The 72,089-nt window shown below is 38.1% G+C and overlaps 1 protein-coding gene and 1 long non-coding RNA gene across 2 annotated transcripts; one reads left to right on the plus strand and one right to left on the minus strand.

Annotated features, from left to right (window-relative positions):
- Nucleotides 1-7,680: 7,680 nt before the first annotated feature.
- PEX2 (peroxisomal biogenesis factor 2) lies at nucleotides 7,681-29,668 on the minus strand. Its single transcript, XM_082479235.1, has 2 exons — nucleotides 29,658-29,668; nucleotides 7,681-9,011 (listed from the first exon to the last, which is right to left on the minus strand). Exon 2 carries the CDS (start codon nucleotides 8,990-8,992, stop codon nucleotides 8,078-8,080), a length of 915 nt encoding a protein of 304 aa, XP_082335361.1. The 5' UTR covers nucleotides 8,993-9,011; nucleotides 29,658-29,668; the 3' UTR covers nucleotides 7,681-8,077.
- Nucleotides 29,669-32,545: 2,877 nt separating this feature from the next.
- On the plus strand, nucleotides 32,546-56,810 carry LOC309668606. Its single transcript, XR_014268858.1, has 3 exons — nucleotides 32,546-32,785; nucleotides 38,344-38,406; nucleotides 56,787-56,810. It is a non-coding gene; the product is annotated as an uncharacterized lncRNA (long non-coding RNA).
- Nucleotides 56,811-72,089: the final 15,279 nt, after the last annotated feature.

Raw genomic sequence — 72,089 nt, forward strand, 5'->3', positions numbered from 1 at the left:
TATTCTTCCTTTGTCTCCTTTCCCTCCTTCAGCTATCAGAATTGAATTTGGTATCTGCATAACTTAATGCAATGGAAATATAGTGGGGTGGATTCTATATGCTGTATGGAATAGAGTTAAACAAAGTTGCATACACTTGCAAAAGTAGCTTTTAGGCCCATCCTTTATTTCTGATTCATTGGGATAAACCAGAATTGAATTAATAGTTAATTACTGGTTCTTAGAATCATAAACCCTAATTTAAAAATTAAAAAAAAGGCAAGCCTGTTAGACAATGAAAAATAGTGGCTAATAATTATGGGAAATTTCTATATTTTGAAGAAAGAAGGCAAGAAGGGAAGGAAGGAATGAAGAAGGGAGGGAGGAACGAAGAGAAGAAAGGAAGGAGAAAAGAAAGAATGAAGGAAAGAAAGAGAGACAACTATGTAAACCAGTTACATTTTCTTTAACCTCAAAGGAAGATTTTTCTCTCCTGCAAGTTATTCACTTACGCACTTGCTATGGAATCAGCGTTGTGGGTAAGTTGATAGCCTGTACAGGAAAGGAAAGAATGGCAAGCTGATTACTTTATGGTTATTTCACAAAACTGATGAGACAGCAAATGATATTCAATCCTATTAAAAAGACTAAGCACAGCCTTTTTCCCCCCCTTTTTAAAAAAATCTCACATTCCTTGCACTGGGATTGGATGATATGATTCTACAATTCAGGGAGTCTGGAAATTACAGAACATCTGCAATGAAATTGGTTTTCTGTGGAAAACTGATGAATCACTTACTGCCAATGACTGGAAGGAAAAGTACTTGTTTATGCCCTTATGTAATGAATTTTTATGAGGTGAAGTTTGCTGTTTATAAAAAATATACTTTCAGTTGCTGTAGATGTAAAATAATAGAATTCAGAATTTAGACCAACACATTACTGAAAAGACAGTCACTAGCAGAATATCATCTGCTTACAAAATGCCAAAAAAAGGGCTTTTACCTCTATAATAGAATTAAAATTTCCATCCATCCTCTAAGGTCTTACAAGAGAAAAAAATAACAGGGACAATATTAACACTGTTACCTTTGTTAACATATCTTAAAGTAGAATGAATACTTTTATCAAAAAACATGTATTCTTTTTCAAAAAGTAGATCTGAGACACAGTACAGAAGAAAATCATGCTCATGAGGAATTCTTCAGAAAGCAAGCAATGTCCCCGTGTAATCATGGACAGCCAAGTTCCTGCTCTTCCTTGCGTGGCCCTTCACTAACAGTCTCTTTTAAACAAGAGTTAAACTGATAGCTTGGGAGTAAGAACTGACCATTTGAAAGTGAAAAATAACTTTTCACACTCAAATGTGTCTTACGACAGCTGTGTGCAAATTAATTTGCGGAGCTAGTTTTGAGGGTTTTTTTATATTTTTACATTGGGGAATGGGAACAAGACGAGTTTGATTGCTATGATCTTTTAATTTCTTTCAGCATCTCGAGATATTTCAGTAAACGATGTCACTGTTTGAACGTGATTTCTTTTTGGATCCTGCCAAATATTTCCAGGAATAGCTGTAGGTGATTGGAAATGTGCAGATATATATTTTTAATGACTAATGCATTTTTCATTTCTTTACCAAAAGCTGCTTTGCTGTGCATGTGAAAAACCTCAAGTGTTATTTTCTTCATACTTCTTATCTCCTTGTCCTGACGTCTATATTGGTTCTGCAAGTACTGCTAATGTGCCATTTTTTATTTGATCAATTTATAAGCACTTTCATATGAAGATGAGTTTTTGTGGCAGTAAACAACGTCACAATGAGCAACCCGCATTCCTTTGTGCCTTGCCACACATCTGCCACCTTTGGAATGGTTACATGGTGCCTGCTGCTGCTGCTATCAGTCACAGGGGTTGTGAAAAAGATGTAACTGAGGAGGCAGGGTGCAGTTCCATCCATACCTTCTGCAATGGCCAGGTTCGCTTAAACCTGGAGACAGCTGGCCAAGCACGACTTCACTGTTATCCTATTTTCCAAAATGCACATAATAGAAGCTGTGCCACTTGGCTAATTGCCCATCTCATGCTTGCATTAGCAGCATGCTCCAGTCGTTCCAGCACTGCTTTTGGAGAAGAAATACTAATTACCACATGGGACAATGTATATGGAATGAAAGTGAGAGCAAAGCTTTTGCATGGAAAAAGCCCTCTTCAAAATCTTCATGCTGCTTACCCTGAAGGCACGGTCCTCTAGAGCTCTGATTCCTGTGTCCAACACCACTCACTGCCTCCAGTCTGGCCCTGTTCTGATCATTTGGGTTAATGTGGAACAGGGATGGGTCGTTATTACTGAATGTAGCAGTCATAGAGATGTTAAGTCTGTTGTGAAAACTGTCCTGAATTGATGGCAATTATTTGCTTTCTGAATATATCTTTCAACTATGCTTTGAACCATGTGACTTTATTATGTGGGGCAACCCATGGGATCGGCAATCTTTGGTAGGAGCCTACATCAAAGAGCAGAGTTAGGAGTTATCAATAAATATTGCGCTCACATCACAGAGGCTTTTGATAGTGTTTTGTGGATATTCTAACCGTCTAAGGTAATCGCTCATGAGAAACTTACTTACTTAAGAACAAACAGGCTGAAACCTTCTTTTCATCAATGCAAAAAGTATTTTCAGAAAAGTATTTTCAGAAAAGCTTAATTAGCCTCTGGGTCTTCATCATGAACACTGCTTCTTATGCCTTGTCATGAGCCATGCATCTCCACCCAGATAATCACGACTCACATAGTATGTTCAGTCAGATGTTCAGTTCCTGTTGTGGTTTAATGTATCTGAAATTAAGATGGACATCACCACTGACAAACTGGGTATCAACACCCAGAATACCAAGCCCATTGCTGTACCTTCCTGCACCATGCACAACTATGATAATAAATACAGAAGAGAGAAGAGTCAGTCTCTCTCCTTATCCTGAGCTACTCTAACATGCTATGATTGGTTCTCAGGTACAGCTCTTCCAATACAGCTGAACACAGAGCGGTTACCAGACTAACAACATTTTGTTCCCTGAAATATCTCACTGAAAGTAGACCGATTCCTTCGAGATGAATGGTATCGCACTGGCCAACTTTACCATACTTTGCACCAGTTTGCTCTTTAAGCAGACTCAGGATCAGAGGTACGCAACTAGGGATTTTTTACTTCCTAAAAACTGCCTGCAAGGTCTATAACTACCTGCACTCACTGCTGCACAACAAATATGCCCACACCTCCTTCCTGGCACGGGTCTGCATTCTGTATGCAAGGAAGAGACAGTTTAAGCAGAGGTACAAAACTGCAGGTGTGCCCCAGAGAATAGAAAGATCAGGTCTTGGCCTCAGCAGACACCCTGCAACTACCCCCGGTCATGTTTGTGTAGTGAACTGGTCCCAGTGTTCCAGCCTGAGAGGGATCCCCCCACGGATGTCTTTTGCTTGAACGCCATCTATTTGATCCCCTTGCCAGGCATGCATCGGATCCTGCCTTGGAAGTGGGCTCCCCTGGAACAGCAGAAGCTATTAAGATTACAGTAACAATTTAGGTGGATGTTTTGATGGTGACAATGTGGAAAACTCTTGGGAGGCCAAAGACAGGCAGCTGTAATCTACTTGACTAATTTTACTAGAGTTTTTCCTGGGAATGTTGACATTAAAAAGCACCATTTTAAACTGCTCCCTGGCGTTTTGGTTGTATGCACCGTGACTTGCATTAGCCCAGGCTATGACATTGTTGTTGTTAGAAGTGAATGACCATCACCTTTAATACCTACCATGGCAGTAAACACATGACCCTATCCTGTGTGTCCAGACATACCACAATATTCTCTTCTTTCTCTTCTGAGTACAAGCCAAGACAGCTTCCAAGCAAACACACAGTGAAGTGTAACAGTTTATAATTTATTGCTATGACGAGTCTGCTCACAAGGAGAATTATTAAAAAGATAATTTGCTTTGAAACCTAAAATTGAAGAAAATTTTTAAGTGAACTGTAGCTACAAACTAGTTTCCCACTTTGCCTTTTAGTCTCATGAGTACTAAAGTATGAAATCACCTGACAGCCAAGCCATGGAATAGGCATGAAAACTAGCCTGCCAAAAAAAAATAAATCTCAAACTTCAGAACCTCCTGTTTAAGAAGCATCTTTTATTTGTCAACTTGGTTCTCATAAGAATGATACATCCCAGGTAACAATTGCAGTAATATTCTCAAATAAGGACATTCATCAGTTTGGACTGTATTTAGGAAATCTATTTATCTCACTTTTATTAACATCTTCTCTTGACCATGTTGTCCAGACCATCCTTGCCCATAACAGCTCACACTTATAGAAAAATAAAGAAATATTTCCAGGTAATGCAGAAATCAGATACTATCCCTGTAATTTCTTTTACAGAATACTGAAACTCCTGCCTTTAAGTCTTCTATAACACTACTTAAACGAGACCTCTCTTAACGCATATAGAGTAGATGGAGTGATGGTGGTTTGTGGAAGCAAGGGATCAGTCAGTGTTCTCTGACTCCTTTCATCTACATGCCTCCAAAAATCACACCTTGTGACAACTGGTAATTATCATTCAAATGAAGGTATATTAATAAACATATTAAAAATTTCACAATTAATCAGTTTCAGTTAAGACTTCATTTTTTGATTTCTGATACAATGAAAATATTCATGTAGCAAAGACACACAACAGAGCACAAATAAAACTGTTAATACAGGGCTGTAACTCCTATCCAAGACTGAATAAGAGTTCTGGTCCCTTAGCTTTCTTGAATTCTAGGCATTTATCCTTTTCACTGCTGCACATATGACTGCTCAGAAGTACATTCTCACGGTAGCTGAACACTAAAAACCTTTTCTTTAGAGAAAATGGCTGAAGAGATTAACATTCCAAAATAAGTTTTATTCCCTCTGCTGCAGGAAGCATCACCGGATGTATCTTAGTCCTTTGTTACAGTAGTGTTTCAACCTGAAAATATAATGCTTATGATGATAAATTATCAATGAAATTAGTATATAAAATTAGATTATCCTTTGATTAGTCTACAAATTATCTTTTTTTTTTCCTCTGGAATATCTTCAAGTAAGACTTTTCTGCAGTTTACATATCACAAGCCACAACAAAATAGAATTACAAGATGAAAAAAAGGTATAGTTTTAATTTTACCGTGTCATAAGGAAGCTGCTGACTATTGACTTTGGAGTCCTAAAAAGCTAACGTGGTAGCAAGCAGCTTTTCAATACACAAGCTGAAGTCTTGGTCTCATCAATCTGAGTTATGACCACAGCCAAGCGAAGGTTTCACCATGTGGTAGATGAAAAAAAATAAAATTCAGTATCTGACAAAAGGAACCACTCTGTTCCCAAAACTTTTATTTCCGAGAGATACATGGTACCTGCTTACTTGCATGGAAAATAAAAGAATTAAAGCCATACCTTAGGATCTAGGATCTTAGGTTAATGCGAACTATTTATTTATGCCACAAGACACAGACTTTACAAACTTGGTCAATGACAGAGGCTACAAACCTAACATGCTGATGATGAGGTACTACAGTAGTACGCCAATTCTTTGGTATAATAAGCCATCATAAGTTAAGTACCAAAAGTTCAACTTTAGAAGAAAAACAGGGAAGCCAACTGCAATATAGCACACCCAGCAAGAAACTGGCCGTACAACAGAGGTACAAAACTTCTGGAAACAGGTTTTGTACTGAAACTGTAACAGGGATGAAAAAACAGAGTATACGTTTTTACTAGGATTTCACCTGCGTGAAGCTGCAAGAGGCAAAACAAACCTGAGGAAATTCATACAGCTTGGGTAAATCAAACAGCAGGACAGAGAGAGATGGAATAAAAAGGGGAGCTAGTGTTCTTTAAATATTCAGGAAAAAGAAATACTTCTAAATAGGAAAGAAGTTAACTCCTACAAAAGAAGAACATGGCATCTAACAGAGTCTAATATATAAAATCTATACCTTTTTGACACAATACTACACTGTGACTTCAGAAAGAATGAAGAGTCCACAGGAAACAAAGGTCTGCTATGATTATAAAGGACAAACACTGGATTTTGGATGTATAAAACTCTTAATTAATAAGGACAGCTAAAGAGAGAGGTAGCAGGAATGCTGATGATCTTTACCTCAAAGTCAGGGGTGCTAATATATTTCTTTGGGAAGAGCTATTAAATGATGTGCAGCGACAATTCATAGAGAATCACTTTGGGACCAGGAGTGACTCCAGGATATTCTCCAACAGAGTTGCTGTTTTGATATTTCTCATAAGGACAGATTTGTACCTGCTGGTTCAAATGGCAACTGCAAATAACAGAAATTTGGCAGGCTGCTGATATACACATTTGATGGCAAATAATATACTGCGGCACAGTATCCGGAAGCAGTTGCTCTGAAGTCTCTGTTGACTCACAGAACAGTAGCAGAATTAATGAAGTTTTGGGCTGCCCAAAGATACTTATTAACCTGCTAACTATATTTAATTGCATCAGATGAAAGCGTTGTGTGTCACTCCAAAGATCAAACCCTAGAATTTAAGATCTTCAAACAAATAGGATGGTGTGTTGTTTTAATCAGACACTGAAGAACGTAATAAACCATTTCATAAAAGTAGATCAAAGATATTGGATCAGTTGTTACCATACTATTTTTGGGACTCACTATTGATGATAGCCAATCAAGAACACAGCCATCATAAAGTGATTTACTCAATTTAACTGCGTAAGTTTTTGAGAATTTTATTTAAGAGCCAAAAAAGAATGCAATGTATTTTTGTGTTAATGAGACACTTCTGGGTAAGACTTTCTGTCTTTTGGAATTTTCTGCAATTTTGGAAAAAAATAGTAAATTGTATAAAACCGGGTCAGAGAATAAATGGATGAAGTGTTAAAACAGGGAATAATAAAAACATTGCAAAGCCAACAGAGAAAGCAAATAGTAATAGTAAAAAAACAGGAAGAGCTACCTATTTTTTTAATAATTCTACATGCACATAGTTGTGTTTGATCTTTTTTCGGTGTGGCAGTGAGCTGTTAGAGAGGTTTGGCACCCACCTTGACCACACCAAATGAAGAAATGTTGCAAGTCCCAAAGACAGCATCTTCTGAGTAAACAGTTTTCTCCAGTGTCTCTGACTCAGAAGAATGGGGATTACCTTGGGCAGCTGCCACATTCCAATGGACAATGGATGGACTGTGTCCCTCAGCTTTATATGGAAGAAGTGGGAGGTGGTCATGTATATGCCACTGAAGATCACAGACATATAATTGAGTGAGAAAATGAGTTCGGTTATCTCATGAAGGTCTAGAAGGTGCACTGTATTTGCACAGGAAGTGGTTATATCTCCTGTAGGCACATGTTAACTACTGTCTGTCCAGCAGATGGATTACTTAAAGCTTTTGATTTATTGGTAAGAGCAATTCTGAGTCAGAGGAGGAGTATGTCCTGTTACGGTGGCTAAATATGATGAAAACTATTAATGATCTGCTGAGATGACAATTCAACTTACATTCCTCCTTTTTGCAGTGGAACATCACACTGGGAAATCAAGTTTAAAATACTCAAATTCAAAATTATACTTCAGGCATGACAAGGACGACTTTCCCACTAAATCCATCTGCTAGTTAAGTTGGTAATGGCAGAACCTTTTAGAACAAGGCTGAGAAAATCCACAAAATGGGTAAAAGGTTATGGGGCATCTTCACTATCTTTGAGGGAAGTATGTAACATGCAGTTAGGAAAGAGCAGGCTGACAGACTCTGCAGCCAAGAAGGAGAGACTTGACAACATAGGGGTACCAAACTAGGATCAAGTAGTCTGAGAGAGCAGAAGAGTTGGGGAACTCCTTTCTTTTCTTTCCTTCAGAGGCAAGTTGGCACTGTTACTCAGTAAAAAAAAACACCAGTAAAGACATATGTTACAACAAATTACAGAGTCTCCAAAACCATCTTTAAGCTGTTTACAATAATTTCTGAATTTTTCCATTAATCTCTGCAGCATAGTATTTCATGTACAGTATCAAAACAAATCAACCCCCTATCAGGCATGCAATTCTGCCATTTCAATTTTATATTTCAGTGGCTGAAGCCTGTGTACCTCTGAGCCACATTTAGGACATGTAAAATACATATCATGTAAATAGTTACTTTTAATACAGTAGTAACAAAAAACATGCGAACAGCCTATGGTATGAGGCATTGTAGGCCATTCCCCACATAGTGAACATTCCTTGCAGTGAGCTGCTAATGTGTTTTCACTATTGGAAAGATCTGCAATAGGCAAACACCAAGAAGAAATTTTAAGTTTTAGTTTCTGTACATTAACAAGTGGTAGCAGGTAGATCAGAAATTCAGCAAAGCCATGCCATAAGAGCTCCCTGTTCATGTATTCAAATCCTACCTCACGAACATTTTGCGGCTTGCAAAAAACTGACCTAATTCCTAGAATGCGTTCTGTAAGCGTTGCAAATGTTCCTTTCTGAAGAAAAATCAGAAAATTTAGAAGTTCACAGAGTTTAAGAAGTCCAGCTCCAAAGTTAATATAATGCTTAATTTTGCAGAAAGATTGCATTTGACGATTGCTAAATAAATCATAACATCTTTCTTCCAGCCACCTTCCACCAACAGTGAAAATAAGATACCATAACTTCTGGTGTTTGCTCAGAGGTTGGTATTTCTCTGTCTGAGATAAGTTATTCTTGTACTGAATATTCAGAATAGCCTGTCCCACAGTTGCATTCTTGGAATAGATAGTGAATCTCCATAATATAAGCCATAAAAATGCTTTTACTTCCGGTTCAAAATGAGCCAACACCCCTGGTTTAAATCCATGAAAACAGCTGGTAAACTGGGACCACACTAGTTGTTCCAGGGCTTTGTTTAGTTCAAGAGCATCAAGTTGACTTATTCTGAGCACAGGATTCACAGTCTTTTCGTTTCCAGTGCTGGAGGCCATTTCTTCACAAAAAAACTTTCTAGGAATAAACACAAATAGATTTTACTATAATGAAGCATTTCCTATTTTCATTTTTATTAAAGATAACAAAGTTGTAATATAGCAGCAATAAACAAGAAGTAACAAAAAAGCTTCTTCAGAATGCTGTATTAATGTGCTATTAATATGCTACAATTCCTTTCAAAAAGCTTTAGGTTAAAGTATAAAACCTCATCTCAAAAGAAGTTGTATTAGACTATTTGTCATAAACAGTAACACTTGTATTTCGTTATAGAGAAGAGTTTAACACCTCCCAGATATTTAGTAAACTCCAGAGATTTAGTATTTGACTTAATAAATAAATAAATGAAAATTAATCACTGGGCATAACTGTGAAATTCAATTGGAACTTAAAATAGATGAGAAACAAGAACTGTAAAACTACATGGTGTTTTATGGAGTAATAGGGAAAATGAACATACTAACTAAAATCCAGAAGAGAACAGTGGGGTGAACAGAAAATATTGCCATATGAGTGCTTGAGTAGCTGCAGCTGAAAGGAAAAACAAATTTAAGGATTATATACAGAAAGATATGGATGTAAATGAAAGTGGGAATGATAAAACTTGCTGAATAAAGGCAGTGATTTGTTTAGTTTAGAGAAGAATCATTATATGAGATTAAAGGAATATTCAGCATTCAGACATAAATTATCATACAGTACATCACTGTACATCAGTACACACAGTACATACAGTACATCACTGAAGCCCGCATATATTTTCTAGTGTCTTTTGACAGGTGTGGGATTGTGTTGCTTGTCATGTAACAAATTTCCTGGCAAGATGATTAATGTATACTAGCAACTTCAACAAATGTATACTCTTCTTGTTCAAGCATTAGAGAAAATAAAAATATTTTTTTTAAAATGCTTGGTTTAAATGCTATTATATATGCAATTCTGTAACTAAGAAAATAAATGCAACAAATTGCAAGAGCAAAATATGGATAACACCTCAGTAATGCAAAATTGTGGGGTAACTGATTTATTGTTCCTTTTGTCCACATGAAAAACCCAAAGTGATTTTGGACAAGTGGTATATTTCAGGCAGCGTGCAACATATTTCACTTTCTAAACCAGATTCTTTGCATAACAGACAAGCAAGGGTCAACAGCCTCTGGAGAAAGTACAGAAGAAGGTACTTCAAATCCTTATTTATAAGAGGAAAACCCGCTATAACACAAGACTGCTTTGAATAAAAGATGCCATACAGGACCCTCTATAGAAATGGTTGCTAATGATGTTAATACTAAAAAAAAAAATAAAAAAATAAATCCTCTAAACCAAAACCCTTTGCTGAAACAGAGTGCACCAAAAGTTTTAAAATTCAGTAAAACACATTATTTGTAACAACCCTACTGTTTTCTATATCTATAATTGGTCATGCCTATAAGGAAAATATCATGCAAAGCTAACAGGAATGATGGTTTTGTTCTTAATGTATGTTGTACAACAGTAGCTTCCAATTAACTAAGACTGGCTATATGGGTAGAGCATACAATAACTCCACTCTGTTTCTTTAAACTCCTCTTTCCTCATTCCCAAGCAAAACATGGTTGAAGGTAGTATAACGCCACCTCCTCTGGGCAAACAACTATGCGGTTCCTTGCATCAACCTGCACTGGCCCAGCAAGCCAGTATACATGGGTATACAAAGGCAGTATATCCAAGCCTGTCCCACTCACACTTCTGTCTTTTCTGTAGTAAGCACTGAGGCACAGGAAGTGTGGTTGGAAAGCATTATCCAGTAGCATCCCAGTAACTTACCTCCTCCATTTTGTGACCAAAGGATCAATTCAATCTCTATTGGATCTTGCTGTATCACTGCAGAAACTCCAGTCCCTATGACTATCTGCCCTCCTACCCCTCTTCCTCTCATCCCACTAGCATTTGAGGAACTGCAGCCACTGATAACTGTCTGCTCTGGAACCTGTCACCCTGGTTTAGTGCTATTCACTCATAATGCCTAAAAGTCTAGTGTCTTCTTCACTTCTGATAACACCTCAGTCCCTTCCACTCATTTCACTCCATTCTATTAATTTCATTTACCTTCCTACCAGAGTTCTATACAATTCCCAATACATAAAATTCCCTTTCAAAATCCTAAAGTTATATCTTACCAAATAGTTTCCTTGATCCAAGACTATTTTCCAACATCAGTTCAACCATCTTTTCCAGCTGTCTTCCATTATCTCAGTTGCTATGAGAAATTGCTGTTGTAGATTTCTCATAAATTAAGTGGGCTAAATCTGTGCAAACTTTTTTTCTCCCCAGAATAGCCAGATTATCTAAAGAAACCTCAGCAAGTGAGGAATGGGTCATCAGAAACCTTCTGATGTTCAAGGAAAATGTGTCAAATACACAGGACTATGATGGATCATGAAATCCACAAGAAAACCCATAGATCGCTATAGGCTGGAAGCATTGGAAAAAAGGACATGAGGATTCTGGTAGGCAGCAAGCTGAACACAAGTCACCAGTGCATCCTTGTGGCAATACCGCCTACTGGAGCACATCAGCATGCACATAGCTAGCAGACTGAAGGATGTGCTTATTCCCCTCTACTTGGCATTGGTGAGTCTACACCTGGCATAGTACATCCAGTTTTGCCGTTTCTGTTGATAGTATAAAAGAAATGTCAGACTGTAAAGAATACAGCCACTAATATCATCAGGGAGCCCCAACTCCTGATATAAGAGGAGAGCTTAAAGGAACTCAGATTGTTCAACTTGAAGATAAGGCAGCTAAGAAGTGATCTAACAGTAATCTTCCACTACCTGAAGGTTACGGAGAAGATTAAGTCAAACCTTCCTATGAGTTGCAGTGAAAGAAAGAAGGCAACTGGTTGTAAGTTGCTACATGAGAAAGTCCAGTTGGACATAAGAAAATTGGAACAGTGTCTAGAAGGACTGTGAAATGTCAGTCCCCGGAGATTCTAAAAACTTGACCAAATGATGTCTTAAGCTACTTGTTCTAGCATTGAATTTTCACAGGAGGATGGACTAAATGTTGTAAAGATCTTCCTCAGAACTTGGAGTTTGACCTTCCCCAAAATTTGTGCCTGCGTAATTGATTCGTGACAATACATATTTCTTTCATATCCATGATCCTTTGTAGAACCTTATTTGAAGGAAGTAACTCCAATGAACCTGTCAGTGTGGGTTGGAACTTTGTATACAGAAAACAGGAACCACTTTTGCACCAAGTCCAACCACTTTTTGTTAACCTTTGAAATTTTGCAAACTCCAAAAAGCCTCCTTTTTAAAAACAGTAGAATCAACCCCACATATACTGTTTAACTGTGACATATTTAATGTCTCTTCCTGAATTACCAACTGGCAGATTGATTCAACTTTGAAGTCACTTTTATACAAACTGTATGGAAAAGGAACATCAGACAAAACCACAAAGAACTAATAATAAAGATGTACTCCTTTAAAATCCTTTAAATTATGCTTATAACATTCCTATGTAAGCAGAGCTTTCTTTTTGATGAACAATTAGGTAAGCATTCTCAATTTAAGCAATAAAACCGGGCACTGTTCTGAAGTTCTTTGTTGCTAAGAACACTGAAAGGTTGCCATAGGCCATGGTGTTAACTGGACCCTGCAAGGTACTTAAAGATTACATCCATATAGCTTTGATTTTAATGTGTAAGCATGTTTCAGTGTGCTTACTGTTACATACAGGTTGAAGTGTTATGCTATACACTGTGTTTACTTCTGAACTGATTTAAGGTTCTACTGCACTTACAGGGTAGATAATTACTTCCCAAAGCGAAACATTAAACAGGAAAGTTTGAAAACTGTAGTTTCCTATGAAAAATACCTGCAAATGTCCTAATGATCTGGAAAACAGCACCTGTTTCTTTGAGAGAAGAGGCCTAAATTCTCACCTCTCTGTTTTGCTATAGTAGGGAATTGTCATTATATTCTTTATCTATAGTGCCCATTTTTTCAAATTATAATAAACAAAAAATAAATAGAAGATAATAAAGTTTTCCCTTTTAAAATTACTTCCTCTATACAAAAGTCCTTTCAGAAATTTGTTAGATTTTTCAATTTGTACTGTTTTCACAAATAGTGGTCTAAAGTAGGAATAAATGAGAAACATTCCAGTTTAAAACTAGATAATAAGCACAGCCTGGAAGTGTCAAGACATTTAATTTGTACTTTTTTATGTTATTTTTGCATCCCATATTCTGCTGAGCTACACAGACTATAGACGGAATGTTGGTTTTCCCTCTGTGTTTCTGCATTAAATTCCATTTGTCATGTCCTTACTGTTTTAACTCTCTTATTTGATCTATTTTAATTTTTTTAAACTTAAGAACTCAGAATTGTAGACCCAGTAATGAAAGAGACAAATATCAATGCTCAGTTAATGATGCCATCAGGCTTAGCTTATATGATAAGAACTGAACAGTCAAAAAAATCAGGTGAAGATACAGAATAAACTCTAGGTGTGATTAACTTGTTACATAAATACACTTTAAGACAAAACACTAAAGACTACTACTTGAAAGGTTCTCCCTTGATGTTACACTGTCGCAGAAATTGCATAGAAAAAAATAAAGAACTGCCTCCCAGAAAAAAAACCCCACAGAACATTTCTTTAATAACCTATAGTTTGTCTGTTTTTTTTAAACAAAAACAAAAAAAAGAACAATCCCACTTGTACAGTACACTGTGCAACAAAAAAAAGGTAATTATTGTATATCACCAGGGAAAGAGGAATTTCTTCTGGTATATGTTAGTGCTGTTATCGAGCATTGTACAAATTATGAATGAATATATTTTATTTGGAAACATGTTATTGACAGAAATCTATCAATAGTAATGTGAGTATTGTCAACAGCTTGTCAATATTAATGTAATTATGATTAAGGGGATAACATGGATTTTAGCTATAATACCAAGTAACATCTCCTGCACTGCTGCTATCAATATAAGCATATTATTGACCTGTTCTGGGACTATCAGTATGAGATGTATTACCATCAGGCATATTTGTCAATGCATTCTGCCCACAAAAAATCTACATTTAAATTTACAGGTCTGTAAACTTTGCCTGCAGAAATATACAAATCCAAGTAACCTCTAGGGTGCCATTTTTTCCACAGGGCTATTCCACTGTGGATGAGTAATTAAGGGGTTTCTACTGTCTCAGTGTTACTGCAATCGCACTCCCTGATTATCTTGTGTAATCATTAGAAAATAAAGAGACATACATTATATGCAGAAGCTTCAAAGTATTTTTAAGTATGATTTGTCAAAACACTTTTTGGGAAGCCAAATAAAACTGTATTTTATTGAGTCAAAAATGAACTTTGTTCCTTACTGGTCTAACATAAAATTGCATTTAGGATGCAAGAAGTACTGAGTTCATGATTTAACTATTTTAGATAATCTCTTCTGTGCAGCCAAAACACATAGTCAGAGCTTTGTACATATGCAGAGATAGAATGGACCACAACAGTCTACCTAATACTAACTCAGCATGAACGCAGACTCAAGAATATCTTGACAGATGTTTAACTACCAAGAAAGTCTATTCCACAACTTCTCTAGGTAGTCTATTCTAGTGTTTTATCACCCTAATAATTACAAAGAACCTTTTTCTCATATTCAATCTACAGCATCATTATTACAGAGATGGTTTTCATTCCACAGGAGAAAATGATAACAACGGAGAAGAATTCGCAGTTTGTCTACATTTTCTCAAGAGGAAAAAGCGGTGAGGCATGTAAGGGGACCAACTACATACAGAAGATTTGCCAAACTAGACAATGTCCTGTTTCCTACAACATGCCTGGTATGATCGTCCAGAAGAAAAAAAAGCCACCTTTACTTTTTTCCAGCAGCATCATTAGCATTCACCTTGACGTCTACTGTATCTTCAGATCTTTTTCTGTCATTTTTCTGTCTGAATAATTATTTTCTGTTTTGTATTCATGTATTTGAGTTATTCCCCTTAAATGCAGCGCTTCATACTTGCCTGCATTGCTTATCACCTTGTTGATTTCAAAGATTCTCTCCAAATTCATCCAGAGTATCCTGGATTAAGACTTATGTTCAAAACATAGGAAAAAACAAACCCAAAACTTTCGATCCCTCCCCAGCTTAGTATCATCAGTAACTTTTGTAACTGTGTTCTCTTCGATCATCTAACTCATTAATGCCTCTTCATCTTGACAAGGTACTACAGATAATTACTCTGTAAAAGCAATTTTTCAACTTGATGCTGATAATATCAGCATCTAATGGAGATAGTATCGATATTACGTTTCCTTGGTTTGCTTATGTAGGGAAAAAAGACTTTATTAAAAATAATCAAGCTGTATTGTACCTAAACTTTTCCTCTTACTTACTCATCCTTTCTAAGAGGAGAAACGGATCGAGATTTCTTATGAACAGGTCATGTCAAACCACACTAGCTGGTTCTCTCTTCTGCATATTTTTAGATACAAATTAATTACTAAACTATTACTCCTGCATCTTTATTTGGAATTGAAACCGACAGTTTCAATAATTCCCTTAACAGAAGAATAAAGAGACACAAACACACACACAAACCCATTTTGCTGGCTATTTGCACCCTCTGGGAGATTAAATAAATAAATAAATAAATAAAATCTGTGGTGCCTAATTCCTCAATCATTCTAGGATGAATTTTATTAGGATTTGCCACTTGAGCACATCTATATTAAGATTCCTTAGGCTATTCTTTCTGTGCTTTGGTTCCACTCTTATTTCCTGTCTAAGATTAATTTTATGAAAGTAGCAGGTCACAATATATCTCTTTTACAAAGTATGAAGTAAAGAATCAGTCTTTGAAAAACTGTTACTTGTTCTCCTGTCTTATTTAATAACAGATCTAGCTAATGGACCTATCCCTTTGTGACTCCTCTTACTTAGATTTTTGGACCCTTTTCATTGATTCTTTTCTTGTGCTTTGTAAATTGAAACATTTTATTCTTTGGAGTCACTGATTTTATTTTTACATTCCTGTGCTGTTCCTTTACATTCATCGCTAATCACGTTGCATTATTTTTGCCTGGACAACTGTTTTGATTTCCAGGATACTGAAGAACTCCTGATATATAAAGTCTCTTTAACATTATTATTACTTTTGTTTATCTCAGTAAAGAGAAACAACAGGACATACACCATTTTTTTATCCTTTTCAACAGACTAGATTCTGCCAAGTCCCAGCATTCAGATCTACAGCCCAGGCAGGGGTATGTAGTATGCGGTGTGCATGCTAGGAATCATACCCTCTCTGGAGACAACATCGCTAACAAACATTTCCTCTTTTCTGTTCAGGAGTTACAATGCATTCAGGATTGTGCCTTCAGTGTTGCCCTACTGGGTGCGCATGAGAGAGTGCAAGCGACACCCTTGGTCTAATATCCCTCCTTTTATGTTCACAAAGGATATCAACAGATAGCAATGAAAACTATCTTTCCACCCACCACAAACATGCTGAGATTTTTTATTTTTTTTTTTTAATACGAGGTGGGGGTTCTTTGAGTTGTTTTTGTGGGTTGGGCTTTTTTTGTGTGAAAACATATTCCATTTAATTGTTCTTTTCAGTTACTCTCAACAGCAGAAATTTTAGATGTCAATTTGAAATCAATAAACTTTAAAGATGAGAAATCAAAGTACAGGTATCTAGGTAATTTTAAAATCTTCCTTTACATCAACTCCCATAATAAACACAGAACCTGGACCCCAGCTGCTCAAAGCCTCATGTCTTACCATTAATTCTCATCTCTTTGTTGCTCATCAAGTGCAGAGAGAAATATCCTCAGATCAAAGTCTAACTGGGAGCCCCAACTGTGTTGTCTGTTAATCACTGTAAAATTAACTTATCACTACATCATTACCTCAAATAACCTTACAAAAGATTGATTTTGTATTACTGTCTGGTTTTCTATATACTTCAGTTAAATACCTATCATTTTACAAAGAACATAAACTGATTCTTTAACCATTTGGAATAACTACTAACACTAACTGAAAAAAACAGTAATATATCGCAATCACAGAAAATATTAATTTCCTATATTCCTGGGAGGCAGGACTATTTCTCAAAAAAAGACAAAATAAAGGAAAACACTGAATGACTGACTGTGTAACAAATCAATCCCCTAGATGAAATTAAGATTTTCACTAAGGAGGTTGAGTGAGCAACTAGTAACAAATCCCAGAACCGTAAATGCTACAGTTACATTTAAAGTCCGAAGATCAAGTACAAAACAAAGATACATTCAAATCGCAGGTTGTTTTTCCAACTTTAACTCAGGAAACTTAGATTTCATAAAATGGACTACAAGAGATTAGCCACTGCTGAATGCCTGGAGACAGCAAGAGAACATAACGATAGCTCATTGATTTATCTTCCATAAACTATGTGCCAGAGTCAAAATATTAGGGCTTCAAGTTACAAAATCAAAACCAGCTCAGAACAGCCAGAATTGATACAACAGTAATGAAGAGCAGCAGGAAAGTGCTGCACTGTTAGAAGCTGTACATCAGTCATTTCTGTCAGTATTTGACGGAAACTGAAAATCCCACGTCAGTGTAATACATTCTCTCGATGAATGCTAGCAACCGAGACTACTAGTGGCCACCGCTAAAGATACTCTGAATGCTAAGAGCTCCCACTGACTTCAGAAAAATTTGTGATCAGTTAGCACTCTTAAAAGACATATTAGTAGATACAAACAACTAGGTCTGAAAGACTAATTACTGCGTAACTAATATTTAAAATACTACCTTTTAAAATTTGTGATGTTAAATTTAAGGCTACAAAAGCTCAAAGTACATTTGCATTCCCCATAGAATAAAAGCCACACATAGATTCATCCTACCAACCTTTTGGATGTGGCTCTAATTTTCATTTATTAGAATAAATAAGAAGCATGTAACAAGTCTTATGTTCAGTCACTATTCTTCATCCCATATCCCATTCCTCTTCTTCCCCCATCTTATTTCCTCTTTTTTGTCATCCCTCTCCTTAGTATGTCAAATTGCAAACTCACCTCTAAAGGAACGCATCAATTCTGCTTGTAAATTCCCATCCTCTGCTGTACTAAACGAAATATAGCTGTTGTTCCTTTTAATGAAATCAGTGATAAAAGAATCCAAAAGCTTAACAAAACAAAGCTGCACTGTAACGAGGCTTTCCAAAAAACATGGTTCAAAGAAATCCCTCAAACACTAAGATGAATAGCCAAAATATATGCTAAATACCAGTTCCAAAGAAACAGAGTGTAATAAGAATTCTCTGGAGAAGTGCCTTACATCTACTGCTGCCAGATCAAAATGGTGGAGGGTTTGGCCGGACTAGTTGACCGCAGTTGTGACTGTGATGGTTAACTAGGAAGGAAGAGCCCCTTGCAAGGAAGGGGCAGTATCTCTGACTAAACCAGTATCAGGAGGTGTAAGAGCACAGGAAAGATAAGGATCCCTTGTGCTACAAATGTAGGTCTCAAGTGTTGATGATCACATCAGCAGACGACAGGGAGACCCTTGCATTTGAATAGATTTTGGTTATGATGAGGATATGAGGTTCTTGTAAAAGAACAGATAACAGAGATATAATGCACTGCATGTGTAAAAGTGAAAAAGATATAAAGCTTCGTAGATGTGCCATCCTTTGTGTAAAGCAGGTGAAACATAACACAGAGGCAGAGGTATGCAGCTGTTTCAGAATGGTTCAAAGACAGAACATGAATACATAGTTGTGAGCACAAGGTGGGCAGTTACAGCCATAACTACTCATTTGCTGGTTACTGTTACTTACCTGAAAAGTTGGCCTTATGCCTCCTGACACATGCAATATCTGCTTTTCACTTTTAGAAAGGGCACTGTATATCACATAGCTTTATTTGTCAAGCAGTGGCAATCCCAATTTTATGCATCATTTCCATACCCCTCCTTACCTTTCTTCCATTCGAAACTACCTAAAAAAAAAAAAAAGTCACAACTTAAATTCCCATTTCACAACTGTGTTTCTGTTCTGCTCCTACCTGTCTCATCCATATGAATGGATCACCAGATAGGTATGGAGATGCCAGCATGAAGATTGAGAAGATACGTAGAAGGGATTCAGAAGCAATGCCTGTTCTATATACTCTGATACAATTTACCAGATGACAGAACCCTGACATTTTACATTAAACACCTTAGGCTCATCACTTATGAAGCAGAGTCATTGCCCAGATTTTATTCCAACTTTCTTCCTTTTTACATACATCTGCATACCAAATGCACAGTCATTAATATTGAGCGATATGCAAGTGTAACAATGCTGATACAAGTACTACACTACAGGAACATACAGTCCTTTAACCTTTTATTAGAATTACTTATTAGATGAGAAAGGTGCAAATCTATTCTAAATGCATAGCTAACTCATAATTAACCTCTGTCCACATCTGTACCAAAAGGAGAACTGTAGGTAAAAACAATGTTGCTACAGACTGAATATATTTATGACATGTTAGAGCCAAGAAAGCCCTGCATCAATAGAAAGGCAAGCCTGTTCACTGTCAGTTTTAAGTTTTGGCCTTGTATTATACGGCATAACTTAGGAATAATTAGACCTAATTATAATCAAGAACTCTCAACTGGTGGAATGATAAAGAACAGTATCTGATGTATATGTTTTTAGGCTCATGTTCTATAAAAACATAAGGTGATGCAATTTCTGACAGCCACAGTCACTACCTCCCATCTTCCTTCAACTGCGTATTGCCACCTTTTCTTAGAGACTAGCACCAACACTCATTTGACGCTCTGCTGAACTGTTCTTGCATATTAAACTGGCAGCAAACAAACCTGTCTAAATTTATTCTTCTGCAGATTCAGTACACAAACAGGTCAGCACAGCACCAGGTAAGATGCATACAGTAGCAGTAAGAAGAGCAAGGAAAAACAAGTAGTTATGAAACTGGCTGCCTTTGAATCTCAGTGCCATACTCTTACATCTGCCACCAGTCAACTGCACGATAGAAACCCAAGTCTTTCATTTGACTAGAACTGTTCTTATGGTCTTCAAACCCGACATATTGAATGTGCAAGGATAACACCACAGTACTGTAAATACAAATAATGAAACTTTTTGCTCTCTTTCAAAAATGAAAAGAAAAAAAGAAGAATTATTTGTACAAGTCCGGTGCAGGACTCATGCAGACTTAGAGATGAGAGGCTACTCTCTTTAAATAAGTAACACTATGCAATTCCTTCCCATTCTTACCTTTTTGATATGATTGTACTTTGAAATGTTTGGCATAGACAGTGACTAACAGGGATGCTGGGAAAATTAGATGTGCTCAGTGTCCCCAAATCTTGACAGTTTTATTACTTGGTAATTATGGTAACTTTAAGCACAAGACGGAAGACTGATATGCTTTCACCACACTCTCTTCAATCCTATAACTTCATTAGCATTTTAAAATCCACTAGCACAGTTGCACACACATATTACAAGTAGCAGTTTAGAAGAGGGATAATAATTTCCTTACCAGGCAGCCTGAGCTGTATGCTGTGACAGCTTCTACAATCCCTCTGCAATTCCAACATGAATTCCCCTTCATGATTTAGTTATGCCCCACAGTGTCATGGCCCTATATTAATTTCCTTTCCAGGAAAAGTTCCTTTCTCCTTGCCAGCCCCCTCCAGTGATATCTTCTGTCAGCTCCTCTGCTTATAGAATTAATAATACCAGTTTTGAATGTATTTTTCAAGTTTTCTTAGAATTTAAATTTGGATTATTTCCTTTCTTTTCCAACCCCACTGCCAATATTAGTAAAAACAGAGATGGTGGAGATAAGCAGTGGCAGTGACAGCATTTTTAGAGAGGTTGTTCTCAAGCAGCTACTGATACAAAAACAATGAGTATTAAGAGTGATTCAACTTACTTCTAAAGGCTAAGAACCTCCACAGGTCCTCTCTTGCAGGGAAGGGACGAAGTACCCAGACCCAGTCAGCATCAACCTCAAATCAAGAGTTACACCACTGCCACAATTCCACTCTTCAACATTATGTATTTGTCTTCTTTTTCTCCATCTCAAAGGTTTTTATTTATCTTAATTTTTACCCTTTCTTGCTCTGAAAAATCTGCATTTAGTTTCCTTCTGAAAACAGTCTGAAATAATCTGACTTCCAAATTCCTTGCATTCCACCTTCAAATAAAAAAAAAACCAAACCAAACATCTACCACCATCTCCAATAGAGGCATGTTACAAAGAGATAGCATCCTTTCTGTTTTCCTTCTCCTGAAGATTTTTTGTAAAGTTTAGATGTGAACTGACAATGCTTGTGGATGTAGGTCAGATGCATGGCTGCACAAACCAGTTAGCTCATCTGAGAAGCTGCGGGACAGAGAGACTGCTACCTTCTCTGTCCATGTACAGGACAATCTGACTCATGAGCCTGCAGCTTTTTAGCAGAATGCACCTTTTTTTTTTTTTTTTTTTTTTTTATTTCCTGCTTTTAACTTTACTACTTAAAGAGTACAGGAAGTGCTGTGTAGTAGGTGGTGTTGAGAGCATACTAGTTAAAGTGAGAGTTGCAGCATCACACCTTTTCTCTTCCTCCCTTCAGCAGTCTATGTGAAAAAGTATATATTCCATTATGTCTCAAAAGGAAAAACAACCCAAACGAATCCACCTCCCTCTCCCCACCAAAAAAAATCAACAAGAAACCCGAAACAACATAAGCAGCCTGCTTGAAAACACCATACTGCAGTAACATTCTGCTGCAGTCCAAAAGATGTAACAAGTTGTAGGGGATGTCATTGTTAACTGCAGCAGCAATACAGTGAATATTAATTTATTCCCGTTTTTAGTCATACGCAACTTACCATCATTTAGGTTGGAAATTTAAATTCGGTCCCTGCATGCTCTAAATAATTATGTGAATTCAGATGTTGTTCCTGGAAAGTTAGCATTTGAAAACCAGACCTTGCTAGGGATAAATTTACACTAGGGTATTCTAGTGAAAAACTGATTTTAATTGACAAAATTATCATCTTTGAACTGCACACATTATATGCAAGTGCAAATACATCCTTTTCATGTTTTGTATCTTATGAGTTGTTCAGCTTAGTATATACTAAACATATGTATAAGGCTAATATATTTGTAGACAGTTAAGTGTACTTATGATGTGAAGGACCAATAGATACTTTAAAGTATTTATAGAACAGAGCTGGTTGTGATTTAAAGAGAAATATGCCTCTCGACGCTTGCTGGCAAAGGGGTCTTTTTTTTTTTTTTTTTTGTGTAGTCATTCTAAAGTAGTATGGAACGTTTTCCCTCCCTGAATTTCCTAAGTATGTGTGTGAATGTCCACTAGTGATTGCCAAACACTGCTTGCGTACTTAGTGCAAGTTAAGGAGAAAAAAAAAAAAAAAGAAAAGAAAAAAGAGAGAAATTCTGAGTTCAGTGTTGCCCCCTCTCTTTTTTTTTTTTTAATAACTGTGATAACAGGGCAAGTAGAAAGGGATCAGTGTGTTTATTGTAAGCTTATGAAGTCCAATCCCCACCTGCTAAAGCAGGGCCATGTGGACCCAGTTGTCCAGTACCATGTCCAGACAGCTTTTTAATATCTCCAAGGAGGGAGGCTTGACAGCCTCTTTGGGCAACCTGTGCCACTGCTCGGACAACTTTCAAGTGAAAAAGTGTTTCTTTATGTTCAGGTAAAGCTTCCTGCATTTCAGCATGTGCCTATTGCCTCTGGTCCTGTCACTGTGCAGCACTGAAAAGAGCCTGGCTCCATCTTCTTTGCACGTTCCTGTCAGGTATTTATATACATTAGTAAGATCCTCCCTCAGCTTTCTTTTGTCCAGGCTGAAGAGTCCCAGTTCTCAGCCTTTCCTCACAGGAGTCATCTCCAGTTCCTTATTCAACTTTGTGGCAATTTGATGGACTCTGCAGTATGTCCAGGCCCCACCCATACTGGGGAGCCCAGAACTGGACATAGTACTTCAGATGCGGCCTCACCACTGCTGAGGAGAGCGAGAGGATCCTCTACCACCTCCCTCAATCTGCTGGCAACACTTCTAATGCAGCCCAGGATACTATTAGCCTTCTTTGCCACAAGGGCACATTGGTGGCTCATTCTGAACTTGGTGTCTACCAGGACCCCCAGGTCCTTTCTCCAAAGTTGCTTTCCAGATGGTTGTCACCTAGCAGATACCAGGGCATAGAGCTGATCCTCCCCAGGTGCAGGACTTTGCGCTTTCCATGATGTTTCTGTCAGCCCATTTCTCCAGCCTGTCGAGGTCCCTCTGGATGGCAGCATGACCCTCTGACCTATCAGCCACTCCTCCTAATTTTGTGTCACCTGCAATCTTGCTGAGGTCACACTCTGCCCCATCGTCCAGATTATCAATGAAGATGTTAAACGAAATTGGATTCAGTATTGGCCCCTGGGGTACACCATTAGTTACTAGCCTCCAACTAGACTTTGCACTATTGATCACCACACCCTGGGCCCAAATGTTCAGCAAGTTTTATATTGACCTCACTGTCTGCTCACCCAGTCCATACTTCATCAGCTTCTTTATGAGGACATCACAGGAGACAGTGATGAAAGCCTGACTGAAACAATATCTACTGCCCTCCCCTCATCTACCAAGCAACTCATTTCATTGTAGAAAGTTATCAAGTTGGTCAGTAATGACTTCCCCTTGGTGAATCCATGCTGACTGCTCCTCATCACTTTCTTGTCTTTAGTGTGCCTGGGAATGGTTTCCAGGATTAGCTGCTCCATCAGCTTCCATCATCCTAAGGGATCAAGGTGAGGCTGATCAGCCTGCACCTTCTTGGGTAGTCCCCTTCCTTACCCTTTTGAAGACAGGAGTTACGCTGGGTTTCCTTGTCTTCAGGCACTTCTCCCAGTCTCCATGATCAACCAAATATTATTGAGAGCATCCTCACAGTGATATCAGCCAGCTCCCTCAGCACTCATAGGTGCATCCCATCAGTGCCCAGAGCCTTATAAATGTCCAGTTTACCTAAGTATTCTCTGACCTAAACCTCTTCCACCAAGCATACATCTTCCCTGCTTCAGACTTTCCCCAGGGTTCTAGAATTCCTGAAGGTCTTTGCTAGTAGAGACAGAGGTGAAGAAGGCCTTCAGTACCTCAGCTTTTTCTACGTCATGTGTCACCACAGCCCCTGTCCCATTCAGCCGTGAACCCACACTTTCCCTTGTCATCCTTCTGCTACTGATGTATTTATAGAAGCACTTCTTGTTGCCTTTGACATCCCTCATCAGATTGAACTCCAGGCAGGCTTTGACTTTTCTAATCACATCTCTGTGTGCTCAGATACTGCCTTTATATTCCTCCCAGGTTACCTGTCCCTGCTTCTGTATATATATAATGTCTGAGTTTTTTGACGAGCTCCTTCTTCAAGCATGCAGATCTGCTGACATTTTTGCCTGATTTCCTACTTGGGATGGATCACTCTTGAGCTCTGAAGAGGTGATCCTTGAATATCAACCAGCTTTCCTGCACTCCTCCAGGGCCTTATCCCATGGGACTCTTCCAAGCAGATCTCTGAATGGGCCTGAATCTGCTCTCTGAAGTCCAGGACAACAATCTTGGTTTCTAACACTTAAACTAGGCTCTCAGAGAAAGCAGGCACTAATATCAGTAACTTACTCAGTAAGAAAGATTACATTAGTTTCTGCCAAGAACCATAGAGCTTAAAGGAGACATGAGCTAAACTGGAACAAACATGTTGAACTTCTTTTTTAATAAAGTATTATCTAGATACTCTTCAGAAAAACTCTCTGCCCCCCAAAAATCATAAAATATCTAAAATGTTTTAGAATTCAGATATTAAAATGAACATAGAATCATAGAATTGTCTAGGTTGGAAGAGACCCTCTTCAGTTAGACTGACATTAATCTAGAATGAGCTTATTGGTAATATACGAAGAACACTTCTTATTAAATACAGCACTATCTTTCAATTCAAAAGCTTATTCATGTTTGTTTCTTCTTATTATTGTCTTATTTTACTTATTACTAGAGCACACCATTCTTACAAGCTAATTTAATGAAGTTGTATTTACGCCTAAAACTTATCAGCTACTGTTAGCTTGAAAATTTTTCTTTTTGATCTTGATTCCTGTTCTCACTGAATAAACACAGAAATCACAAGCACAACACTGCTGTGGGATTTGTAAATTTTTTTTTTAAGAGTAGGTCATTACAACCAATATAGAAATAAAGCACGTAGGTAATAAGGTACTTACATTACAACTTCAAATTGCTGACTGCTTTGTCTACTGTTTAATTTACTACTAGTTTTCCTTCAGACATCTGTTCATCTCCTCCCTCCTTTCTTTCCCCCTACTGTCTCTGAACCTCACAGCTTTGAAATTACTTTCATATGTTTAAAAGACTAGGAAAAGGAAAGACATTCCCACTTCCACCCATTTTGAAGACATAATTAAATGAAGTTTGGGTTTTTTTTTCTGAAAGACCATGGGCTTCATTACTATCTCCAGCTACATGTTAATACTGGATTCAGACATTGCTCCCTACCCCTTGATTATTTACATCTTGAAGAGAGATTTATTTTACAATATCTTTTTGATATTGGTAGTATATAGCCATAAACTTGTTTCCTTCCCTCCTTCCCAAATACTCTCTGGGTAGAAGCTTTTATCAATTTTCAGAACTGCCACTTTAAAAGTCTATAAAGGATGAAACACAGGAAAAGATCAAATGTCTTTCTTGACTTGCACCACAGCATTTGATGTCAAAGCACAAATGGAGGTCTTCAGATTAGTAACAGTGTCAAAAACTATCAGAATATAGAAATTATCTTTCCCATTCTATTCTGTGAAGGGTCTGACAAAGTCTTTATATACTACCAACACCTGTTTGTAAGTTTTAATTGAGTTTTATTTAGTCTATCACAAGAACACTTGCTTCCTACATGTCCTGAATCACAGTAAGTATCAAAACCTTTCTGTGAGTCACTACTTTCTCTAATAAAAGAAATTATACCTACAGTCTCTGGCTGGGGGAATAATAAAAGAATCTAAAAAAAAAATTCTCAAAAAAATTTCTCCCCCAAATCTAAACACCCTCCTTCCACAAAACAGACATTCCATGTATCTAGCTTAATCCTAATAATCCACCAACATGAACTGGGGCATACCATTCCAGCTACCTGACAGACTTTTAATCAGTGGGTGGATTCATAATGCATCTGAAGGTCCATTACCTGAGAAGTTAAACTTTTTAAAAATAAATTAAGAGGATGATATTTTATATGCTAGTACTGCTGTGCTAAGAGTTCTAAGAGTAACTATGAGAGACTTAAGCATGAGCTGGTTCGGATACACAGAAGTTCACCACTGTTACTTTACATTTTTCAACATTTCTAACATAAGTAAAAGATACTTTACCACTCATGCAGAGAGATGTTTAATTATTTAGCAATTATATCAAGATTAGAAGTTTCACTAAAGCTTTAATAGGAACTGATTTTCTTCATTTGATGAAAAGGATGATCTCAACAAACAAAAAAAAACCCACTAGTTTGAACCAAAGCAGGCCTAGAAGTCAAAAGGACTAGGCAAAACTCTAAGCAAAGAGTTATTTCGGCTGCCTTGGCCCCAGATTAATGCAATTTCATTATGCTCAGTACTCAATAAATTCACTCAATTCTTACTGTAAAAACTTCAAATACATATACATAACATTGGGGGTTATATATATATAAATTGTCACTTATAAAAATACCCAAACACCCCACCTGTTCCAGACTCCCAAAATACAACCCAGACTGGTACGCAAGAAAGAGGATGTAAATACAAGATCCTTGCAAAACCTTTATAGACCCTCTGTTGGGCAGAGAGGAACCTAATGAAATTCAACAAGGGTAAATGTAGGGTACTGCATCTGGGGAGGAATAACCCCATGCATCAGTACAGGCTGGGGGCTGACCTCCTGGAGAGCAGCTCTGTGGAAAGGGACCTGGGAGTCCTGGTGGACAACAGGATGACCATGAGCCAGCAATGTGCCCTGGCGGCCAAGAAGGCCAATGGCATCCTGGGGTGCATCATGAAGAGTGTGGCCAGCAGGTCGAGGGAGGTCATCCTCCCCCTCTACTCTGCCCTGGTGAGGCCACATCTGGAGTACTGCGTCCAGTTCTGGGCTCCCCAATTCAAGAAAGACAGGGAACTGCTGGAGAGGGTCCAGCAAAGGGCTACGAAGATGATTAGGGGATTATAACATCTTTCATATGAGGAAAGGCTGAGGAACTTGGGTCTCTTTAGTCTAAAGAAAAGAAGAATGTGGGGGGATCTTATTAATGCTTTCAAATACTTAAAGGGAGGATGCCAGAGGGATGGGAAGAGTCTTTTTTCAGTGGTGCCCATTGATAGGATGAGGGGTAATGGGCACAAGCTTGAACACAGGAAGTTCCATCTTAACATGAGGAGGAACTTCTTCACTTTGAGGGTAGTGGAGCAATGGAACAGGCTGCCCAGAGAAGTTGTGGAGTCTCCCACTCTGGAGACATTCAAAACCCGCCTGGACGCTGTCCTGTGCAACCTGTTGTAGGTGACCCTGCTCTGGCAGGGGGGTTGGACTAGATGATCTCCACAGGTCCCTTCCAACCCTGACTATTCTGTGATTCTGTGATAGACAATAGCTTTAAATGTATTCCACTTTCCAATTCACTGACTCTATCAATTACTTAACAATATGGAGAACACTGTAAGCATCATGTTAATTAAAGCATAAATGCATAAGCTATTAAAATATTAAGTTTTTTTTTTTAATAAAAAATAATGCTGCTTTCTGAAGAATATGTTTGCACAGGTAGACACAAACTTCTGACAATTTTTAGCAATAAAAATAATTATATGTTTTACCCAAAAGACAAATTATTTCCAAAACATTACTGCAGTGTATAGGATAGCAAAATATTGGAAGGAATTTTTTTTTGGGGGGAAGGCGGGCAGAAAACTGAAATTAGTTTGAACTAGCCTATTCATGGTGTTATCTCTAAATCACAGCACTGTCTTTTCTCCACATACATCACTACACATACAAATGGTGAGCTATTCTGTCCAAAGAAAGGGTTCATGGAGAATATAACTTTTTAACTCCAAAAAAGTATCCGCACTAGCAACCACAGTAGGCGTTCCAATACTGACATGATCATCTATTTCCATAGTAAATTCCAGAAGAACTAAAATATGTGTCAAATCCCTCTTATACTCTTGATTATGTGCCCCACTCGTCTATTCCATTTCTACCAAAAAATGAAAAAAGCCTTTTTAACGTGTTAATTTATACATCTTATAGGTGTGGTTATCTCTCTAATTCCAGAGCAAGTAACTGAAATTGATGATTTCATGCAGTATGAACAATCTTAAAGGAAAAAATAACTCAGAGGTGAGAACTGTTACTCCCTTCAGTAGTTTACTTGCTACTCTAATTCGTATCTCAGCAACGACACTTTTAGCTGTTTTCCTACTAATCACTTAGATAAACTAGTGATAATGGACATCCAGAAAGTGAAAAACAAACTGCTGATGAGTAGAAACTAAAATATAGAGGAAAACAAGTTTGCAGAAGAAAGCACTGATAAAATAGATCTTCATAAAGAATAAAAATAGTCATAAAGTGAGAACTTTATCAGTAACTGTTGCTGAACTGCATATTAATAACAGCTCCAAAGAAGTTCAACAGGAAAAAACTTCCACTAAAATCAAACAAACGGCCAAATATTTTGGAATCAGACTTTACTACAAACTGGCCATGCTTCACCTTTGACCTTGGTGAACACTTTCCTCTCACTGACAGGTAAAGCTGATTCAAGAAACATGCTTAGGGACTGAAAGTAATATACAGTGCTGTGTTTTTTGGTATGGACTATATCACAAATGGAATTCACCCCTCTGCCAAAACATATTGGCAATTCGGCCTAAATCTACATTCATTTTGTGGCAAACTAATGGCTTGTTACTTACGCTTACAGGCTGCACAAAACTGGATTAACAGAAAGTGGATAGGAGCCTCTGTCACGTTTATCAGTAAGTACCTTGAGGACACCTTGTCACCTAAAGCAGGCTGCTATAGTAAAAGACTTTTGGAGGTGTATAAATGGTTCACTCTCTCAGTGGAACAGCTCAGATTAAAATACCCCTCTGCCAGAATATTAAGCCATTTCCTCTCTACAGAGCATGCTACCATGCTCTGTTCTTTCTTACCTTACACCCTGGGCCTAGCTGGAAACCTTGCAGTCTCTTTGCATACTGAGGAGACAGAACGTCTGTGGGACTCACGAAACTGCCCGGAGCGAGCGTGAGGAGAAACACAAGATTTTATAAAGAGGGAGGGCCTGGAGGAGCGCACGGGATTGACCCAGAGCGGCTGTCCCACCGGCCTTGCAGGCCCGCCGCCACAACCCTGCCAGCCGCCCCGAGCCTGCCGGGCCGCGGGAGCTGCCAGGCCGGGCTCAGTCGAGGGCCGCGACAGCAACCGCCGCACGGCATCAGCGCCACCCGCCGCAGCCCCGCTCGCCAGGGAGGCCGGCGGCACCCCCGCCTCCTCCCGCCCCGCGCCCTGACTGACCTGCGCCGCCGCCGGGCCCAGGCCGCCGGGCCTCTGCAGGGTTACGGGTGCGACGGGCTCGACCTCGAGCCTCCTAGTGAAGGCCTGCGCGGACGGAGCCTCCTTGGGCCACCTCGGGGGTTCCCGCCTCGGCCGCCCCGGGGGCTCTGCCCTCGGTCGCCCGGCTGCCGCCCTTGGCCCACGACCACCGTACCACCAGCAGGCCCCACCGGGTCATAGAGCTAGGTCCCGTTGCCTAGAGGGGCTACGGCATGGACAATAGATAGCGCAGGTAGCCGCCTAGAGTGGCCCTACAGGAAGTACTCTGGGAGATAGAGATGACGCGCTAGAAGGGCTCCGGGGATGGTATCCATGCCAGGGTGAACGGCGGGGGAGGGGTGGGGGTGGGGTGGGGGTTGACTGACAGGCTGCAGAGCAAATCAGTGGCTTGGAGTGAGGATAAGGAGCCAATAGGAGAAGCAGGAGGAGGGGCGGCTCTGGGGTCGAGTAGGGGGGAGCGGGCTGTGGGTCGTTGGGTACGTCCCGGCCCTGTGAGCGGTCGAGTGTCCCGGTGTAAGAGGAGTTGCGGTTGCGCCGTCTTTAACTCGGCGAGCACCGGCAGCGGCCTCTGGCCGCCCGTGTGGCGGTGAAGGGGCTCCCGGGTCGGGGTGGTCACCGAGGGCGGTGCGGGGGCGGCGAGGCCGAGCGCGTTGGAGTCGAGGGCACCCGGGGGTGCAGCCGCGGCTCGTAGCGGGCGAAGGTCTTATGTCGTATTTACTGACAAAATTCACAGGGTTGTGAGAGGAGGGACCAAGCGGACTCGGGAGGAAATGTGGCAACAGCCTCTTAAGTACTGCAGGCAGGTATTTCTCCAGCAGCTTTACACCGGCGCTGCTTGGTGCGTGGTTGGTTGGTCGCTGGCGTTAGTGACAGCCAAGCCCTCCCTCACGGGTCTGAAAGTGTTTTACGTGACTCGGAAGGTATTACTTGAAGTATTACTCGCTTAGGTGAGGAAAAGTGCATGGGAAAGTTGGCCATTATGGTTCTAGAAAGCAAATTAAAGGGGATGCTCGAAAATGTGACTGTATGAACAGGTTGAGAGGACTTTACATTGCTTATTGAACATAAAAAATTAAAAGATACTCAAATAGTGATTTATTTATTGCCAAAAAGTAACTATACTTAATTTTGGTGTATTCATAAATACGGATTCATGGGTGATGTTAAGGGTCCCAGTTCTTCAGATGCCTAGCTGAGGTTATCTGTGCTAAGGAGGCCATGGAGGGATTCCATGGGTACATATTGCTGGATTGTATACCATCTTTTTCTAACTTACAGCTAAGAAATTAGGTAGCACTCTGGACTATTTGTGGGGTCACAAAACAAGACACAGCCCTTTATAAATATTATGATCTTTAAAGAACAGTTTTGTTGGATATTTACATGTCATTTTTCACAATGGCATCTTCAAAACAGATACCTAACTTTGTTAAAAATGAGGAATTCCTCTTTCAGAAGAACTGTTTGAAGTGAATAAGGCTAATACGCATGGCTGATTTCACAAAATGGGAATTAGATCTTTTCATATGAAAACTGCATTTTAAGCAAAATGAGGTAACTGTCTTTTGAGCTAGGAAAGCTCTTTTGTTTCACAGAAGGACATTGTAGTGGAAAGCTTATGACTGCTGATGAAGGAAAAACAATCCCCCCAAAATGTTTAGATAGTCCACCATATACATCAAGGTATTTGGGGCTATTTTTGCTTTGTTTTTGAAGCAAAACCATGCAATCATTTATTTCTGCTAAGGAGTAATTAATTGAATCATGGAATTAATCTATTATCATTTATTGATCATTGCATATTTTATTTAGAAACAAAGAAAGACCACTTTCTTGTGGAGGGCACTGTAAAGAGCTGTATCAGCATTTAAAAATCTTGTGAAGTGAGACCCTGTGTGACACGGGCATACCAGAGAAAGGCAGTAGAGGACCTGCAACTCAAGACTGAAGCAATGTGCTATTTCTTGATGGGGCTAGTAGTATTGTGACTGTCCCTGGGCACCATGCTTTATATGCGAGAAGTTGTTTTCCAGCCTCTTACCTGTGCTTTGACCTGATACTCCAGGTGCAGCTGACCATCTATGTCTGTCACATGAGGTCTCTGAGCAAAAGCTTGCAATGCTAAATTGTCAACGCTTGGAATACTTAGAGACCCTGTAACAGGAAGTGTAATTGGGGAGTGCTGAACAAGTCTTACATGCAGAATAAGAGTTTTGACACAAGTTCTGGAAGGTGAGTTTCAGAATAGTTAATGAGTAACTCTTGATGAAGCCACCTGTCCTCATTCATTCCAATTCTCGAAAGAGACAGTAAACAAATAGGGGTTGTTCACATCTGAAGTTTGTGCTTATTTCTGTGCTCATCTGACACTTGCATTTCCTCCTGCTGTTCCTTCTGCTCTGTTCATATGGAGATCATCTGGCCCTCATGCTGTTGAGAAATCTCCCTCCTCCAGAACTCAGTGTGGACAAAGATAGCAAATTCATTGGTGATCAGATTGGTTTTACAGACTGGATAGCCTTAGCTTTTCCTAAGATGGAAAAGAGCATGCTTGTTTAAGCTATACTACAGTGGTGAAAAAGGGTTTTCAGATATGTAGAATGAAATGGGTAGCACACTAAGGTTACCTTTCTCTTTGAAAAACTTTCAACACCCCCTCCTCCCTGTAAGCGGTGCTTGAATTGTTGTGGTTTGCTGGTTATTCAATAATCAAAATCTTATTTGTAGTGTCTTTGTAGCAGACTGCACAGATTAGGAATTTAGTCACTGGAGTTAATGTTCTTCCTCAAGCAGAAAACCACAACTAAGGGACTGAAATATGAAGAAAGAGTGGGGGATGGAAGAAAAATGAAAAGCTAGAGCATACCTTTGTCAAAGGTTTTCATTCGTGTCTAACCTTCCCTGTCATTTCTATCCTTCTAATTCTTTCAGGAGATGATAGAAAAATGTCCTCTCTGACTACAGAAAAGCACTCTCAAATTTCTGTGCTGGTACTTGAAACGTGGTGATGCTTTAAAAGCAGACATTTTCCATGGCCTTAGCTGCTCACAGGTCTGTCCTAAAACCAAAGTAGCCACTGTGCATACCTAGTAAGTACTGTTCATAAACATTTTTATAATGTTTGACCTTAAGAGTGACCTGAAGATTAATGGATATGTTGTATCAGTTTTAATGGGTCTCTTCTCCCTTGGATGCACACATGTGACTCCCATTAGCCTTAATGGGAGTTATATGTGTGCCTAGAGGTTAGACAAGATCTCTAAAGGTGCTGTTATGCACTGTTGTATTAACGATCTCATAATTGCTGAGGTGCTGCACCTTTGCATTGAAAGCAAACTAATTAAATCAGTCTAGTGTAAGTTGGTATACTAGCATACCTGGCACGTATGCGTGTTTTCCTGTGAGTCCCTCAGTACACAGAAGTAGAGGCAAAATCAAATGTGGAATTTAAATTTTAACTGTGACTTGGCTTCCTTTTATTTTTTTTTTTAATCCAAAATGATTTAATGAACTTGATTGCTAAGAAAGATGATTGTTTGTGCCAATACAGAGGAAGAAGCTGAATGTGGTGTTTTATTTTATCATTAAAGTATGTATTGAGAAAAGGGACTGAATTGATTCTTATTTTTGATGTTCCAAATCATGCACTTTGAAAAAGGCAGTTAGGTCTAGAGGATTAACATGAAGCTTGATGATGAATTTTAATTATGGCTTTGTTACTCATTTCTTCCAAGTGCCTTTAGACAAAGCACTTCACCTTTCTTTGATTTCCTGGTATGTAAAATACCTGCTTGCTTCTTAGTGTTGTAGACATAAATTAATATCTGTTCTACACTTTGAAATTTTAAGATTGGTACATCCAAATGTATTCTGCTGGCATAATCTTGACAGCACAGGAGGGGGGGGAAAAAATCATAGGATCTACCTGATACAGCCAGCAGAAGCTGTGGTGGAGATGCAGATCTGTTGAGAGAACTGATTCTGTTCCATAGTTTATGATGTGTAAAGCAGTGCACCTGTATTGAAAAATCTTTGGTATGATTTTGGTGGAAGAGATTGTACAGTAGACAAATTTATATTGTATAGACATTAGACATTTTTATCAATTAAAATAATGGTTACAATTTGACTGTCACTGTGAAAATTCTTGTGCTGTATTCTATGACTATTTTCATAAGTTTGAAAATCAGCCATGATTTATATCTTCTTTGAAGATATAAATTTGGGGAAAGAATGAATCTTAATATTTACATTCTGGAGGAAAATAAAGTTTTATGTGGTAACCTCCACATTTAAAGTTGGTTGGTTGTGTTTTGTTTTTTTTTTTTTTTCCATTTCTTTTGTCAGATTCGGGTATTATATAAACTCAGTTTTGTGATTCAATTTTGTTATTTGTGAAGTAACAGAAAGATCATGCATCTTTTCTGTGTTTTGTTTTTAAATTATTTTATTTTGCCCTTATATGATTCTTAGCCTAATAGAAAGCAGCACATTTCCACTGAGACTGTGATGGTAATGTCTTTAGTACTCTAATTTAAAATACCTGGAAAAATCTTGTGAATAGTTTTTTAAATATACTTCCTTACATTTGGCTCCAATGTATAAAATATATGTTATAGTTTGATCAAAATTTTCTTCCTCATATGATTTTCAAACATAGATTTCCTTGTTTTTTTAGTAATTTGTGAATATTTCTCCATTATTCTTTCCTTCTAAAGAAGAAATAGTTATTCTTATCAGTTATATTAAGGCTATGTAGAACATTGTTAAAGAAAGCTGAAAATTAAAACAAAAATTAGCTCATTTCAATTTTTATATGCATAATTATCTATAAAAAGGAAGGAACATGTCTATTTTGTAGCCCTGGCAAACTGCATACTTTTTATTTCCAAGTTTTTAGGTGTGCTTCTATGTACTTGAGTTTTTTTGTCCTAAATTTTGCTTTGATAGGATACCGTAAACTCCTAGAAACAGAGGTTGTGTGTTGTGTATTTTTACAATGTCAAGCACTTGCCATCTCATGAAGGAAGCTTCTACTGGGAAAAAAAAAAATTCTATTTTTGCTATTATTTGTAGACCAGTTTTCTAAGCAGAATAAGCAACATCCTTCAAAAGGATTTAGATTTTTTTTTCTTTTTTCAGCATAACTATGCTTATATTATTTTTGACAGTATAATGGTTGACTGAGCGTGAGTGATTTGTTCTGTCCCCTGTATTTTAAGGGTGATTGAATACTGGAACAGGTTGCCCAGATGGGTTGTGGAGTCTTCATCCCTGGAGACAGTTAAAACTCAAATGGACACAGTTCTTAACAACCTTCTTTGAGTGGGGGGCTGGACAAGATGACCTCCAAAATTCCATCTGTTGTGGTTTGGTCTCACCCAACATCAAAGAACCACGCAGCCGCTCACTCAACTCCCACAGCTGTGGGAAAAATCGGCAGAAAAAGGCAAAACTCGTGGGTTAAAATAGTGTAATTTAACAGAACAGCAAAAGGGAAGAAGAAAGAAAAACAATAACACCAATAAAGGAGTATAAGGACACGATTACAGTACCGCAGTGCACCGAGCAGACCCTCACCGCGGCAGCCCGCCCCCGAGTGGCGACTGACTCTCCCCTCCCCGGCTAGCTCCTATTATAGCTGGGCATGGGTCATGTGGTATGGAATACCTGCCTCCCCTGCTGGCTTCTTGGGGAAATTAACCCCATCCCTGCCAGAACCAGGACACCATCCCAACCTCAACCATTCCATGATTCAGTAATTTGTGTGGTTACCTTGTCAAGACTTTTTCATTGTAGACCAGCTTTCAAGTACCAGTACAAATATCATAGAATCGGTTTAGGTTGGAAGGGACCTTAAAGATTATCTCGTTCCACCACCCCTGCCATGGGCAAAGACACCTCCCACTAGACCAGGTTGCTCAAACCCCCATCCAGCCTGGCCTTGAACACATCCAGGGATGGGGCCCCCAAGACTTCCCTGGGCAATTTGTTCCAGTGCCTCACCACCCTCATAGTGAATATTTTTTTTTCCTAATATCTGTTCTAAATCTACCCTCTTCCAGTTTGAAGCTATTGCCCCTTGTTGTCCTCCATGCCCTTATAAGAAGTCCCTCTCCAGCCTTCTTGTAGGCTGTCTTCAGATGCTGGAAAGCTGCTAAATATTTAAAATGGTAGTTGAGATTGAGTAGTTTTTATTCTTATCTTAAATTAAAAAGCATATAAACAGAAGCAGTCAGAATAACATGATTGGCTGTGTGGAATGGTATAAGGCTGAACAATTGAAAATATACAATGCACTGTGATGAGTAAACTACAGTTTTCTCAAAATGGAAAGATTATACACAGTACCAATATGCAAGCTGCCTATGTTTTATCCTCATTTGACATACTACCTAATGCAATTAATATTTACTGCAATATTTACTTAATTACCTATGTTTATTTTTTATGTGTAAACACTTGGTTGCCTTACAAATTGCTTTTATATTAAATATTAATAGTTTTAACATGAATGAACTAGTTAGACCTGATAAGATTTTTTGAGATATAATAGTTAAATTTTGACTAACAGAAATATTAAGTGGTTTACTGGAAAGTTAAGGTGTTGAAGCTGAGAGCAAAAGCAAGGTATTGGGATTTTTTTGAGTTATATCCTGATTTTGAAATCTACTGATGAGTAGTTCTGTACATAATTTAGTTCTAATTCTGATTCACTGGAGTTTACTGTAGCCAGCTGTTTACCTCAGTTCTGTAAAACGGTGGCTGGGTTGGTAAACTAAAACATGACCTTGCGTTTTAGCCTCTCTGTTTCATAGTCCTGTGCCTTTGCTAACAGTTGTAAGCTTTAGTGATCTGAAAAATGGGATAATTTAGGCATTGATTGACTTTTGACTGTAGGTGTTACTGAAACAGTGCAAGTGGAAAACAGATTGGTGATACCATCTCAGTAGCAGTTCGTTTGAACTTGCCCCAAGTGGAAAAGAGATTGGTGATATCATCTCAGTAGCAATTTGTTTGAACTTGCCCCCAGAGCTCTTGAGGATTTTGGAATCTTGTAATTCATTAGGTAGTATTCCATAAAGTTGTTGCGTATGCCAAGTATATTAAAAGTCACTGATTATATCTGTAAAAAAGATCTGCTATGTTGCGTATTCCCAAACGATTGTAAGGATGCTAATAAATCACTCTAGATTTAATGATTCCTATATGAAATTAAGAAAGCAAAATACTATGACACGAAAACCTAACGTTGCTTTTGGTAACCTGTACTTTTCATTATCTCTACTCGCACACTTCAAAAATGGAAGAAAATAGGTGGTTAAATTTGTTAGTGGTCTATGAAGAGACTGATTTTATATGCTTTCTGCAGCTTGTGTTGAACCCAGGTGGAAAAATTAGTACGTTAGTCCAAAAATTGCAGATGTCAAGGTGTGCATGGGAATAGTCTAAAAAGTGCCAGAGCTTGTCTTGACTTTTTCTTTTCTATTTATTTTTATAATAAAATCTAAACTTTTTCTGTCCTTTTTATTTGTGTTCCGTTTTGCAGTGGAACAAGAAACAGAGTCCAACTCTGAATGCTCTTATGAGGCAATAGTTTGTCCCGTTCAGTCCATTCTGTGGCTAATGTCACAGAAAAATGCTGTAGGAATTCCGTGCTCTTTAACTCAATTTTCATAGGCCACAATTGCTCATAGCTGGGATAAAGGGACTAATCTGATTCTGAGTGAAGGTACGTGATGGATAAACAGGAGTATTTGTTGGGTTTTGTAGGGTACATGTTAATGATGATTTCATCACCCAGGTACAGACTTGTCAAATTATGGTTTATTTCAAATTGGAGGAGATTGTCACCAAATATATTCTTTGCAATGTAATGAAAGAAATTTCATTTCACTGTTCATGTACTTACATATTCAAAATCATCTATGTTATGCAGATGCCTAAAAGCAGGAGAACTGGATTTGAGAGGAATCCTGTGTTGTATTCCGATACCAACAGCAACTTAGATCACATTGGCATCATATCAGAATAATGTTTTACAGCCTCTGCCAATTTAAAAATCAAATTGATGTTAGATTTGTATAGAACAACACATTTGACTGACAGAAAAGGCTGTTATAGATGGATGTGATGTTCTATCCTTGTATAACAAGGGGTTTGACTGACAGTTTAACAATACAACACTTTCTATCCCATATATTCTAAATTATTATTATTACAGTACAAAACATTTTTGCACTTGCTGTATATAGATAACATGTACACTTTTTGTGTAATAACATTCAAGGAGAGGGTTTCTTTTATGTCTTAAAGATGATGACAATTAATGAAGGCTCTGTCTGACACTTATAACCAATGTCAAGGATTGCTATTGTGGTGCATGGTAATGTAAAAACTATTGGGTACTTAGCTCCCAGTGAAGGATCAGCATAACTCTTGACACGTGCTATATGGTGGATGAAATAAATCTCCTTGGAGAGCAATAGAAATATTTCTTAAACTGAATAGTACCCTTTCTGTTTTATAATCCCTCTTTTCAGCTTTGCAGTTCTTTGCGTCACTATAAAATGCAGTTTTAATCTGAAAAGTATCTGTTTAAAATGGTTCCTATTAATGCAACAAATTTTCTTCCTGTCCTTTGCAGTCAACATTTCTCTGATACGAGATTTCAGATTGTTCTTCAGAACAATAGCTAGAGATAAAGAAGGTAAGGTTTTTCTTTTTTGGGTCTCTTGTTTTCTTTGGGGAGGACCATCTTTTAGTAGTATCCTTCTTATTTTTAGATTTACACTTTAAATTCTTGGCATTCTTTGACCCTTTGCAGCACTGTGGACACTAACTTGGTTGTCAAAATACAGGTATATCCTACTTTGTGTAGGTTTTCATGAGTGCAGGGGCACTACAGTGTGTCTACATTATGTTTGATAATGCAAAGATCAACATTAAAATCTAAACTCTATAAACTTCAGTTTAGTGTTGCATGCAACTAAGGAAGGAGGCATGCTCTTTTATGACCCACCCGATGAAAAATAATATAAAAAAAATAATTAATAAAATGGGGCCATATTCATCAAAACATGTCTCCCTCTTATCTATCTGATTATCTAGACTAGGAAAACATGATAGATACAAAGATTGCTTTTACAATTTTTTTTAATTGGCTTACTGTGAAGGATGGTTTTCTTAAATGACTGTATTTGGTAAGGGAATTATAGATTATTTTTTTCACCTCATAATGTACGATCAGAGGGATCATGGTATCTCAGGTTTATTCAGTAAGACTTTTTTTTTCTGTGGAAGGACAAATTCAAGAAATTTTTTATCCAACAACAGGGTTATTTATTAGCTTGGGACAGTGTTGGTGATATTTCCTGCAAAGTACTAAAAAGAGCTTTAAAAAATATTTACCCTGTTACTGGTGGTGTCAGCTCAACTCTTTGTCAGTTTTAGATATAATACCAGTGCTTCTCCAGCAGTGATTTATGATGTGAAGGAAGGGATAAAAGTAATTTGGGAAATAATATTATCCAGTTAGAAAACAATCACTCAGAAAAATTGTAGTTTTATCAATATAAACTGCTAAGTTTTTAAGTGAAGCAAACTAAAAATAAAAATTCCATTATCTGGAATTATATTGATCTTCACATAGTTCATTGTGATAATGCAAACAACTGCTACTTAATTTGAGAGAGTACTAACAATAATCATCTGTGTATGGGCCAACTTCTAGAGGTTGTTAAAGCATGTGCTTTGCTGATCACTGAGGACTGTTGAGATTGCAGACTCAGGCTGAGTTCTAGTTTTTAGCAGGATGTATTATATAGGTACAGAATTGTACTCTACCTCCTCTCAGCTGACCACATCTGTCTGTGTCCCTCTTGTTTAACACAGCTTTTCTTTCCCTGGCATCTTTTCTCATCTTGCTTAACCCATGTCCTCACCTTACTTTCTCTGTCCTGACTTTGCTCATTGTCCTTCATGAGCAAATACAGGTCTAAAACTCTCATCTTAGTTTCTCCCCCTCTGCTGGTTTTATTTTTTTTTTTTTTTTTGACCTTTTGTATCATTGTTCCAGTAGCAGTTGTCTGTCTAATCTACCTAATTGTCTTTGGTCTTTCTTCCCTCTTTTATGCTTCTCTCATCTGTGAACTCTCAGTGCTCAATTAGTGAAGGAACAAAAGGCACAGAAGGAAATGTTCCCTTGCTGTCTATTCTTGTCTTTGGCATTGTAACAGCTTGGAACAGAGGAACGACAAAGGGCTGGATTAGCTCCTTCATCTCCAGCTTGGAGAATATTCAATAGGGATATTTTTTCTTTTTTTTAAGAGACTTGCTTTTGGAATAAACTTTCTGCTGAGCATATGCAAAATATAATTTTCAGAGATTCACAGCTTGGCCAAAGGTGGGAGAATTTCTGCAGGGTTCGTGAAAGCACAGTATTGAGATAGTTGATACCATATGCCTTATTTCAGACCTTTGTGTTAAATTGTGATGAGGTTTACACTTTTAAGCAAAATGTTTCTTCACTTTCAATAATGACAAAGCATTTCCTATGTACTTCATTTTTGAAGTGGATGCAACATTTTTCTTGACATCCATACGTGTAATTCTTTTCCTGGCTTAACAAAAATGAAAAGTGCCGTGTGGGACAAACATAAAGACACGCCAGCCAAAAAGTAAGGATTTGTCACTTGGGAAGCTGAAATACTAGGTTTTAGAAGGCGGCAAACTCTAATACCTGTGAACATTTGCTGTACAAGGAACACCGCTTATAAATATGTGTGAGGGAAACATATACACATTTGTCAAGTTACCTTATTTTTCTAATTTAAAAAAAAAAAAGTCTCCTTAGCAGAGACATTTTCTCTCAGAATAAAGACCTGATTCTAGAATCTCATAGATAATACTTAATTTGCAAGATAGTGTAATGAAAATATGTTAATAGCTTTTTCAGTAAGTTAATAGCTTTCAAGTTCATACTAATTAGTTTGTTAAAATATTCTGGTAAAATACTCCCCCCCCCCCAAAAGTTAAAAATGTAGCACAGTCTTACAGGGACCATCTTGCCAATAGGAAGGGCAGAATGAGAAGTAATATCAAAATTATTAGAAAAAAATAATTAAAAAGTAAGTGATGAAGGAAGCTGCCAAAATTGGCATAAAAGATATTTTTTCTGTCATTTTACAATGAAATCTGAAAGGGTAGGAGTGGATCTTGCAGGGAAAGTGAGCATTCTTGGGAAGAAAGATCTGAAGGCAAACTTCTCATAGTGACATACTTGGTCCCAGGTGTCTTGCATTCCTGACTACCTACAGCTGCAGTAGTGAGTGGCCTATTCTCCGCCCATCCTTGGTGGCTAGAGCACCATGGAATTAAAGTGTACGTCTTCACATTGAGAAGATAACCAGGATCTCTCATTTTCCATGTTAATGATCTGTTGTTAGAGTATTGCAATACTTTGTTCAGTAAGAAGTAACAAAGTATTTTTTCTTAGATTTTTTTTTTTTTTTAATCATCTGTCCCCTACATTCCGCCACTGTAAAATCGAACTTTTTGCTACATTGCTCTTTCTTTGGCATCTTTTAGTACTACCTCTGGATCTCCCTAGGGCTTTCTAAAGTGGTACCCCTTATAGAATCACATAATTGTTTTGGTTGGAAGAGACCTTTAGGATCATCAATCAAGTCCAGCCATTAACCTAGCACTGCCAAGTCCACTACTAAACCATGTCCCTCAGCACCACATCTACACATCTGTTAAACACCTCCGGGGTCAGCAACTGAACCACTTCCATGGGCAGCCTGTTCCAATGCTTGACCACCCTTTCAGTGAAGAAATTTTTCCTAATACCCATGCTAAACCTCCCCTGGCGCTACTGGAGGCCATTTACTCTTGTCCTATTGCCTGTTGCTTGGGAGGAGAGACTGACCCCCACCTCACTACAACCTCCTTTCAGGTTGGTGTAGACAGCCATAACGTCTTCCCTCAGCCACCTTTTCTCTAGACTAAACTCCATTTCCCTCAGCTGCTCCTCATAAGACTTGTTCTCCACAACCCTCACCAGTTTCATTGCCCTTTTTTGGACACGGTCCAGCACCTCCATGTCTCGTTCTTGTAGTGAGGGGTCCAAAACTGAATGCAGTATTCAAGGTGTCACCTCACTAGTGCTGAGTACAGGGGGATGATCACTTCCCTAATCCTGCTGGCCACACTATTCCTGATACAAGCCAGGATGCTTCTGGCCTTCTTGGCCACCTGGGCACACTGCTGGTTCCTATTCAGCCAGCTGTTGACCAACACCCACAGATCCTTTTCTGCAGGGCAGTTTTCCAGCCACTGTTCCCCAAGCCTGTAGTGCTGCGTGGGGTTGTGACCCAAATGCAGGACCCAGCAATGTATGTGTTTATACATTCAGTCCTCTAATACCCTTTGAATCCCACTACAGTTTTCCACATCTTTCTCATGTCCTTTTGAAAATATATGCTTGTAGTACCTTCAGCTTCCTTTCACTTCTGTTAGCTGGGCAAAAGGCATCATGTGCTGTGCCTTATTTGTGCTTAGCGCACAAAATGCATGTGCTGAATGTCCTGCTGGTTGTTGTCAAAGTGAATAATTTCTAAAGTCTCCCTGGTTTGCCATCAGTCAGGGAATTAATAGAGATTATTCCCACCTTTGTATCGCTTGGCCCTCACCATTTACTGAGTACCACAACAGCTGTAATATCTTTGGGAGCTCAGTCATTCTCAAATTTGGTAGAGCTCGGTCCCTGGACTAAAATTTGAGGTAATATGGTCACTGAGACAATCTACAGTTGGGGAATTTTGCTTGCGATAATTTATTGCAAACCAACAGGAATCTCTGATCACTGTTTTTGAGTGTTGAGAAAACGAAAATGACAAGCAATTAGATACACACATAAACACGTGTGTCACCTTGACCCAGTCCGACTGCACTGATTTTGCCATAAATTTTGCCATCCTCAGTCCATGCAAACACCTCTGGTATGGTGATGGGCAGCCAGGAGGTTGAGTTGGTCTGTGTGATGGTTTCTGTCTGTTAATCTGTGTCAATGGTTCCTGTGTGGATCACCTGTAAACCACAGTCCCTTAGGGGTGTCTGTGTCTTGCTGTGGTTTGCCCACAGTCACAGTCCCTCAGAGGTGTCCCTAATGCCTTTTGGCTTGGAGTGCCCTGTCCTCATGAAATGTGTCTCCAGCCCTTCACATCTGCCTCTGTCTGTCTTTAATATGTTTAAGCAGGGATACTGTGGGCTCCACTGGTAGACTGAAGTTTTTTTCCACCCTTTTTATCTCATTTGGGACAGGCTGGAGCCAGTTTTGACTGGCACATGGCAGTTTATGATCTTGTCCCGTATAGGTCACCACTGCAGCTCCTGCTACTTAAAGCCTATAAAATATGCTCATTTACAGCTAGGTAAAACAAGATGAATGGACAGATAACATAACGTGTACCTCTTGTTTCCATATAAAACTGTGGGAAAAAAAAGGAGGGCACTGACTTTTCCTCAGCTTTTTTTTTTTTGGTAAAAGGCAAGGTATTTGCATTATTATTAGGGGAATGAATGAGATGCTTACTATGAAGGAAAATTTTTTTTCAGTGAATTTTAGTCTTATATAGGCATCTAATAAGAGCGTTTCTTTTAGAGTGGTATCAGATAGGAAAGACCAGCAGAGAAATTGCATTTGAGGTCCTGTCTCTCTTATATTTTTAATTAGTGGTTTTTCTGTCTCACAGTACAGCTGTTATAATTCCTAATTAAGCAATTAACTGTACTTGTTGGGTAAAAAAAAAATAAAAATTAAGTTTTAGACTTACATTTGGTTCATAGTCCCTAGGAATATGAGGATCTGGTCAACATGTGAATTTTCTTGTTAAAATTCCAGCTTTCTATTCATTCAGACTTCTCTCAAATGGCCTACTTTATTCTGACTAATGTAACACTTCAGAAAATGTCCTCGCTCTCTCTGAACAGTGTGTCTCATTTTTACATTGGTAACAATTGGTTAGGTCACTTTGCTTTTATGTTTTTATCCTAATAGGATGTTTCTTCTTGTTCTGGAAAAAAAAAATCCTGGTTCCGTGCTTTGTTGAAAGTATTTCTTTCTGTTGATTGTCATAAGGTTTCAGCATTTTTTTCAGTGATTTAATCTTCAAGCATAACTGTATAATTATCAGTTTCATTTGAAATCCGGTTTGGTCAAACATGATGCTGTTTTAGCTCACTTGTAGAAAATTTATAGAATCCCATGTTGTATAAAACCTCGATTTTTAAAATACTCGTATAATAATTTTTCATTATTTACTTTAAACTGTGTTGGTGTTTGGGAAAGGAGAAAAAATTCTGCTCACATGGGGAAAAGGATGGAGCTGTAGAAAATGATAAATATTATATTTTCCCTTTGAGTTAGAAAAATAATTTCACTTCTTCCAGTCTTTGTGGCAGTCATGAGTTTATGAAAGGAGTTGAATGAGGCAAAGAAGTTTGTATAGCAAACAGGGTTAGAATTGTACAAGGAGTTAAAATTTGTCTTGGTAAGCTTCCAAAAGCTATATCCTAGAGGAAACCATGTTGTTAGTATGTTACAGAACCTTTAACCTGTAGTTCAGTCTAAACTTCTAATAAAAGTAAGAAAGCTTGCCCTTTTCCACAGCAGTTCCTTGGGGCTACATTTTAAACATTTTGATTCTGTTTAGCTGTTTTTATTTCAATACGTATTAACTTACATGGGTATGCTTATTATGACAATTAGGAAAAAAAATGTGATGAAATAATGTTGAAAGATGAGGAACAAATGAGTGTTTTAACTCATAGTAAATGCCAGACTTTTGAACAAGGTGATCCCCTTTTTAATGTTACAGGCTTATTTTTTCTTTTATTTTCAATTCATGTGCAAATAAGACTATTTCAGTTCTGTATAAGTGATCTAAATAGAGTTTGGCTTCAAACAGCTGAATATTCTGAAAGAATCAAATGATAAAGTTGCTCAGTCCTATGATATGTTTTTGAAAGCAGACTAGATAACTAATGTAAGATCACTACTACTGCCTTGCTATAACATAAATTTATTTGTACTATTTTTTTTTTTCAGCTTTATGGTTGGTTGTTATTCTATCTTTCTACTCCTGTGTTCAATGACTTTTTTTGCCCATATATTTCTGCATAGGCTTTTGGTTTACTGATTCTCCAAAATACTTGCTAAATTAGATTAATATTATCTTCCTCAGCCCACCATGACAGAGAAACTAGATTCAATGAAAGAAGTTTAGGGAAAGAGTTAATTAAAACTTAGAGAAATCTAGAGGAGAATTCTGATAGTAGGCTCTTGTGTCTGGTAGAAGACTAAGCAGATCAATGCATGGTAGGTGAAGTTAGGCAGATTTAGATAAGATTTAATTTTATAGTGAGGGTACTTAACCAGTGGAACAAATGGTATAGGAATATGATGGGCTCTTTAGAGCCTGAAGTCTTTTAAATTGGAATTGGAGGTCATTTAGTACAATAAAGTGTTGCTTTAGCAGGAGTTTATAGATTTAATTTGGAATCATATAATTCTGTTGTCTGCGTTATTCAGGAGGTCAGCATAGATGATCATAACGTTTTTCATAGCTTTAGATTCTATAAATCTGCAATTTGAGCTCTTACCCATGTGAGAAAGAGCAAAATACTGGATTAGCAAGGAAGGTAAAGGAAGAACACAGTAGACCTGAACATGAATGATACTGTGACAGAAGACCTGTCAGTCATTAGATATCTACTCAGAATGATGTGCCATAGGTATGGTGCTCAGTTAGCTAGTGGGAGGAATATGTTCCCATTGAAAATAGGAGGTAGGAGGGGATTTTAAAAGTATATCTGCACCTTGCAATGCAGAAGTAATTAGCCTATGTACAGTGTGCTACTAATAAAGTTATTCCGTTATTAAGACTGAAACTAGTGTTTCTGTAGAGTATTTTAACATGCCATGTAAATACATTAGCTAATTTACTGCTAGTTCCATTGTCTCTGACATTAACACTGCATTGCATGGCCTCAGTGTGCCCTTAGAGTTGCAGTTGGCTCTCTTAGAAGGATTTTATTTTTGAGGAATTTCTCCTGTTTGTGCAAGGAAGAAATACCAATTAAATGTATAGTGCATTTTGATTTCTTTTGGAGCAGCTGTATTAATATTTTGCTAGGGAATTCTTGCTTTTAACTAGAGTTCATTAGTTTCTTGACGGATTTTGTTCATCTGTCTCATATAGTAGCCTTTGTGCCTATGTTGTCTCTGACAGACAAATTCACTGTAATTACTGCTGGTCAAGTCAACAAAAAAGAGCAACCAGCTAAAAATGAAGCAGACAACACCAAGCTGAGTGGTGCAGTTGACAGGCCTGAGGGACGGGATGCCATCCAGAGGGATATGGACAGGCTTGAGATATGGGCCCATGTGAACCTCATGAGGTTCAACAAGGCCAAGTGCAGGGTCTTGCACCTGGGTTGGGGCAACACCCGGTATCAATACAGGCTTCAGGATGAAGGGATTGAGAGCAGCCCTCCCAGACTTGGGGGTATTGGTGGATGAAAAGCTGGACATGAGCCAACAGTGAGCGCTCACAGCCCAGAAAGCCAACTGTATCCTGGGCTGCGTCAAAAGCAGTGTGGCCAGCTGGTCGAGGGAGGTGATTCTGCCCCTCTACTCTGCTGTGGTGAGACCCCACCTGGAGTACTGCGTCCTGCTCTGGGGTCCTCAGCACAGGAAAGATATGGACCTGTGCTGGTCCAGAGGAGCAGGTTCAGAGGAGGGCCACAAAGATGATCAGAGGGAAGGAACACATGCCCTATGAAGACAGGCTGAGAGAGTTGGGGTTGTTCAGCCTGGAGAAGAGAACGCTCCAGGGAGACCTTATTGTGGCCTTTCAGTACTTAAAGGGGGCTTATAAGAAAAATGAGGACAGACTTTTTAGTAGGGCCTGTTGCAATAGGACAAAAGGTAATGGTTTTAAACTAAAAGAAGGTAGATTCAGACTAAGGAAGAAATTTTTTACAATGAGGGTGGTGACATACTGGCACAGGTTGCCCAGAGAGATGGTAGATGCCCCATCCCCAGGAACATTTCAAGGTCAGGTTGGATGGAGATTTGAGCAACCTGTTCTAGTTGAAGATGTCCCTGATTATTGCAGGGGTGTTGGACTAGATGACCTTTAAAGGTCCCTTCCAGCCCAAACTATTCTGTGATTCTAACATTTGTTCTTATGACTCTGCCTCTCATGTTTTGACTTGTGTGCAGTTGCTAGATGTATAGCCTACCAGTATAGTTAACCATACCTTTTATCTTTTTAGAGAGAAAAGGGTTGATTGTAAATTCTAAGCTGACCACTTCAGCATCTCTTCATCCCCTTTAGTATGTCCTTCTCTAATAAGTAAGCAGAGTATCTGGGCTACAGATGGAAAGAAGGCACTTGCTTCATCACACATTTACAGTCTGAGCATGTCTGCTTTTATTAGGGCATTCACATGGTGTAGTAAAACCTTTGCCTTGTTTCCTGTGGGCAGGGATACAAAGGTGACCACCTTACTGAAGGATGGGAAACCTGATATGTCAGTTCACAGTGCAGCAAAGGATGTGAAGGATGGGAAAAGAGGTTGGATGGGAAAAGTGGTTGGTGCTTCATACTGGTATCATTGAACAGTGAACATCTTCATCCTATTTCATCCTTCTATGCTGAGAAAGAGAGAAATGTTGCTGTCCTCCATCGGAGGCGCTTCACTCTCCTGAAATGGAAGTCAGTGGCAGTAGAGATTAGAGGCAGCTGTTCGAGCCAGTGGAGAGGAAGCAGCTCTCAGCTGTAAGCAGCAGCATCTTTTCAAACAACTGCTTTCTCCTTTTGGAGGCAGCAAGAGTTGATAGTCAGCCAAGCCCTGCAGCTTCTCAACCATGTATACCTATGCTTAAAGCCAAATGCAAATATGGGGTAAAGGGTGTTTTCAGAACTGTCTTCTCAAAAAAAAAAAAACAGTCTTTACATCCGTTTATATGAAGATAGTAATGCTTACCTCTACATTCAATTGTAATGTAATTTCCTCAAACAAAACTTTCAAAAGGAAGAGCTAAAAAAGCAGGAGTCTAAAAAGTAACTGAAATATGAACGGGCGAGTTTTTCTTCATCTGAAACAAATTTTACCATGCTTATGAATTACTAGATAGAGTATGCTATTCAAGTGCCATATTGTTTGTTAGAGTTTTCTTTCGCTCCAATGCTCTGTTGCCTGAAGTCTAGCTGAGTTAACAAGTAGCATATCATTCTTGGGCACATCTGATGTTTCCACCCTGGGACAGTTTTGTAGAGCTGTGGGAGATAGCTTTGCCAGCTGATGGGGACAGCTGAAACTACTCGAAAGTTAATGGCCTTCCATGTGTGTGTGGATCTTGGTCAGTTTAAAGTTAGACCTGTGAAATGACTCATATTTTGGGGTCAAAAGGTATTTCTTTTTTGCTTGTTCTTAATTTACGGTGTACTTAGTGATATCCAGGTCTTGCCTTTGGTGCTGCTTAATACACAGTGACAGAATGCACTTCTTCTATTAGCTGTTTATGCTTTGTGCCACTAATGTGTTGTAATGTTGGGGAAGGTGTGTTGGTGATGGATTTAGGAAGATAATGCACCACATAAACAGTTTGCCTGTTTTAAACCTGAAGTCTGGAAGAGTTTAAAATGCAAAAAATGTTGAAAAAAAATTCCAAAAATAAAAACTTCTTTTAGGTCGCCCCCCCCCCAAAGGACAAATTGTTTGAATACTCAAGCTTAAAATTTTAATTTAATTTAAATACATTTTGAATTTACCAATTGACTTATACATATAATGGTAACATACATATATTCATCTTTTTATACAGATACGTTATTTCTGTGATTTATACTTGGAATTCAGGTTGTATCAATGAGATACTGTCAGAGATTGTGTTTCATTCTATGAAGCAAAATCTAGAGTGGAAAATAAGGCACTATACAGCATTATAATTTTATTCTTTAGTGTGAAACCCAGATACGGCTAGTTTATTTATTATAATTTCTGTGTTTCAAATGCTGAAATTTGTTGTTCTTCCTAATATGCTAAAAATAAGATAAATGATTTTCAATAAGTAATCTTATGCATGCAGAACCGTAGACTTTCTGCTATATGTTGTCATATGTTGTGAGTAGTTAAATTTTTATTTTTTTTTGTTTTACTCATCTTTTGTAAGCCATCATTGTCATATTACATAATGCTTCTCAGAATGATTCCTGGGGCACATAATTAACAGTATGCAGTAATTAGGAATAAGTCCTGTTAAAAAACAATATAACATCCCAGTTATTTTTGCTTTCTTTATCCCTTCACAGGTGGTAATATAGAAAAGATAAATTAAGTCAGTTCTTTTTGGATTTTAGTTTTTATTCAGTTTTATTTCATTTGGTATTTTTATAGCAGTTTGGTTTAGTAAACTTCTTGTTTTTGTAAAAGCTTTTCTACCCATATTGCTTTTCTTTTAGAACAATCACAAGATTTATTTTAGGAGATCCAATGTTTCTCTTTCTCTATTTCAAACATGATAGTAGGGATAACCTCATTTTGTACTTCTTCTGTAATTTTTTTAATATTAACCTGAGATTTTATTCTGAATTTTTTCGGTTGTCACACATCTCATATCTTTTTGATACATTTTTTTAAGAAGTATTTTTTAAGCTTTCAAATGGAAGTAGAAATTTTTTATATCAATTTCTCCTAGATACAGATGATTTTTATATAAGCAATTAAACTGAATAATTAGGTATTTACTTAAATATGCAATACTGTTTAGAAATTTTTTTTTGTACTTTGCGTTGTTTGAGAGGAGTATGTAAATTTAATTTGTACTTACAGTCAAAAACTAAGTGTCTTGAGATGTATGGAAATATCACTGTTTTAAAAATACGGAATTTAGACCAAATACAATAAAGACTGTGGCTGTACATACTATATTATAGCTAAATTTATAACTATTGCATATGTATACGTCTATGTGTGGGTATTTTTAGTTTGGAATAAGCATGGCCATGGACAAACTTCCAGTGCTATAAATCCATTTGTAAATTACATTATGTAAACAAGTTGGAAGTACATGTGCCATGTGCAAACTTCTGTGCACTCCACCAGGACAGGATCTAAGCTGGCCTGTGCTAACACGTTAATTCTCCCTTTGTGAATATAAAAGGAAGCAAAGTGGAAAACAATGTAAAAAACATGTTAACATTACTATAAAAAGTAAAAAGCATCAATTATTTTTAAAATTCTCCCTGCTCTACAAAGAGACAATAAAATCGTGACTTAATTTTATAGTACTTGATTCAATATTTTGAAACCTTTTCAAAGTAAAACCTATATATTTAGGAAATCAAAATCAATGAATTCAAAATCCGTGGATTTGAACTGTTATTAAATAAACTGTAGTTCAACACAAGTAAATTTCTAAATTTTAGATGTTCTTAGTATGGCATGTTCCTTTTGATGAACAATAAAATAGAGCAGTCGTGGGAATAACAGGGCCCTTAAACACGTACTTTTAAAGTACCACCTCTGCTTAAACAAAAAGGCAAACCCAAGAATCTCACAGGTGTTCAGCAAGGTGTGACTGTGATCTGACAACTCTGGTTGTTTTCTCAAAGCTTTAAATCTTCCTTTGTGGGATAGAAATGTCTGAAGGTCTTTCTCCAAGTTTATGAAACTCATGCTCAGAAACACATTCATTTGTAAATGTGAAACCTGATGCTGTTTCTCCATTATGAAAACATAATAGCTGTCCCTGATCAAAGAATGCTTTTTCTGTTTTTTTTTTTTTTTTTTTTTTTTTTTTCCCAAATATAAGTAATTCTATGGATTATGAAGCTATAGAAAAGAACTTTAGGGGAAAAGTCTGTAATAATGAATGCACTCCCTCTTCCCTGCTGCTTCCTACAGTATGTAAATAAGACTTGTAAACAGCCTACAATCAGATTGAGTGATGAGGATAAGACAGAGGTAGGTACTGCTTAAATTATTAGTGTAGGTGAAAGAAACTGTCATCAATGTGCAGCTTGAGAAAACTGGGTTGAGATTTTACAGAATTATTTTTTCATCAGTTTGAGATGTGCGTAGTTTGTAACAGGATTTAATAAATGCTGATTTCACAAATGCAAGTCATACTAAAATGCAGAAGCATTGAGGTGAGCTGCATAGCATTTTGAAGCTGTTCGTATTCTCTTAATGGTACCCTTTTATGAATGGTACACACTAGCACAGCTTGAAAACTGCTGGTGTGAGAGAAATTACATGGTTCGGCCTCAGAATTATTTCTTTCTCTTGTTGTTGATCGTACTATGAACATTTTCATTGCTAAGTAGGATTTTCTCTGCTAGTCTTAAATGATGAGTAAAGAAAGAGTGGGACCTTTGGAACTAAACCATTTGGCACTGGAGCTATGTGAGGATGGCTTAATGTGTGGATTGAAGACATGAGACAATTACAGAGTAATGGACGTTACAGATGGAAAAAGACCTGTTAGGTCATCCAGTCTGTCTCCTTACAAATTCAGGACTATTCTCTACAGAGCATTTTCCAACATTTTGTCCAGTTTGGTTTTAAATATCCCAAATGATGGAGATTCCACTACTTCCCTTGGGATGCGTTTGTACTGCCTTGCAGATCTCATTGCCAAGTAGGTTTTCATGACGCTCAGCTGCAGTTTTTCCTTACTTGTTTTCGTTATTACTCCTTGTAATTTATTTTTCTTTTCAAAAGTAATTCTTTAATAATTCTAAAAATTAGTCATATAAATATTATGTGTAATTATTTGTATCACAATGGCTATCTGTGTTACCTCTTCATCCTCTGTAGTGAAATTGTGTATTTATAATTTTCAAATGTTTTTCTTTGCATGTCAATATTGCCATCTCTCTAATAAATTCCATTGGCCTTCTCAGTACACTTACACTTACTTCAGTGCACGTGAACACCTCTTCATAGGAAACCTTTTACTGTTTCCTGGTGGACAAATGAAATGTTAGGAAATACTTTGGATGCATTGGTATGGACCTGTGATTAGAGTTTCTATATTATTTCAAAAATGCATAGTGACAGTGCAACAAAAGGAAGAAGGAGCAGTCATAGTTTAACTGTTCTGAGTGTTCATGTGTGTATATTAGTGGTATTCCTCTGTGACGATACATAAGCGGTGTGGAAGTAATTCCCGAATGAATAAATGACTTTGCTGGACAACTCCAGGTATAAACTTTACAGTTACAGCATACAGATGTAAGTTGCCACTGTTACAGACAGCTGATAAACTGATGTTGTTACATTAATTTGGGAGTCAGAGTGTTTCCTGATAATTAGGTCTTTTCCCACAATTTTTTGTGGTGCTCATAAGGGAGAGTAGCTGTGGTTTATCTTCACACTAGTATAGACATCAATTCCCATCTGCATTTATTATTTGAACAGGTGATTAATTCATTAGGCTCCATCAGCAGTTTCACCAGTTGCTACGTGGCTCTTGAAATACTGTTGAGTGTTGTATAACATTAAGGACTGTATAGGTGTTTTGGTGTAAAGTGTCATTAGGGAGTGGTGGTCAGCCCAATTTGAGATTTACTTAACGTTTTCTTAGAAGTCAAATAAAAGACCTCTTTTCTTTCATTACCACTTTATTAATGAGCCAAAATTAGAAAATCCTGACATTTAACTTTCAAAAATCAAGGAGGCAGGAAGAATGAAGGGTCTGTCTCTTTCAACAGTTTTTGGACTTTCTGTTCTCCTTGAAAAGCTGTTTTCCAGAGCTGTGCATTAGTCTGTTCTGAAAGGAGGGTATCCCCATGTACACTGGGTTCTTGATGCAGCTTGGCATGTTTCTCAGTTGTTTTCTGTTTATTGAGATGGTTTTTACATTCTGCTCTAGTCAGGTTTGAGTTTCATGTGACCAAGGATCCTGATACCAAACCTGGTTTTGATATTCTTTGTGCACAAAATGGACATGCTATGCAGAAATCAACAGGTTGGTTTACAAGGATTCCACCAACCAAACCCACATCTCAAGAGAGTCTAAATTAACCATATGATGCTGCTGGTCTGATGTCATTGACCTTTGTGAATTCTGTATTAGTGAGTTAGCGATCTTAAATTCTCTGACTTATGCACAAATGATGACACAGATAGTGAAATATGTGATTTAAATGGCAGGCATTAATTTTGTATATCTTCGGTTCATACGTGCAGAGCTTAATCTGTCTTAATTGGGAACACTGGAGTCTTTAGTCTGATTTTTAGCCAAGAGGAGGTCTTTTCAGTGCAGCTGAAAAGGAACAAGCTTTTCCTGAAACTCAGAAGTGGATGTATTTAACCATGCCTGAGGATGTAACATGAAATGTGTGGCCCTAACCCTGGAGCCAAAAAATGTTAAATTCCCTACCAAACCAACACTGCTGTGCCTCCACACTGGGAGGAAACTCCAGCCACACTTTATATATATGTATATATGGCTGCACTTTCCAATACTTGTTATTCAGGGCTTACATGGCATTAGATTCATAAAGTTGTTCAATCAAAGATCATCCCCCAAATCCAATAAAGGAATACCATAATTTGTGAACCGTTCTACCAGCATGCATTGTATTATCCCATGAGCAATAACCATGGTGCTACATAAATCTCCTTTTATGCAACTTTCCTTAAAAAAAAAAAAACAAAACAAACAAACCATGCAAAAAATTCATTCAGTGTTCATGTCAAGTAGCATACCCAGCCGAATTAATCGCTGGAGAGATAAGGTGGTATTTTTATTAAACTTAAATGTAGAAGGTAACCAAGAACGCATCTGTGTTCCTTGAGTTCCAGGCTCTGTAGTCCTCAAGTGTAAGTGGTGACCCAGGACATTGGATAGCTGTGGATACCTGGATGGAGATGATAAGCATGACACACGTTAACAATCGTACTGCTTCTAATACAGCAAAGGGTATATTTCTCGCCTGTGGTCTGCTCGGCCTCCTCCACGCTCTTTGTAGCCAGTGAATTGGGAACACAGTATTTACTGCTGACTCCTTCCCATAAAACAGAAAAGAAATTCAGCTGTGTTTACATAGAAAAGGAGGAGGAGTTAATCATCATCAGGCAAATGTTAATTGTAATAGCAGTTAGGCCTCTGTTTCAGTCATCTGTGTCAGACTGTGCTGTCCAAAAAGGAAGACTAAAATCACTGCAATTCCAACTAGCACAACATGGGTCTTTTTTTTCCCCTGCTGGAATCCGTAATCAGTTTGAAGGGTTCTGTTCATATGTGCAAATAGGAGGTGCCTAGCAGAGGTCTAAAATCCTGACAGTAGGCAGCGCTCTCTGCTCCAATAACTGATTGAGAAAACTCCTTTTTATTGGCTACTGTAGACTGCTTCAGGAAGGTTTCCACTCTTTTCAGGATAGCTTGTGCATTTGCTATCACAGTGGTTGTGTTCAGCATCTCTGATGAAGATTAAGGCCACCAGCTCACTCAAACTATATGAAAAAAAGACTGTAAGACAACACTGTAAAAACAAGTAAGACCTCTCTTGAACTGTTAGTATCCTGGAATGTTCCCACTGTGTGGCTGAATATATCCTTGAAAATGGTAGCTGTTACCTTCTGTTACCTTTTCAGGACCAGTATGGTGTCTTTGCAACTGATAGTGTATGTGTGTGTGTGTGTGTTCAATTTTTTTCTATCTCCTGAAGTTGTGGAAATGAGAGTGGGTTCGCTGCAAGTTCCTGGAGAAAGGGTCTTTTCTACCCCTTTCCTAAAACAAGTAGGCATTTGCTTGGACGTTACCTTGCATCTTCCAGGCCATAATTCTGTTATAACACCTATGTTACTTCAAAAAGGGATGTTATAGCACAGAAAGCAGGTTTGAAGGTCCTCACTAAGTTTATAGGACTTAGTTTTCTTTTTGATGTTGACAGCAAGAGTACTATTATCAAATTTATTATTGATCATATCTTAATTTTCAGTGATTTAGTCAATATTAAGTATGTAATTTCTCTTCCAAATACATGCTGCAGTTCAGTACTCTGGGTACATTTAACTGTAGTTGGAATTTCCCTTGCATTCTGATGCCGAAAATGGTGCAGTGACCCAACAAAGAATTTTTTATGTCTGTGTACTCCTCCCATTACCCTGTAATTTTTAATTAAATGGCAATTGGTAGTAATTGGCCATTATTCTTCTATCACAAATGTGTGCATGCACTGTGCACATTTGAATGCAAACTACAGCTGCTTCAGTGATGCTTTCTTATCTGCTTTGTTTCCCAAAAATCATGATTCTGGTTTTTCTTGTTGAACACATGACCTTCTGTAAGTATATCTAGTTATTCCTAAATATATAGTCAGTTCTGGACCAAGTCTTCATGTTTTTCCTTTAGATCTGAATACAGAGAAAGAAATGAAAAGTCCATGTCATGTGAGCCTTGTTAGAAAGATTAAAAAAGCGAAACCCCAACCAACCACCTTTAAAATTCTAAAGTGGAAATTGCAGAGGTGTACCAAGAAAAAGTGAACTGGCTTGCCACCAACAGTTTCTGTGAACAAGTTTGATGCATTACTTCCTTATACTGCAAGCTTTAAAAAAGACTTCTTAGATGCAGCAGTCACGGCTGTCAATCCTGCTTTGAACTGTTGCAGTTTTTCTTTGCAATTTTGCCTTTTTCTGTTCTGACTCATTAACTTCTCACATCCACTGTGTTCCTTCTAAGTGAGCTGCAAGCTACCAGCTCATATGCTAGGCAATTTTCTTGCTGCAAAAGCCTGTCTGTCTGTCAGTTCTTATTTAATGGGGCACAATTATTAACCTTAATTATACTTCCAATCCTTAATTACACTCAGGTACAATTCTGTCTCGAAGTTCCATGTCATGATGGACCTGGTTTGTGGTCCTGCTTGAACTACAATTCTTTATGGTGGTCTTGTTGTGCGTTATTTAAGGACTGAGCTAGTTCCGTAACTTTTCGATATAACACAGTCATGTAAGTATAGAATACTGATGTCCAGTGCAAAATATTTGTGTCACGTGCATGACCTCTTTTTCTTCATCTGCAGGAAATAGGTCTGCTGTAAACAGCAGGATCATTTTCTGTAACAATAAGGAAAACAATTTAAGGGTGTAATTTCAGAGTTACTTATATCGTTGCTTGCTGCCTTTCTGTTCTACAGAGAAACACAGAGAAGCTTGCTTATCTGGCTAAAAGTCCAGGAAAATGAAAATCAGTATAAAATTCTTCATGTAGGCTCATGATGGCTGCTGCAGCACAAGAACTTTCTGGAACACCTTCTAGAACATGAGGATTTTTGGTTTTTTTTATAGCAGCACATCTTTGATCAGTTTAATCCACCACGTGTGTATTCTCAGCGTGTCGCCTCCTACAGAGTTTATCTTTTTTTGATTTTGATAAAAATACCCAACTAGCTCCTACTTGCAATAGATACCTCTGTATTCATGTCATTATCCACTTAGCTAAAATTTTGGTTTAGGTTACATTCAACCATGTCCTTGTAACTCCTCTGTGCCCTGTCGCAGACATGGGACAAAAGTGCTGATTATAACTTATGTGTAAATGCATGGCAAATAAAGCGGACTATTATGTGTATTTCTGCTGCCTTTCAAATATATTGAGCTTTGAGAAACTTTTATGCATATAATCTGAAATCTTAGAGCAGTGGAGTCAATGTCCCTGACTATGCACATCAGCAAATACAATGCTTTTAGATGCTGTGGTTGTTGGGGGTCTTAGAGGGATTTCTGCACGTGAGTAAATCAAATAACCCTTTTCTCCGAAAAACACAATCTCCATTCTTGATACCTGGTGCTTAAAATCTGTAGGTAGAAGACCTACTCATTGTTATTCATACCAAAATACTGCCCCACATACTTGTGCCCTTCTTCCCCTCCAATACATGCAGCGCCCTTTGGATATTGTTTATCTTTATACCTTTTCAGAATTGAGCACCAAAGAGAGAGAAAATCCCTAAATATATCTGTACTCTGCCTCACTTTTTTTTTCTTTTTTTACCTTTTCAGTTTAATGGGAAAGTGTTAAAGTTCCACATGAATGTATGTGAAATAGCCTGGCACCCACAAATCATTTGGTTGTACCTTGCAGTCCCCACCCTGGAGGCTGAAGGGTACTTGAGCCTGGTTGCTCTTGCTCCATCCTCATAACCTGTATCTGGGAACGTTCTCAGGTATGTGGTGGTATCATTTACATAATTTAGGTCTTGATCTGCTGTTAAATACTTCTGTTTTTAAGAACAGAAAATGGGCTAAAATGAGAGTCTTCTTATAATTCCCATTGAATTGATCTTTTGCATCTAACTCTGTTGAATTCTTTTTCACCTGAGAGAATTTTCCCAAACCATCTTTTTCATTAACTGTGCTGTGCACATCATTCATGGCTGATTTTTGTAAACCTTGGTATCTTTTTCCAAAAATCTTGGTATCTTTTTCCAAAGATGGAATTTGATAGGTCTAATTTTCAGTGGATGAACATGAAAATGAAACTAGAATTTCTTGTGTTTACAGAGACTGCTAGGATTTTCAGTAATGATGACTTAGGATACATAAGCATGTGTAGCTTCGAAAGTGATTAATACACAATGTTTTGACACGTTTTGCTTACTGTAACTGAAGTTGTTGATGGCTGGTGGTTGCTGTAAAGGTTAAAATAGTTATTTTAATACAGTTTGGTGAAGGAATCTGTAGAGTAATTTCTCTGCAAGTTTCAATTTCTGCTGAGTTTTTTTTTTTTAATAAAATGTATTCCTTTTGAGTATGCATTAATATTGAGAGATGAAAAGCAGAAAAAATAATCTGACCTTTCACTGTTGACAGCATAAATATTTATCATTTTCTTCAATGATGTTTACTGGATTTGAAAAGGATTAAGTGAATAGTAATATTGAACACTTATAATATGTGGCCTTTTGACCTATGATGAACTGTAATTGTTCTTTCTTAGTTAAAACACTTCCACATTGTTTGTAGGGATTTCCAATATAAACGCAGCCAGATTATAGTGCACCAGAACTTCTCTACCATCTGGGAAAGATGGTATTCTTTCAAGAAAGCTTGATTGGAGTGATAGGAAGCATTCCATAGCATAGGGCTGAGAAATGCTAGTGCTAATGAGCTTATCTCTTCAGTAGCACTGAATTCCCCTCCCTTCCTCCCCAGATCAGCAGCAGGGGAGATATCTTCTTAGCAATAACAAACAATAAATTATTGGCATGGATTATTACCAAATAATTTGTGGTCGTGGATCAGGTTTCTGCCCTAAAGCTAATGTATGAATATAAACACAGACGATGATTCTTGGTCAGAAGTGCTCAAAAAAGTCAAGAACAAAGGAAGGTGAATGGTCCACCTGTGTCCTGGTGCTTCACCTGAAGAATTTGTTTGCATCCAACCTGCCCACGTAGTCGGATTGCTCTGTAGTTTGCTGTTGGTTATGATCTTCTGTGAAGCACAATAGAAATGGCTACGTGGAGGAGTGATGGAAAGGGTTAGCTGCTGCCACCAGCGTTATTCATCTACCTTGCATCAGTTGCTGAAGTTTGATATGTTGTCAAGAAAGATGTCAGCCAAAAACTAGCTGTGAGCTGAATGAATTACTTTGAGGAAGGCAGTCTGCTCTTACCTATTTCTTTGTTGTTTACTCCTCAGTTATGAGAAGGGATTAGATATTTACTGTGCACACACAGTACAGTTGAACTTTATAAATCAAATGTTGTCAGGACTCAGTGAATTTATTGTGCATTTGCAGATTGGCTGCTGTGTGCATATTTGTGTGGAAATGCAGGCAGTGGGACTCAAACCTGGGGGAAGGTAGGATGTCATCTGAATTCAGACTTGCCACTTAAATCTTGTGCTAGGAGAATATTACTCTTCAATGTACTCAACTACTAAATTAGACAGAAAATTTTTCTACCCATGACTGGCTGCTCTTAGAGGCTTCTTCTCCTCAATCCCGCTGATTTACGCCACTGCAGGTGTTTGGCTGTCTCTAGCAGTCCGTCTGTAATTTACTGGGAATCCTGAGCTTGTCCTCTTTGGATCTAAAATTTGCAAAGTACGTCCAGCTTCTCAACCCTGATACTTAACAGCACAGCTTGGCTTTGAAAATTTTACTTATGCTTGGCATGCTATAGATGCTAGCACAATGTTGGAACATACATATTTTATCAACAAAAAAAAACCCCAGCAATCATGAAAAATTACTTTTTGTAGGTAAAATTCCCAACCCTACACATGTCCTATAGTCCACCTACCTTTTTTCTCATGTGATGATCTACTTACCAGATGGGCCATTTTGTAAGTGCAGGTGTGCTGTTGCTTAGTTAAAAGTCCTCTGAAGAGGACTCAGCATTTTGCTCATGGCTATTGCCTGCTTAGCTCTTGACTCTCCCTGAGTGTGGCTGAACTTGCTGTGAGTTGGATTTCAGTTGAACTTTTAAAAATGCTTTCTGAAAAAGAACATCAATTTCCTTATATTCAGAGCAATACAATAGAGATTTTGAGTCAACAGGTTCTGTGAGGAATCTGTCGATTTATGTAACATTTTTTATCTAATATAGAGAATTGAATTGTATAAATGGTATGTATCAAAACAGGTAAACAAAGTTAGACTAATCCACTTATTTGACATGTAAGTATTTCCAGAAATGTTTTTTCCTATCACAGAGCAGGGGCTTGGGGTATAGGACAGTGCGCTCCAGTGCTCTGTTCTTCCTTTCTTTTGAATCCCTTCAATCTCTACATTAGTATTTGGTTGCAAGAAAACTGGAACAAAGAAACATTTAACATGATCCTAAGTCAATTTGAGAGAATTCTCCTTCATGAAAAGTGTCCAGATTTATTGTCATAGTGGATGTGCATTCACAATTTTTGGAAGTCACAATGAACAACTACTATAAGAGAAGGGGGCACCTAAGGAATGGACAGAGTAACATTGTAACTAAATATGTAAACAGATGCTTACTTACAAAATGTATGTTGTGCTTTTAGAGATTTATAACCTTGCAGCTGTTCATTACACCCTCCTCCATTGAGATAACATAAATGAATTTGTAAGTGCTCCGAGTTCATGTCAGTACAGAGTAAAACAGGTTCACATAAAATAGTATCAGTAATATTAAATAGCTACAGTTTTTTCCGTGTGTTTTTCTTTCTACCTGAGTGACCCAAAATTAAACTGAATTTATTTAACTGAGCTTTGTTGAGTATCAAACCAGTATCTTTTCTTGCAATTTTAAACTTTATTCCTAATGTATTTTATTTAGATTACTTTAGATTGGGAATTAAATACAAACCATACTAGGAAGAAAAAAAATCAAATCCTGTTTCTCAGAAGAGGTAGTAAAATGAGAGCAAAATGTGCCAAACCTTGCTTCTAGATTTCACCCGAAAGGATCCTTCCTCTATATCTTTTCCTTTTCCTAGATTGTGACACATCAGACACATGGAAGATCATTTAGAATTCTGGATAAATTTTAGAGGGTACAGATGGGAAAACACAAAGTGGAGAGAACAGAAAGGAATATAAGGTGGCTACAGATTTAGTAAAGGAAGACGACAGTTTATGCTGAAAGGTCAACTATTAAATTGTAAGTACATCATTAGCAAAATTCACTAAGGCTTGTTCTTGGGCAAATTTTGTTTTTAATAACTGGGTCAATTATTTTTGTATAAAGAAGTGGTTCCTAAAATTTTATTTCCTGATAACATATACTGGGGAAAGTGCCAAGACAGGAAACCACCTCTTTAGGTTAAATATTATATGGTGATCAGAACAAACTACATAGACTGTCCATGAATTTAGCTGGACGTCAACTCTTCAGGGAAAAAAAGAAACCTCAGAAAACCCTTAAAAAATGGACACTAATGTCAAGAAACATAGCTCTTTTAAAGGTAGCAATTTACTGAATCATATTACGGATTTAGAGTATTATATGATGAGATTCTCAGAAGTGTTGCAAATGACGTTAGTAAAATTAAAATACAGTCCAATGAGAAAAGACAGATTATCATATATAAAGCAAAAAACTCCAAACTCTGTGACTTGAACTCAGCTGGCTTTTACTAAAGTTATGAGATATTGTAAGTGTTCAATTATTGTTAACATCCTGACAATAAGACAAACGCAAAGTTGCAATACTGAATGAAATATTACAAAGTGCTGTTTGTTTTAAATGAGTTTAAGGTTGGGGGTTAAAAATAAACATAATGATTTATTTGAAAAATCATATGTGACCATTTAAATAAAGCAGTTGTTACAATACATAAGTCCAAGGGACCCATTTTGGGACTTGTCTATGCAACCTTGATTGTGGCATTTCTTTGTTCATAGTCATCATAGAATCATAGAATGGTTTAGGTTGGAAAGGCCCTTGAAGTTCATCGAGTTCCAACCCCCCTGCCATAGGCAGGGACACCTCTCACTAGACCAGGTTGCCCAAGGCCATGTCCAGCCTGGCCTTGAACACCTCCAGGGATGGGGCCTCAATGACCTCTCTGGCCAGTCTGTTCCAGTGCCTTACCACTCTCAAAGGGAAAAACTTCTCTGAACCTGCCCTCTTCCAGTTTAAAGCCATTCCCCCTCATCCTATCGCTACGTGTCCTAGTAAAAAGTCCTTCCCCAGCTCTCCTGTAGGCCCCCTTTAGGTACTGGAAGGCCGCAATAAGATCTCCCCGGAGCCTTCTCTTCTCCAGGCTGAACAGCCCCAACTCACTCAGCCTCTCCTCATAGGAGAGGTGTTCCAGCCCTCGGATCATCCTCGTGGCTCTCCTCTGGACACACTCCAGCAGGTCTGTGTCCTTCTTATGTTGGGGACTCCAGAGCTGGATGCAGTACTCCAGGTGGGGTCCCACAAGAGTGGAGTAGAGAGGCAGAATCACCTCCTTTGACCTGCTGACCACGCTTCTTTTGATGCAGCCCAGGATATGGTTGGCCTTCTGGGCTGTGATCGCACATTGCTGGCTCATGTTGAGCTTCTTGTCAATCAGCACCCCCAGGTCCTTCTCCTCAGGGCTGCTCTCCAGCCATTCCCTGCCGAGCCTGTATTTGTGCTTGGGATTGCCCCGACCCAGATGTAAGACCTTGCACTTGGCCTTGTTGAATTGCATGGGGTTGGCTTGGGCCCACCTCTCCAGCCTGTCCAGGTCCCTCTGGATGGCATCCCTCCCCTCCAGTGTGTCTACCTCACCAAACAGCTTAATATCATCAGCAAACTTGCTGAGGGTGCGCTCAACCCCACTTCCCATATCCTATACATTTTCCTTTTAATATACTGATTTTTGTGGAATTATTATAAAATTGGACATTATTCATTACTGCAATTGCTCTGCATTTTGGTTTTGTGTAAAAATTGCATCCAGAGCTATGCTCTCTGTATTGTAGTTCCAGTGCTGTCTTCTAGGTGAGCTCATGGTTTTTTACTGCTTGTTAAAGTCAAGCAGGAAAAATCATTGATATGTGTACATACCAAATTCTTGTACACACATCAAGTAGAAATAAATAAGATAAAATAACCTCAAATCCTACTAAGAGAAATGATAGTGCTGGATAAAGTCCTTGGGAATTGCAATAGGTACAAATAAACCCTCCAGTCTTGGAAATGATCAATGGCAGGTAGGCAGTCTCCTTTTGGTTATATTTCTTCTATTGTTCTGGTATGGAGAATTACCATGTCAAAGGACTTAACCAACTGCTTTAAAATGTCATTAATTTTCTTAAATGAAATGTATCACAGGAAATAGCTCCAGTGCTTAATTTCAGAAGCTTCGATAATATACTGTGGACCTATCTTGGGACAAGCAGTCCTCTAACATTTTGTTTGCCCTTGAGATTTAGAAGGAATCATATCTATAGTATTCATAATAAGTAGCAATTTAACCAAGTTCAAATTAGATGTGAACAAATGGATTAACAAGCACCTCATTAAAATTTTAATTTCCATTTCATTTATCACTTTTAATAGAATCAACTCTGTTTCAGGGTGGGGGAGGATTCATTTCCAAGTATAACATTAATTTCACTTGTTTTTAGCATTGGCTTGATTTTTTAAAATAAAATATGCTTTATGTAGTTTTGAAATATCTGACCTGCACATAAAATTAATAAATGTTTAAAGAATAAGGAAAATCTGGATTGATTTAGTGGAGATTTTTTAAAGTACTGAACTGTACTGTACAGCTGTCGGTAGTATTTTCCTCTAAGTGCTGATGTGTGCTTACTTGTAATGATTTTAAGAAGAATAAATGAATTTAAAATAAGCATATATAATTATTTAAATTATTTCACTGAAAATATAAGTGTAAACATTTCAGAAGGAAATCCTGACTTTTAAACTTTACATTCAGATTCGAACTTCAAAGTGATATTTTAAACTACTTTGAATTCCTTGGATAGCTTATATCATAAACGTGTGCAGAATTTTCATAATTTAATGTTTTCTTTCTAATAAAGCTATTCTAAAGCTCCAACTTGAATATATCTATTACTGAAGAAAGATTTTATGGAAAAATGCACGTCTTAAAAATGTGTTTTATCAACATATTTATTTTGAAGGGAAAAATAAAATAAATGTGTTGGAATATAGGAATTGTATCTTGTGGTGTCTCATCTGTCCTTTGAAGTTCTTGTATTCAGGAGCAATGTGTTCCAGGTGTCAGGTGCCAGTTTTTCAGTTACAGAAAGGTTTTTCTACAGGCATGTTTTTCCCCAAATATTTACTTCATGCTCTTTTCCATTTTGCACTGGCATGTAGTAGGATGGTGATCACTGAGAGAAACAGAATACTTGTTTACGGCCCCTTTTCTATGTATCACCAATATGAATGCCAAATTGTTAAGTGTCTATCAAATAATTTAGAGAGAGACCCCAGTTACTTTAAATTTTTGCACAGCATATGGGAAAGCAAGGAGTTTTCACTGTAATGGCAGGCCGTGTGCTTGAGAGAGAGAAAAGAAGAATGGGAATAGTATTTCAGGCACTTGTGAGATTCTACCAGCACATGTTTTGGCAAGAGAAAAAAAAAATAAGAACAAACAAATGTCTGAGCAAGAACCCAAAACAAATAAGTATGTTGCTTATTTAAGATGGAGAAATACATGTTAGGCTTCTTGGGTGTCTGTGCAGGTCTAGGCTAAAAGTGATCATCAGGGTTTTTTTGGTGTTTGGTTTTTTTTTTTCTAAATAAATATATTTAAATGCAGCTTCTCTGTAATATTGTAATCAATTTTAAACAGCTGTTTTTTCACTGATTTGATTGCAGCTATGGTGCAAAAATCTAAAACTGATATAGGTACCAGAACATTCATTAGGATCCTTAAAAAAAACAAAAACAAAAACAAAACCACAAAACCCGCAAAAACCCTGAACACCCCCACCAGCAATTAATGAAAAATAAAGCCAGTCATTCTAAGAACAGCCTCTACCATAGTAAACCATGAATAATATGTTTCTCACTGTTTTTCGGTTAAAGTAGTTGTGAAAACCCAGAAAAAATACCTTAACTGGTTAAGAAAACCATAATTTGGGAAAATGATTTGATTTCACATCTGAAAGATAAAGAAAGATAAAGGTAAAGAAACCATGTGTGAGTGCATACATATATGCATGTGGTAGTGCTTTTGAGTTGCTGCTGAGAGTGGCTGACTACTTTTTTCAGGGAGAGCTGTATGAGCAGGTTAACGAGGACAAAAGGTTGTCTGGATGTAAGTGATGTATCAGGTCAGATTAAATGTGTTTTGAGGCCTCTGTTGTTCCACTGCTTCAACAGCCTGACTTTCTCTTCTGCTAGATTCCTTTATGTGTTTGAACTTCTGTTTGGCAAAAGAATAAGTAGAATCCTTTCTTTTTCTTGAGTCTTCTTTTTGTTCTTGAGAGTTTTGTTTTGTCTCGCCACAAGTGTGTGTTCTGTGTAATTATATCTCTGGTATAAAGATGTCTAATTTCATGTACCTTGATGTCACCCTAGGTCCGCAAATTCATTTATATCATACAGATGCTGAGCTAATTTATAATAGATGCCATTTTGTAAATCATACCTTGCTGCACTGTTTTATTAAGTAATGTTTTGACAGGTTCTAATCAAACTTTTCTTTCCAACTTGTTGGAGACAAAAGAATGTGTCAAGGCACTAAAGGGTACTTTGAGTTATTAAGGTAAATTAATTCTAGTAATTGCTATGAAGGTAGAAGATTGAAGTACAGGCTAAGGTTAATAAAGATAATTTAGACATTTTATTTATATCTATATACTTTCTGTTTCTGTCAGGATTTACATTTCCCAGAAAGCCTGTTTAGTATGGATTTCAACGAGTGGACTGGATATGACTGAAGACCAGGCACATAGCTGGAAAAGTACAAATAACTTCTTGCTCTTTTTCTAGAAGCTACTACAGTTTCTTCCTGTAAAATGAAGTCGCAGTTTATTGAAAAGATATTTTTGGAGGGGGAGGGGAGAAAAAACCCAAATAAACCAAAAAAACAGAGAGGAGCAAAAAAAAAAGTCTGTTAAGCTCCTTTGGCTGGGTGTTTTCAAAGACACAGTGTTGTCTTTCTGCCATTAAAAAATCATGTGAAAAAAACCATTCTTTTAAGGAAACAACTGTCTTTTACAAAAAGGCAGATGCAGTGAATAAGCATTTCTCTTCTGAGTGTTTCTGTTCTGTGAAGTACTAATGCACAAGATGATGATGAAATATTGTCATCAAAGGCAAGTCTCCAACAGTGACTGGTATTTTTTAACATTCTTGTGATTGAAAGACTCAGTGCACTTTTCTTTTTGTATCTTTTTAGCATCTTAATCAAAATGTCTAAGGTACACAGCTGAATGCTTACAAAAGTCTAACTAGTCCCTGGGGGCCTATGATGGCTTGCACATTTGTGATGTTATTTGACGGATTATACATTAGGCCATTTCAAGCATTGTTCAAGTCAGTAGATGATCCAAGACCATAGTGCAAAGTGGTTTTTAGTAAAAATTCTACTGAAAAGATTTCTTCCCATTTAAGTGAATGAATGGCAATAATATTTACATAGAAATGCTCTTCTGATGCCTGTTATGACTTAAATTTTTAGATCTTGAGATTGATCATGTAGATCGGTTTCAAACTTAGAGATTATCATAGAACCATATAACGATTCAGGTTGGAAGGGATTTCAAGAGGCCAACTCCCTGCTCAAAGCAGGATAGTCTGCAAGTCAGACTTTACCCAGTTTGGGCTTGAAAATCTCGAAGGACGGAGTCTGCATAACCTGTCTGGGTAACGTGTTCCAGCGCTTGACTGGTCCTTAGGGTGAAAAGAAATTTCCCTATATCCAGTCACAACCTTTCTTGTTTCAACTTAGATGTTCATTGCCTTTCACAGGGTACATGCTCTGACCCCTGACCATCTTGGTGGCCCTCCACTAAGCATAGTCCATTTTATCAATGACTTTCTTGTAGTGGAGGAGGTAGGAAAACAGAATGCACTACTCTAGATGCCAACTAGCAAGTACTGGGATAAAGTGCTGAATAATCATTTCCCTGACCTACTGGCTGTGTTCCATATGGCCTAGGATGGTTCTGGCTGCATTCGCTGTCAGGATACGCTGCTGGCTTATTTCAGTTTGCTGTTTGCCAAGACAGGTCTTTTGCAGCAGAGCTTCTTCCCAGGCACACCATTCCCAGCCTGTAATGGTGCAAGGGATTCTTCTTTCCCAGCTGCAGGACTTGGCCTTTGTCCTTTTTTAATATTTTACGGTTTATGTTTGGCCATTCCTATAGCCTGTCCAGGTTCCTCTGACTAGCAGCCCCACTCAAGCATATCTGCTGAACACCCCAGTTTGGTGTCATCTGCAGACTTGATGAGAGCATACTCTGTTGCCTCCTCTGGGTCATTGGTTGGGATGTTAAAGAGGAGAGGTCCCAATACAGACCCTGTGGTACTCCACTTGTTGCTGACCTCTAGGTAGAGTTTGAGACATTAACCACTACCCTCTGAGCCTGACTACCCAACCAGTTTTTTAATTTGTCTAGTTGTCCGTGCATCTAGGCTAAGATCTTGCATTGGATACAAGACTATTGTGGGAGACAGTGTTTAAAACTTGCCGGTCAACAATGGTTCCCTGATGGTTTAAATGTCCTGGAATGAAGAACAATGTTGATGCCATTCAGGACTTTTCTGTTGTTTCTATCTGATAGATAGTCCAAGCTCAGATCCTGAAGGTCCAAGGTTAGGTCGTGAGACCCTGCCTGAAGTACTGTGTTCAGCTCTGGGGCCCCAGCATAAGAAAGACATGAACCTGCTTGAGCAGTTCCCGAGGAGGGCCACAAAGATGATCAGGGGTCTGGAGCACCTCCCTTCCGAAGACAGGCTGAGAGTTGGGGTTGTTCAGCCTGGAGAAGACTCCAGGGGGACCTTATAGCAGCCTTCCTGTACTTAAAGGGGGCCTACAGGAAGGTAAGGAGGAACTCTTTATCAGGGAGTGTAGCGATAGGACAAGGGGTAATGGTTTTAAACTGAAAGATGATAGATTTAGATTAGATATTAGGAAGAAATTCTTTACTGTGAGGGTGATGAGACACTGGAACAGGTTGCCCAGAGAAGTTGTGGATGCACCATCTCTGGAAGTGTTCGAGGCCAGGCTGGATGGGGCTTTGAGCAATCTGACCTAGTGGAAGGTGTCCCTGGCCGTGGCAGGGGGGGTGGAACTAAATGATCTCTAAGGTCCCTTCCAACCCAAACCACTCTATGATTCTGTAATTACGGGGGGGTGGGTGGGGGTGGGGTGTTCAACATGCATTTATAGTATTATAATTCTATATTGCAGTGCAGAGTTGATACTACTACAGAAGGTATTTAGAAGGAATTAGAATTTTGAGTCTATTACTGTCTTTTTTCGTGTCTTTCAGATGGCATGGACAAAGCAAGTGGTTCTTTAGATCCTCTGACTGGAAGTTGGATGAGAGTTATTGTCTGTAGTTCAGCCTGGATGAGATGAACTGTTGGCTGACTAGTGGAGCTATTCACATAAGGTGGCAGACATAGAAGTAACTCATGCCATGGTACACTGATATGATTCAAAACAGTTTCTTTTTGAGGTATTTCTTATTCATACTTTTTGTCTCATATTTGTTAAATCCAAAATAATAGTTTTTCATTTTTATTTTGAGTGACTTTCAACATGTCACCTCAGTGTTGTCATGGTAGAAGAGAGCAGTAGTCTTTGATTTGTTATTGTTGAAACCACTGACGTTGAAAAACAGGTACCGTCTCCGTAAACCTTCCAGCGACGCCAATTCTTGCTACAGGCTTTGAGCCCATGCGAGTGGCTTCTGTGATTATCTCTCCTGTGTCCCTGCAGTTTTCAAGGACAGATATATTGACAGAAAAACCTTCAAGAACTCTGGTCTTAAATCCAACCATACAAGCGTGTGGTTTTCTTTTCTCAGGTTTCTTTTCTGCCTGTGGTCTTTCTCAGTCTTCTTAGCACCTTTGCTCTTTACCGCCTTACACCTCTCAGCAGCCAGGGTGGTGGGGAAGTACTGATAAAGACAGAGAAGACCTTTGACATTAGAAGTTGTTTAAATTATGTGGAAAAATGTTAAAATAAGTGTGAAGAGCTTAAAAAAAAGGGGGTTAAGAACTTGTTGTTGGCTAGATTGTGTGGCTATTTAGGATTTAGTTGTTTAGGGCTGCTCTGCTGCTGTAAAATCAGTTATGTTTGTGTTATTCAAAGTATACCAGTGAACGTAACCACAGACGTGAACTACAAAATAAATAAAGATGATTCTTTGTATATTAATGTACTTAAAACACAGGGAAACTTAAGTTCAATTATTTACTCTTTTTAACAGGATTTACAGTCCTTCCCCCAGCTGACCTACACTTTGTCCACTGTACCAGGACAGGGTCTTCCAGGTTGGTGTCACTTTTCCCATTGAGGCTGTGCCAGTAATCAAAATAAGATTGAAGATCTGTTGGGTGAAGTAGTACAAGATGTATAACAACTGATTGGGAAAATCGAATCCATTACAAGAAACTTAATTCACATTTTTGCTTCATTTAAAAATGTGCAATATTAAAAATGTTAACACAAAAAGGGTTGCTTAGTACATGTTTTGAGTTAAGTATTGAACAAAATGCGTGTTACTGAGTAATGATACTGCTGATTGACCGGCAGGATATAAGTATGATGAAGTGTATAGATGTAATCAATCATTTATTTAGTGAAATGTATGGCAAATATTTTAGAACAGAAACTTTTTTTTTTTAACACAGTCTATAACTTGTGATTTCGTCATTATTTGAGTTCCTGTGAGAGCAGTTGGACTGCAAGAGAAGTAAAAACAATCTTCATTTGCTATTACAACTATTTAAACTTCACAGAAGAGCTCATTAAAATTATAAATATTGTGTGAAATTCCATGTTATATTACTAATTTGCTCTCTTTCATTTTATTTCCTATATAAAGCAGTCTTCTAGTGTCTAGTCTAGCAGCCCGTGACTTAATCATTAGATTTATACTTCCTGTCCATAGAGTGTTGAAAGGTCAGTGGAATCAAAAAACGTTGCCTTTGGCCATCCATTATGAGTCATAGACCTACTCTCCTTTGTTGAAAGCAACTATCAGACTATCTAAGAGGTATTCCTTTCAAAGTTGCAATGCTTACTTTGTTTCCCTTGTAATCAGTGGAGTAAAATCTCCCAAGAATTTGGAGCTTCTAAGCAATTTGCTGAAACAGCAAGTGATCTGACTGACCTTAGACGCCTATTTTGCCAACTCTTTGAAGAAAAGCTGGTTTTAAGACAGGCAGTGTCAGGGTAGCATGCATCAAAATTGTGTATTTCTTTAACTATAACTTTAAAGAAAGAATGTTAGCATTTGAATTGCTTTGTAATATCCGTCACTAAACATTATTTGTAATTTCAGTCTCTTACTGGAAATGCAATTCACTAGTAAGTTATTTCCTATGCAGTTATTGCCCGAAATAAAAAAAAAAAAAAGATAGTAAAACAAGGTAAGAAGAAGGATTTGTTAAGAGTTCATTAAGGACTTGGTGGAACTCTTTGCTGCCAGTGGTCATCAAGTTACTATATAAATTTTAATATCCATACTGTATGTACTCTGAAGTAATATTTGGATGCTACCTCTAAGTATGGCCTCTAAAGAACATTCTGCCAAAGTGCAGAGTTTGATGCTTTTATCTTGGAATACGTGGCTTGTATGCCAATTACCCTAGCGTCTAAGACCAACGTTGAATGTACTAACTTAAGTACATTGACCCTTGCACTCCAACCTTCTGGGCACTTCTGGTTTACAGTCTTAACTATCTGGGGACCACGTAACAGTTAAAGCAAGGAACATGCCAGCTTCACAGTGGAGTGTCCTCAGCATCAATAAAAGGCACAAAACTGCTATAGAACAGTGGCAAACCTTAAAAACATCTACATGCAATTGCCTGCCCCAATTTCTTTGGCAAATGCTAAAAGGCATTGGGTGCTATTCAATATGCTTTTCTGGGTCAGACTTTCTGATTTTTCTTTCCTCCAGTTCAGTCATCTCATTCAAGTCATAAGACGTGTTGAGAATCTCTCTTAAAAAAAAAAAAATAAAAAGAAGAAAAAAAACCCTCAGAACTGTTTCTCCTCTTGTTTACACTAGGATTTGTCATGTTACAGTTTGAGAGTAAGATTTCTGCTTTCTAATGGAATGTCTGACAAATACAGCAACCTCATCTTACTTTGAAGTTAGCCCTGTTTTAAGCATGTCTGAGACAGTTGACCTGAAAATGTCCCTCCCAACCTAAATTATGAGACAAAATACGCTGAAAGTGTATTTCAGAATCCTATTCTGCCAAGCACCCGTATTGTTCTGTGTTAGCAAAACTATGCTGTTCCTAATGCTTCTCTCATTTAGGTGTGCACCATGATTTCTTAGTAATATCGTTTTATGCAGAATACTGCTTTTGCACAGTTTAGCAAAAGGAAATAGCTTTTGGTCAGAGGACTTATCTAAACTGCTCACATTTTTCTAGTTTATCTATGCTCTGTTGAGTCTCTTAGGCCAGTAATATTAGTAGAATTCTTAGAAATAAAATCTCTAGCATTTATATATGAACTGAGAATTAAAACCATTGCACGCGTTTTCAACTTGGGAATCAAGTTAGATGACTGATTTGGGAAAAATCCTGAAAACTAGCATCCTAACAGCCTTATATTATAAGGGCATGCTAGCCTGTACGTTTAAAATAACGTTTAAAACTCTGGGGCCTGTGTTGAAAGGCCAAATGCCTTTGCTCTGTAGACTTTGTAGACGTTAGTGGGTAGACATTTGAATTGTCTCACTGGATCACATCCAAACTCGCAAAGAGTGGCCAGTACTGAAGGACTAGAAATATGATAATAAAGCAAGCATATTGTGATTCCTTTTGGGGTAATATTCTCCAAGCTCCTAGCAATTTTTGTCTTAGTTACAAGTAATATTACTGTGTTTTGTAGCCTTAAAACTTTTATTTTCTGCTTTTCTTAGTGAGGTACTTTTTAAACCTATAAACCTGTATGCCTTTGTAATTATCTATCATTATGGTACTTCTATCATTATGGTACAAAGAATAGTATTTCCTTATTTTGAATCATTTTGATGATTTCCTTTGAAGATTTCTAATTTGTTTGTTACAAGAATAGATAAAATATTCCTTCCTCTCTTTCTTCAGACTACTTGTGACTTTATAGGTCTTTGTCACATCTCTTGTGAGTTGGCTCTTTTCCCAAAGGAAATTTGTCCTATCTGGGTCGGGGCAATCCCAAGCACAAATACAGGCTCGGCGGGGAATGGCTGGAGAGCAGCCCTGAGGAGAAGGACGTGGGGGTGCTGATTGACGAGAAGCTCAACATGACCCAGCAGTGTGCGATCACAGCCCAGAAGGCCAACCGTATCCTGGGCTGCATCAAAAGAAGCGTGGTCAGCAGGTCAAAGGAGGTGATTCTGCCTCTCTACTCCACTCTTGTGGGACCCTACCTGGAGTACTGCATCCAGCTCTGGAGTCCCCAACAGAAGAAGGACACGGACCTGTTGGAGCGTGTCCAGAGGAGAGCCACGAGGATGATCTGAGGGATGGAGCACCTCTCCTATGAGGAGAGGCTGAGTGAGTTGGGGCTGTTCAGCCTGGAGAAGAGAAGGCTCCGGGGAGATCTTATTGCGGCCTTCCAGTACCTAAAGGGGGCCTACAGGAGAGCTGGGGAAGGACTTTTTACTAGTGCATGTAGCAATAGGACGAGGGGGAATGGCTTTAAATGGGAAGAGGGCAGGTTCAGATTGAACATTAAGAAGTTTTT

The sequence above is a fragment of the Vanellus vanellus genome (assembly GCF_965231255.1).
Source record: "Vanellus vanellus genome assembly, chromosome: 2".
In the NCBI taxonomy this organism is placed as follows: Eukaryota; Metazoa; Chordata; class Aves; order Charadriiformes; family Charadriidae; genus Vanellus; species Vanellus vanellus.

Coding starts and splice junctions, on each gene's coding strand:
- PEX2 (XM_082479235.1), bottom strand. CDS start 8,992: ATGGCCTCCAGCACTGGAAACGAAAAGACTGTGAATCCTGTGCTCAGA.